Source organism: Euleptes europaea, chromosome 3, assembly GCF_029931775.1.
Source record: "Euleptes europaea isolate rEulEur1 chromosome 3, rEulEur1.hap1, whole genome shotgun sequence".
NCBI classification, from domain to species: Eukaryota; Metazoa; Chordata; class Lepidosauria; order Squamata; family Sphaerodactylidae; genus Euleptes; species Euleptes europaea.
This window is the reverse complement of record NC_079314.1, coordinates 78,981,172-79,053,260: the sequence shown is the minus strand read 5'-3', so window position 1 is coordinate 79,053,260 and position 72,089 is coordinate 78,981,172. Positions and strand designations below refer to the sequence as shown.

Genomic DNA, 72,089 nt, shown 5'->3' with positions numbered 1-72,089 from the left:
GGGAATCCTTGGCTTACCTTGGCCTATCTTGGGGAGAGCTAGCATGGTGTAGTGGTTAAGAGTGGTGGTTTGGAGAGGTGGATTCTGATCTGGAGAACCGGCTTGATTCCCCACTCCTCCACATGAGCAGTGGACACTAATCTGGTGAACTTCCCCACTCCTACACATGAAGCCAGCTGGGTGACCTTGGGCTAGTCACTCTCTCTCAGCCCCACCTACCTCTCAGGGTGTCTGTTGTGTGGAGGGGAAGGTGATGGTAAGCTGGTTTGATTCTTCCTTAAGTGGTAGAGACAGACGACATATAAAAACAAGCTCTTCTTCTTATCCATTGCAAATATATATACTTTTTGGGGAAGAGCTATGGCTCAGTAGTAGAACACATGCTTTGCATGTAGCAGGTACCAGGATGAAGACACTACCAACTAAAGGACCTTAGAAAGCATGTCTTGGGAAAGACCCTTCTCTGCCAGGGACTCTGGAGAACAGCTGCCAGTCAGAGAAGACAATATGGAGTTAGGTAGGTTCAACATAAGGCAGCTCTCCACAATTACTAGTTTAGAGAAAGTGCAACTTCCCTGCCATGACAACAGGCAGGGCTCACTCTGTGATCTTGAGCAAGCTGCATTTATCATAGAACAGCCATAACTTGAACTTCTTCAGCAACAGTTACTGTCTGGAAAAGGGAAGAAGGGCATTTGTGCCCTTGTGTATGTATTTGCCTGAATCTGCATGACATTTGATGACTCCCCTCCACAATTCAGAGATTTACAGTGCAATCCTCAGAAGGGCTATATTCCTGTAAATCCATTGGGCGAAGAAGGGTGCAATTCTGCTTAGAACTGCACTATTAGGGGCATAGGTGTGGGGCTGTAACCCTATGAATGCAAACTAGAGTTACCAGCATCCAAGTGAAGCCTGGACTACTCCTGGAATTAAAATTGATCTTCAGACTACAGAGATTAGACAGTTACTCTAGAGGAAATGGCAGCTTCGGAAGGTGGACTCTCTGGCATCACATCCCTGCTGAGCTCCTTCCCCTCATCAACCCCCCTGGAACATCCCCCAAACGCCAGGAATGTCCCAAGTTGCAGTTGGCAACCCCAGTAAATGCATCTTCAAAAGGGGCTGTCTCTGCTAAATGAGGACAGTTGAAGCATATGAATCTCAGTCAGACAGGCACATGAAGACTTAGCACAGAGAGTCAGAATTATTATTTGCATCAGGACCAACTGGGTAGAGAAGCAGAGAATTGCAGAGGAAGCATATTACAATTTATGTTAATGTTACTGCATGTATATTATGTTATATTATACATGTTCCATATATTTGCAGACAGAGAAAGTACATGAGGAGGAACAAGGATCAGAGTGAAGAAATCTGTTAAGTAGTAATGAAGTGAACAGTTGCTTGCTCAGATTTATCCTTTTGGTTATCTGATGCTTGTATTTTTATTTTAAAAAAACACTTCTATAGATTTCAGCATATTGCCTTTGCATATGACTTCTAAAAAGAACATCATTATAGTACATAGTGGCCTGCAAGCACATCCTACATGGACTTGTTTACTCCCAGTAGGAGGATAACCCTGTGTGGACTCTGCGTGTGTGTGTGTGAATTTAAAATAGACAACCAAACTCTGAAAAAAATTTGCCCCCAAATACTGAAAGACAGTCATCACCCACTCTACCCAACACAGATCATAGTTTAGTGCATTCACGTTGACCTCAAGATGAAATGAGCATACATTGCTAAAGCACTGTCAGTAGTAGCATTCGTTCTGTAAATAGGCAGTTATGTGATATCTACAGTATATTGGAGCAGCTGTGATGATCTTTAAAGGTACAAAAATCCAGTCTGATAACTGAATACCAAAATCACAGAAGGACATGAATTACAATTGTAGACAAAATCACACATGCAGTGTAAAATGCAAGAAGGTTGCAATAAGATTATAAGTCAGGGTGCCCAAATAGCCATCATTAATTCATAAATTCACTTTGCACCACTAGTGCCCTTAACGGTGTGGCTAGATATAGGCCATTGTCTTTTATATGTATAGGTTGTAGTTCTTGACAATGATATACAACTAGCTGAGGAATAACAGTAAACAACAGCAACCAGTACACTCCTTTGGCACGCAGGCTTGACATCCCCCTCGGGAAACACCATGCTGATGGTGGAGCCCAGCATGTCTCAGGAATGAGGATGTGGCTCTGTGGTTGAACACCCATGAGAGGGCCACAGCATGGTCTAGCGAGCCAGTGTGGTGTGGTAGTTTGGAGTGGTGGACTCTGATCTGGAGAACCGAGTTTGATTCCCCACTCCTCCACATGAACTGCAGATGGTAATATCATGAACTGGGTTGGTTTCCCCACTCCTACACACGAAGCCAGCTGGGTGACCTTGGCCTAGTCACAGCTCTCTTAAAGCTCTCTCAGTCCCACCTACCTCACAGGGTGCCTGTTGTGGGGAAGGGAAGGTGATTGTAAGCCTGTTTGATTCTTCCTTAAGAGGTAGAGAAAGTCGGCATATAAAAACCAACTCTTCTTCTTCTAGGCGTGGGGCCATGGCATAGTCTAGCTACAAGGAGGATGCCTGTGAGAAGGGAATGTAGTGAGCAAAAGGACAAGAAAGGGGGAAACAATAGCCACATCACAAAGTGGAAACAAATTGTTTTCGCTTAGTAATACAGATGATGGAGCTATACAGAAATAATAATGAAATAGTTAACATTGGGGGGGGGGGGGATACAGAAATGCAGAATGTACCAGAGTATCATTATTACAACAGAACAGTGTTCCAGGTCATCTATTTTGCCATGTGTTTCTGAATCACCAGCACTTGATGTATAACAAGCTTGAGAAAGAAAGTAAACATTATCTGTCCATTACCTAAAGTGCCTGCGTTGGTTGAGGATAATTGCCTCATAATATTTGATTAAGAATGCAGATATTACTAACGAACAACAGAAGGACCCAGAGATGATTACGCAGCCACCACTCAGTCACTGCACAGGATTGGTTCTCTCTGCTCTCACTGTGCTGATGGCCTTATAGGAGGGAGGGTGGGAGTGCCCAAATTCAATTATAGCATCATGTGTTAAAGCTGCTGATGTCAAATATCAGTTCAAAGGTATGTTTGCAGTGAACAGCAACAAACCCATTGGCTCCAGGTGTGCTTTCCTCCCCTCTCCCCTCCTCTCCCTCCCCCCACTATTTGATACAGCATTCATGCAGAACAGCCAGTTTTCAAGCACAAAATATTCTGGGTAGCAGAGCAAAAACCAAGGACCATTCACCTAGTAGATATTAATTGTATTTTATATTTGAAGTGGCTGTATTGCAAATATGAACAATGCCACAATATTTAAAACTGGCTATCAAATTTGATTTCCTCCTATTCTTTTGTCCCACAACTCTCTCTCTCTCTGTGTGTCAATTTCATTTGTAGGTTATAGGTTAAACAGTTCAATCATTTATTTTACGTTTACATTGTCTAGATTGAAAGTGAAAATTGGACTGTTACCCAGTTATTTACATTGAAAGTGGGTATATATGTATAATTATATGTTTAAATGACTTTATATACAACAGTTAAAATTAAAAATAGCCATTGTAAGGCATTGTGCATGTGTAATTAAAATGCACACATTGATTTAATGGTATCATAGCCCTGAAATTGGCAGGAAATAGTTAATCATATGAAATGTATCACAATGCACATTTTGAAAAATAATGTTTTGTTTAATAGTCTAACTTTTTCTGTCCTAAGTAATACTACTGTAAACAGCTTAAGAGCTTACTTATCCTCTAATATAAGCATGGAGGCTAGTAGGAAGGAAAAGATGGGATATTGAATTGATGACAAAATGGAGAACTGAACGTGGGGCAGAAATGTTAATAGTCATTTTAAACAGTTGCTTAGTGATGCTGATGTGGTATCATAACTTTTATTATAAAATCTTTATACTGTCTTCATTTCAATGGCCTTGATTGCCACCAAATGTAGAGACGTATTCCTAAACAGAGTTATACCCTTCTAAGCCAGTTGACTTCAATGCACTTAGAAGGGTGTAACTCTCTGGGCAGCCCATTCCTAAGGGTGTTTGTGTTACGACGGCAGCTGGGAGTGGTGCCGCCATATTGCCTCCTGTGTGGCTTCCCAGCCACAATACAGCAACATAAATGCAGCAAACAATACAAACCCCGAAAACTGGTCCATTGAATCCAGTGAGGCTGCGCCACCAAAAAAGGTGGTGTAGCAATGCCACAACACGAGGGGGCATTCTCGGCGCAAAAGGGGTTAGGAAGCTGCCTAATGGCAGCTCTGCCCCCAGGAACTCCCTGGGAATGCTTCCCTGGATTTTAGCATGGGGAGCTGCATCATTGAAATGCCACCAGGATGCTGCAACAGCGTACAAGCACCTCACTGCTACCAGCATCCAGGGGGACCAGCGTAAGTTGCCCTATGCCAGCATCCATGCCAGTTTGCATGGTGCAAGTGGCACGGATGATGGCGTAGGGGTCATGCCGGGTCCTGTGCAGCTCTGCCCTCCCTTCAGGATTGTGCACTTAGGATAGCACTGTTATTGTGGTCAAAGCATTTGACATATATTATTAGTGATGTGCAGTTATCTTCTGCTCAAGTCACAATTTGATCACAACTTGCAAGTACCATCTGTGAACAACCATGGAAAATGACCCGAAGTGGCTTGCACAGCACCATTCCCACCTCCTCCCTTGTATTCTCACAATAATCATGTGAAGTAGGTTAGACAGACTGAGTGACTGGTCCAGGGTCATGTAGTGAGGTTCCATGGCAGACTGGGGATCTAAACCTGGATCTCTCAGATCCTAACCATGTTGGCTCTCAGCTTCTTACTGTGGGCTAAACTACATGTTACACTTACCACATGATTGCCATGGGGACTTGCAGCCATACAGTTCCTTGTAGAAACTCAATTCAAAAAGCTTAATTTGGATCAGAATCATGGCGTGGAAGGACACATGGGATTGGGATTGTAACAAGCGGGGGAGTCATGGCAGGGGGTCATTTTACTGGCCTTAAATGGCCCTGGGAGTGTTATTTTCCCCATTAGGCAAAACATTCAATGCAAGCATTCAGTGCACATGCAGCCCAGGGCCATTTCTAGTTGGAAAAACAGTGCAGGAAGTCAGAATCCTTTTCCCCAATGCTACGATCCTGATCTAAATCAGGTCCATGTGGCACTTCTGGATTGAGTTCCTATGTGGCAAATCACATGGTAGACATAACAGTAATTTGGACCTCAGTATACTTTACTGGGTCTCAAATATTTTGTACACACACGTTCACATACTGCCGTTTTGTGCCTATGTGTCATGTATATAGGAAAGTATTGCATTATCTAGTCAACTGTTCTATACTCTGTGCATGTCATACTTCACAAGGCCTTGTTGGCATGTGCTAATATTTATTATCATTATTACTGTTCTGAGGACATGTTCTCTGAGAACATTCAAATGGTGCATGCCCTGATCCTAAACTCAGGACATACATGACTCTGCCAGAAATCCACAAAGATCACAGGTCATTTATGCTTGGTAATTAGCTGCATGATCCAGGCTGAAGTGCCTCGCATCTTTTGGGGAGTTCTTCATGATTAATCCTCACTTCAGAAATCACCTCGCAGCCTACGCCCACTTGCCTCACATTTCTAGGGAGCCCTTTTATAACTTTTTTTTTGTTCCGGTCCCGCCGCGAGGCAATCACTCTAGTAATCGTGAAGAGTCACGGCCACGGAGTTTTGTGATCATGCCCCTCTGTCTTGTGATCTCTTGTGATCTCCAAGGAGATCACAAGACAGAGGGGCATGATCACAAAACTCCGTGGCCATGACTCTTCACGATTCGTGCCCAAGAATAGGCATAATATGATTCAACTTATAAAACTCTGCTGCAAGCGAGTAGCAAAGTCTTCCCTGCAAAGATGACCACAAAGTCACATTATCTCAGTAATTTTGACAATTAGCCTGTAAAGCAAGAGTGACCCCTATTGTCAGTAGGGAATGAGGCTGGGAGATGGTCACTTGTCTAAAATAACATGGAATTCAAGGCTAAAGGAAGATTTAAACTGGAGGCCCATGCTCTCTGACCCTACACTACACTGGCATTTATAGATCTAGACTTCAACTTTTCTGTTATTAGTACCGGAACGTCCTCTATGTCATTCTTCAAAAGCCGTAGATCTGCTTTGATCAGCAGAATAGTGCATATTTTACCTCACATATGCTCTTTATGGCTTTCTCACTTGCCACAGCTAACCTTCTCTTTTGTTACTTATTTTCCTTGTATTCAGATGGGTGACGGTTTAATTACTAGGGGAGTTGTCTGGGTATGATCTTGTGACTGGTGGTGAGGGAATTACATAGTTGCTGTGCAATGAGTTATGCCAAAATTCCAACATGTTACCTTTTGATTTGAATTATGCTGGCTGAGCATTGGCTTTCGCTAGCTTGTACTGGTCTCAGCAAAGGAGGACAGTTGCCAAATGCCATCTTAAGCACATCACAGGCGTGGGCTGCTGGGAGTGTAGTAAAACATTCTGCAGCCCTTCTCTTAATTCCTTTCATTGTGTGCCTTCCTTATTCAGCTTGGTGCCTTTGTCAATATTTACCCTGAAAGCCAAACTTGCGTGGCCGGGGGGGGTGAGGAGTAGAGAAACCCCACTGTGTCCCAAGTTCCTAATCTCAACACTTAATTAAAGTTCAAATTAATATGTGTGAAATTAAAATGTGGGGCATAATAAAGCAATGACATAGGTAAATGGTGCTTCTTAATTATTCTTTCCAATTTCTTTTTGAATGATGTTCCTGCACTTCCAGGGAAAAATGCTCTCAGAGAATCCTGATATGTTCTGAGTAACTTAGTACTGGCTCACAGAACAGTCACAAGGAAGATTCATGTTTGCACTTACAATCTAGTATTTGTGTCATATGCAAGATCCCACACAGCTTCTTTGACCAGGCAGAAGAGAGAATTAATTTAGGATGTACCTGCATAAGTCTGACAAGGTTTGTGTGCCAAGGGGCCAAAACGCATGGTTGCTTTATCCTCCTTTAATCGCTGTTTTAGCCAGGATCGAACCCACATTAGCTGAAATGCATGTGTTCGATCCTGCCTGAATCCTGGCTGAAACAGGGATTAAAGGATGATAAAGTGACCATGCGTTTTTGCCCAAAGTGTGCTATAAGCTTGGTACAGGTTTGTAAGGTCATTAGAATATAAACATTAAAAATAATGGATTAATTAACAAACTACGTGGACATTCTTGTCCACTTCCCATAGGAATGCACTGTAAGATTCAGTACAGGAGCAAAGACAGGAAGATGCTGAGATCTCTCCATTTTAAACTAAACAAAAGTCCTGCACCTCCTCCTCCTTGCAAGTATGTCTGTGTGCAACCTCGTCTTAAAAGGCTGGCTCACTGTTTTCAACACTGGAAGGTGTAATACCAGGGCTGTCAATCAACTGACTCAACTGGTGATAAATCCATACAATAACGTGTGGGTGAAAAGCTCTAATTTAGTAGCAGGCACTATTTCCATCGAAAGGATTACTTGCTATTTCATGGCCAAAGGCAAACATTTGGCTATGAGAAACTGACTTACATTTTACATTTATAGATGAACAGGGATGGGAAGCTACTCCAAGTAATTTTACACTTTGATCCCTCAACAAATTAAAACAATATTTTTGATGATCACTTTGTTTAGCTACAACAAAACCCTATTCCTTTCATAAAGAGTGCCTTTAAAACTAAGTATACATCCCTATGAAAAAGATAAGGCTTATGATGTCCATTCACCATGCTCCCTAGACTGTTGCATTCTGTAGATAAGACACCAGAAAATCAACAGATGTTCGCACTAATTGAAGTGCCTTCCTGCTGGTGTTCTCAGTTGAATCCCATACTAATTAGCTTTTTATACATATTCTAAATTGAATCTATTCTTTGCATGCTAAATGGTTTCTGAACACAATAGGATTTATAGCCTAGTGCTTCTCTCTCTCTCCCTCTCTGTCTGTCTGTCTTTCATCAGCTCCTGATCAGGGTAGGATCTTCCAGTCCACACATCAAAGTGCAGGACAGAACAGCCCAGCAATAAAAGTGACCGCAGGGGAGTTTGCTTTGGATAGACATAATTATGGTCCTCTACCTGTTGGAACAATTTGGAACACCTTCCCTCTTTAAACGCTAGGAAAGTTCTTGCATGAGATAGTCGTATATGGGATCTATTCCACTCAAGAATCCCATTTTAAGAACATAAGAAAAGCCATGCTGGATCAGACCAAGGCCCATCAAGTCCAGCAGTCTGTTCACACAGTGGCTAACCAAGTGCCTCTAGGAAGCCCACAAACAAGACAAATGCAGCAGCATCCTGCCTGTGTTCCACAGCACTTAATATAATAGGCATGCTCCTCTGATACTGGAGATAAAAGGTATGCATCATGACTAGTATTCATTTTGACTAGTAGCCCTAGATAGCCCTATCCTCCATGAACATGTCCACTCCCCTCTTAAAGCCTTCCAAGTTGGCAGCCATCACCTCATCCTGGGGCAGGGAGTTCCACAATTTAACTTTGACTCCTTTTCAAAAGAAAAGTAGGATACAAGTGTTTCAAATAAACACATAAATAAATATTGAGCAAACAAATTGCATTCAATGGACCTGTGGAAGTCACAGCATGGTGTCTTTCACATCACCCATTAGCTGATCCTTTTAACTGGAGACACCAAGGATAGAACTTAGGATCTTCCGCATGCCAAGCAGATGCTCTACCACTGACCAATCACCCATCTCCAATCTGCCCCATTCCAAATAACCTACCATAGGCAAAGGGTAAGAGCTACTTCACACATGCTGATACATTACTTGAGCTCTCATTAACTGATTTCTCATCATTTTGTAAATCGCAACTGAATGTGTAGACTAGCTCAATTGAAAATCACTGTGTTTGTGGTTCATATAAAACAGTTGTTTCAAATGAAGATACTTTGTTTTCAGAAAATGCATGCACATTTCTCAACAGGCAACCCTTTAGAAGAGGCATTCCCGTTGCTGTCTCACAAGGAAGGAATGGCTCTTTAAATATGCCACCCAGAGTTTTTATTAAATATAATTGCAAAAAGATTTACTGCCCAGTTAATTGGCAGTACTTTCTTAGTAGATCAAAATGTTGTTAACCTTGCGATAAAAACAGCATTCTAGATAGAAGTTCTCTTTTTACCTTTCTTTTAGTTGCACAGCTGGTAAGGGCTAACTACTTTAGAATTATTTTTATTTCTTTTTTTACATTTCTACAGAGCTTTGCATTCCAAATAGGCCTTCAAGTCCAAGTATCATAGAATACTAAATGTGTTATATGATAGTTTCTTTAGCATTTTAAAAGGCTTTTAGGCCTATTAAATTATCATTCTGGTCCCTTAAATATTACAATCCTAATCAAGAGAAAATTACTTGTTCCTAAGGCCTTTTGAAATCAACGTTTCTTAATTGTGTCCAGTGTATCTTACTGACTTCTACATGTTTATAAGATGGCAGCCATATTTCCTAAATTAGGCAGGAAAAAAAATCAATTTTCAGCTATATTTATCTATTTAGTGCATTTATCTTGCCCTTAATTATTATTATTCTAATCAACAGAAAGTTACTTGGGCCCAAGGCCTGTTGAAATGAATGGTTCTTAACTGTGACTAACTTGTCTCTAGGGTTGCCAACCTCTAGGTGGTGGCTGGAGATCTCCTGCTATTACAGTGATCTCCAGGCAACAGAGATCAGTTCCCCTAGAGAACATGGCTGCTTTGGCAATTGGACTCTATGGCATTGAAGTCCCTCCCCTCCCCAAACCCTGCCCTCCTCAGGTCCCACCTCTCAAATCTCCAGGTATTCCCCAACCCAGAACTGGCAGCCCTCCTTGTCTCACTGATTTCAATAGTGGTAACTTCAAGTGACTGGAGGCCCTTTCATTAAAGATAATGATTCAGGTTGGTGGGACTATATGGTTCTCCCCTCCTCCATTTTATTGTCACAACAAACCTGCGAAGTAGGTTCAACTGAAAGAAAGTGACTGGGCCAAGGTCACTCTTACATGGTAAGCAGGGATTTGAACTCAGGTATCCCCAGTCACAGTCCAGCTCTCTAACCATTATACCATACTGGATCTTAGCCTTCCATAGTGTAGCATCTCGATCTTCTGGGAGTGGCACATACAGGATTAGAGGGGGAAAGACAGGTGACTCAAAAGTACATAAACACAGCATATGCTATTGGAACGGATTTAACTGAACCAATATGCATCAATATCAGTATCAGTCATGGCAAGCTGGATCATCCAAAAATCTTCCTCGGTGTCCATGTACTGAAAAATTTCTGGACAATATTCTTGATCCACTTCATCCAAGACTTCATCGTCTTCTTGAAAAGATATGTTTGGGTATGTTGCATTGCAATAATATAACTTCCTTTTTCCTCACTGAAATTGCAAGTAGATTAAGAGATTATACACCTGTTGCTTAGAACTGCCTTTATCTTAGACAGTTAGTTGGAACAGTTACAAAAAAAGACTAATCAATTGCTTTTTAAGAGTTGTAATTGGCCTTCTTATCTTGCTGTATCAGATGATCTCATATGCATCTGTTGATTGGCTATTGGCCCTTCATTACATGAGTAATGAAAAATCAGGTGTACATAGAACACAGATTATTTGTGTGTTCACAGTGTGTAGTCCCAATCTTATACTTTTGAAGAGCTGGGCTATACACCAAACTAAAAACTAAAAGTAGCTTTGTGCTAAATGTAAAATATGCTTGAGCTTTCAGTGACAGCTACTGGCTCCTAACTCTACTTTAAACATGCAGTAGCTGCCACATGCAGGCATGCACAGAAGATTTAGAAGAAGTCATATATCTTCATTATAACACATCATCAGCAAGCCAAGGAAAAATTATTTGCTTATAATCACACCAGAAGTCATTGGTTGATTTAGTTAGTACACCTGTATTATTTCCCCAAGAGATATTGTGGAGTATAAACCAGGGGAAGGTGGGATAAGATTCAACATTGTTTGGGGGAAGAAGAAGAAGAGTTGGTTTTTATATGCCGACTTTCTCTACCAGTAAAGGAAGAATCAAACCGGCTTACACTCACCTTCCCTTTTTCTCCCCACAACAGACACCCTGTGAGGTAGGTGAGGCTGAGAGACTAGCCCAAGGTCACCCAGCTGGCTTCATGTGTAGGAGTGGGGGAACAAATCCAGTTCATCAGATTAACATCCGCCGCTCATGTGGAGGAGTGGGGAATCAAACCTGGTTCTCCAGATCAGAGTTTACCGCTCCAAACCACTGCTCTTGACCACTACACCATGGTGGCAATAAATCAGTGCTTCAAATACTAAAATGGGAAATTCTAAAATCACACCTAACTGCAAAACACTCTATCCAACCTAGAAATTAGCCCCTAATACCAGGAAGGTTGATATGTGTGGTTATGTGTAGTGAAAGAAAAGCATTCTGCATTTGTGCAGAATGTTTGCAGTCGTGTCATGGCATTCAAGGAAGGAATAGTTGTTGTCTCAAATTTATTTAGATTCTCCTAAAGACTTTATTTATCAACACTGAGAGCTAGTGGGTATCGAGTCTGCCTGGATATTCTGCTGCCTCAGCCCTACAGGTTCTGCAGTGAGGTCTTCTTTTTCTCTACATCTTTTTCAGTAGTGAGAGGTTCTGGAGTGTAAATATGCTTATTCAGTTCTTTAGACCAAACTCTAGATTTGTTGGAGGGGGGTGGGATAAGGACAGGAGTTTGATATTGGTGAAAAATGACATTCCACATATGCTCTGAGGCATATATTATTTCACCCAGGCAAATTACTACAAGTTGGTTTTCAATTAATTATGAGGCTCTGTGAAACTTAGTATTCATTTTTCTGCTTCTACTCTCCCTCCAATGATCCCATTTACTCCTGAGGCAAATTAATATACATGTCACTCTAATTTTCTGCTCAGTGTTTTCACTTTGCACTGTATATATTATAGAGGAGACAAATAAACATAAAGGAAGCAAAGGTACCAGGGAGAAACGCTGTAGAACAGAGAAGATGAGAATGAGTTTGAGGTTAATTGACTCAGCCACTGTGCAACTTCTCCTCTCCCATTAATTCCTAGGCAATCTAGACTAAAACTGCTTGCACATTTACCCTTTTACCTCCATAATGAAAAATAGGTAGAGGCTTACTGGGAATACAAAGTGGGCATGGCATATATCTTCAGGAACATATGCCCCCATCATTATAGGCATTGCTTCTGCTTTCATTTCCTTTCCCAGTGCCCTAGATTACTATGGCTAAGAGAGAAAAGGTGTACTGCACAGCATGGTGTAGTGGTTAAGAGCGGTGGACTCTAAGCTGGAGAATCAGGTTTGATTCCCCACTCCTCCACAGCTGGGTGACCTTGGGCTAGTCACAGCTCTCTCAGAATTCTCTCAGTCCCACCTACCTTACAAGGTGTATGTTGTGAGGGGCGGAAGGAGATTGTAAGACGGTTTGATTCTCCTTAAAAGGTAGACAAAGTTGGCATATAAAACCAACTCTTCTTCTTCTATGTGGCCTGGTTTTGCAATATAAGCCATGTGGTGAGACTTCATGTGGTAGCATGTTTTCCATGTCAATATGCCCTGTTGTATGGAGTTTCTCCACACCAGCATGTCCATTTTCCATGTATTTCAGCAGTAAACTTAGGATGGCCATTACAACTAATTGCTGATTATATTTGTGGCAACTTCCACAAGGAGGCCAATGTACATGAAATGGACATCAGCCACTGGGGATTGTAAAATACAAAAGAGGCAGGGGAATACTGTGAACTAGGGTTGTGCATACTGATATACCTGAACAGGAAATAAACCCGAAATTAGCTGTTTGGGCAATATTTGGATTTTGGGTTGACTGAATACCAAACCTGGGAATCTGCTTGCAGCTAAATAGGCGATTCCTGAAAAGGTGGCTTTTTGGGGTTCGGCTGTTTGCCTTTGCTCAGATGCACAGCTCTGTGCTTTCTCCCATTTTTCTATATTTGACTGGTTTTGTTAGGGCTCCATAGTTGGGGCCCTTTTGAGGTAGGGGTCGTGTAATCGGAGCCAACTTGGTCTGACCAAACTATCCATCACCATTAAGTGGAGCCATCTGGATCAGGATAGTCTGGAAGCAGAAGGGTCATGTAAAACGCAGGGCTCATTAGTCCCGTCCGGAGGAATATACCCTTCAATTAAAAAGCACCAGCTTCAACAGCTGCTGAACAGGCTTCGTTCTGAAAAAGACTGCTCACCTGCATGGATGAGCAATCTCCTTAGTCATGACTTCGGCTGGCTCCAATAGCACCTCCCCCCCCCCTGAAAACCTGCTCTGACACCGAAGGTTGCCCCGAGTAGAGGCTTTGTTTCCCCTGTGACCATCTCTTGAAATCAGATTTTTGATGACTATAATAAAGGACTGTTCACACGATGTCATTTGCTACCAAAAGAAATATTTTCCGTGCCTTATTTTTCTTGTATTTAAGCCATTTTTCCTCAGTTTGGAAGCTAATTTGCATTGACATCATGCTATGTGCCCCAGATACAAAGAGAGCCCCTCAGACTTTGAGGCGCCAGCCTGCCAATCGTCTCTTTCCACCAGTTCTCAGCAACATTGAACTTCTGAACCTGAAAATGGATGGAAAGCTTGGCTCACAAATGCCTGGAGAATGGGGACAATCCTTTTGCAGGCCCATAAAATTTGACCCCATATCCCAACGTTCACCAAACTTCAGTGTCCATCTAAGGAGAGTTCCTTGCAGCTACACTGCAAATCTGGTGACTCTACCTCCAAAAAATGCCCCCACAGGAGCTACAAAAAAATCCCCATAGACTATAATGGACCCACATTTTTTCAGTAAACCCGGAAATAAAGCCAAAATAACCCTTTACCAGTATTGGTATTCAGCTTATTCTGAATTTACCCCAAAAAAATCAGGCCCAATAAACCCGCACTTGAAATTTACTTCTTTTTTTGCATGACCCTACTGTGAACAGAACTGGCAGAAGAAGATTAAAGAGAGGCAAGAAGGAATTGGATATATGCCTTAACATTTCAGCAAAATGAAGTTAACAAAAATATTAATGAAGAAAGGGAAATGGAAGGAACCTAGTTCTATCTGTGCAGTGAAACTTGGCAACTTTAAAAAGTCCTTACTGATCACTTGAATGATTCAAGCATTCTGGTGAATATCAAATTGAACACTCCACAGATGCAGGGCCTCCATTCTATATTTCAAAGGATCCTTTGTTAGCTGCTCGAACCCACTAGATTACAGGTTTTCAGATGACAAATTCTGAAAATCATTGAGCAGATGGGATGGGTTTGGTGGCCATCAAGCTTAAAACACAAATAAGCTTAAATGCAATTTCACCTAGCTTTCACCATGGTAAATATTAGGGTTTTTTTTTTTTTTGAGTGGTGGGCTTCTCTGATGCCACAATATGACTGAGCTACCATTCCTCAGTAGAAGACGCTTCCATTATAGATTTTTTGCAATTTTGGAAACTGGAAAGATGAAATGCAGCTCATGCTATATTAGTCACATAACAACAACAAAGGAAGAGGCCAAGAATAACGTCCCGAAGATGTTTGCATCTTAAGCCCGCATATTCCTGGCCTTTTTGAACAGCTGCACATCGTCTTTTGACACCTTTCTCAGCACTTGTTGCTGAATGAACCTCCCCCCCCCCTTTCTTATGGATTTTAATTTTTCCCCAGCTTGAGAAACCAGGAAATGGGAACCTGTCGTATACTGACAAGGCACACAATGCGCCTACTGGGTCTGAAAATGAAGGGGTTTCCATGTGGACAAAACGCCACCCAGCGCACTCCATTGGGAAGAACGGGGGGGGGGGGAACAAAGCGAAGCCAGTCCCCAGGCTTGTTTCTGAGTCACTGGAAAGAGGGGCCCCCGCTGGTCAGCCTTCTCTAAGCGCTTGCCTCTCCAGGGCTTCCTTCACGCCCAGGCACCTCCTTCCCCCAAGCTGCCTGCTCCACCAGCCTAAGCCACAAAGGGGAAGCGAGGGGACATCTCCCAACTTGACCAGGCGCTTCAGAGCACTGGGGGGGGGGGGGAGAGAGAGGTTTTCTGCGCGTGCGCAACTGCGCATCGAGGGAGCCGCGGCAGCCGCTTCCTGCCGGCGGGCACATGGCGCGCCAGTTCGGCCCAAACGTGCCGCAACGTCCCGCTCACAGCCCCAGGGCGGGAGGGCTCGGCTTTGTTCTGAAACCCAAAACCAAAAAACCTTTGTTCTGCAACCCAAAACAAACCCCTCCGGGGTTTTCGCCCCCATAGTCCCTTGGTGGACAGGCAGGGGCTCCTTCAGGTTGTGAGGGGCGGAGGGAAAGGGCGCCCTCAGCCCCTCGCTGCCCCTCGCCATGCGGGGAAGATGCTGCGGCTGCAGCCGGCGCTGCGTCAAGGGAGGGGCGGCTCCCTCCGCCCTGCCCGTCCCTTCCCCCCCTCCCTCCCCTGTCTTTAAACGCCCCTGCATCGCCGGAGCCGAGCACATGTACGTCTCCCCCCTCCCGCCGCCGCCGCGCGCAGCCATAGACCCCCCCCCCCGCACAAACGCCCGCGCGCTCGCCCCCCGCCCCCGGACAGCGCGCCAGGCGTCGATTGCCGCGGCCGCCCTCCGCCCCATTGCGGGGAAGAGTCGCGCGAGCAGGCGAAGCGGCGCGAGGTAAGCCGCGGAGGGATTCCCGCCGGGCACGGGGAGAGGGGCGGGCAGGGGTCCCCCCGGGAGCGGCGGGCGAGGCCGGCTCGGGGGAGGCGGCTCAAGCGGGCGGGCCCGGTGGGCGCCGAGGCGAGGCTCCGGGAGGGGCGCGGGCCACGCCAGCGGCTCAGCGCCGGCCGCGCTGTGGGCAGGGAGGACTGCGGCCGTGGGCGCTGGAGATCGCCCTTCCCGGCTTCGAAGCAGAAATGGCAATTTGGGTAAAATGCAATCCCCCAACTGTTATCCCCCCCCCCAAAACACACACGCCCGCGCGCGCCAAGATATGGAATCTGTAGAATTAACACCAAGACAGGCAGCAAACGGACGGCGTCGGAAGCCGGGGGGCAGGATGAAGCCAGCTCGCGCATCCGTACGGGCACTTTCCCCGGCATCCTGTCGTCGGTGGGGATCCGGCCGATAGAGCCGGACCCCCCGCTACGATCCGGGCAACGGAATCCGCGGAAATGTGGGCGTGGACTAGGCTGCTCGTCGGAGCGAGCGGGCGGACGGCGGGCCGTCTGCATCCCGGACCCGGGTCTGCGCCGAGCATCCGCGTGGTCCGGAGTGAGACGCCGGCACTTTTAGGAACGGCGCGTCCCCAGTGTGTACGAGGCGTCGCCCTTGAGTAACCCGTGCTGACACAGCAGGATGGGGGAGAGATGGGGGCGGTGGGGGGGGGAACGTGAAGCAACAGCAGGCGGCCCACGGTGCCGTGTAGGTTACTAGGATGGAGGGGCGCTGCAGTCTGGAAAGCTTGGCGCCGCCTCTCCCCCCCCCCTCCTCCACCACCAGCCCGCGGGAGGGATTTGTCTACCCAGCCTTCCGAAGCCTTTGAGCATCTGGAAGGCGTCGCTTTCTGAGCATCCCGCCTCTGTAGGAACGGGCTGAAAAGCCCTCCTTGCTTCTACCTGCTCGGGGCTGGTAGCACTAATGCGAGGGAAGAAGCCTGCGTTTGACGCAGTAACGTTTGGCGGGCCTTTCACTTCCTTTCCTGGCACCAGCTTGTCATTCAGCTCCCTCGTGCTGCGCTGAGCCGCTGATGCTCCCCCCATCCCTCCCCCCCGCTCTCCCCGCCCGTGGTGGTGGTGATGTGTACTTTCGGCGGTACAGAGAAGAGAACGCTTAATCTGAGGATCACACCGCTTTCTGGGTGGCTCCGGGCTGGGGTTGAATAGGCGGGAACGGATCTTAATTGGGGACGGGGTGGGGGGGGGAAGCTTCTGGCGGATCAAAGAGGCCGAGGACTCTTGCCTCGTTTCGCAGCGCTTTCTTTCCCCGCCGGCTGGGAAAGGGAGGAGGGATTACAGGAGGCTCCGACGACTGCCCGCACAAGGCTGTGGTGTGGCAATTCGGGGGAGAGAGACAAAGACCGCTAGCTTCAAAGGCGGTGGGAAGGGGAGGCGCCCAGGTTGTTGATGCTCTGCGATTCGTTGCGCGGGACCGAGGCGAATCCACGCTTTGCTTTCCTGATGCATCCCTACATCCCAGCCACTGGGAGGAGGGGGGGCGGGCTGAATTGTGACATCACCGTGTTTGGGTGGTTATGTTAATGAGGAAAGCTCTTGGACGTCTGCACATCCTGCTTGCTCTCCTTTCTCCTTTTTTTAAACATCCCTTTCTTTTATAGGTATCGAATAAAGGACCTGTATCACTCTTAGGCCATTTATTCATGGAAGGTTTTGCCTTGGATTTGCCACTCTATCGAGGCACATTTCCCCCATTTCTCAAAACTGCATGGGGGCTTATTGCTGAGTTTTGAGAATATGAATGGGGAAAAAGTGCATCTAAAGAGTGGCAACTCCAAGGCAAAACCTTCCATGAATAAATGGCCTTACTGTTACTGAGCTATCCTTAGAGGTTTTTTTGATCAATGATAGCTATTCACCGCAAGTAGTTGTATTAAAATCCCCAAATCTTGTTTGAAATGAAATGCCTTGCCGAAAGAACCATTATGAGTTTATTTGCTACGCACTGTGTTGTTTAAGCAATATGTCTGTATTGTTATCACACTAATAAGGTGATGTGATGCATTCAAATATTGTTGGCAAGTGCCCATGGTTTGTTTTTAAAGATTACATTCAAGGTCATACACCGAGGACAGACGAGCCACTTTAAATGGCATTTAACAGTGCTAAATGGTAATGACGTTTAGATATATTTGGAGTGGGTTATAAGTGATGCATGCTTAAGCATGGCTTTAAAATAAGGCATTCATTATTTTACATCTAAAGACAAACATAATTAAATTTGCCTCCTCTCTTAAGGTCCTTAAATTAACCAGTTGCATTGAAATTGATGACATAGGATGCAGCTATTTCATCATGTCATGCTGTGACTGTGCACTAAGTTATTTGGGGAATCTTTTTCCTGCCCTGTAATGATGCAAGGAAAAGAGAAAGTCCCAAGCTAAAGGGGGAGTAGCATGTATTCTGCAAAAACAGCATGAAATTGCATCAGCATTCAGCTAGTGGTATATACTTGCTGGTGCCTGTCAATTCTATCAGCTTCAATTACAGCCTGACTTGTTTAAATTAAGAAGGGAACATGGTTACTAAATGTTAAGTACTGTCAAAAAATGTCAGTTTGCTATTCCCCTGTAATTATGGGCCTTTCATATAATAGATGTTAGGCATCATTATGGGGAATATTTGAAATCCTTTTTTAGTACACACCCACATTTAGGAAGCAAAACTCTGACTAGTGGTAACTTAATAGACACAACTACAGATGCACAAGCAACTGTATAAGCTAGGGGAAAAGATGCTGATGCAATTTCATGTTATTTTTACCCAGTACAACTTCTTCCTTTTCAAATGGAAGCAAATCTCTTTCAAATTTCCATTCAGCCCCCCTCAAAATGAGTTGCATATCAATAAAAATCAATGGTGTTAATGAACATGCATTTCTATAATGATGTCAAAATGCTAATTTCTCAGAAGTGCCATTAGAGCCATATGATCAATGTACTCTTTATCCTGTTGGATATCACTTTGCAGTTACCTGCACCCCAGCTATTGTTTCTTTGGCACAAACAATGTTACTGAGACCAATTCATTCAGTACATTTCTGTGAATCTGGTCAAAAGGAGCCCTCTAGATGGCACAGGCTAGCCTGATCTTATCAGATCTCAGAAGCTAAGCGGGGTCAGCCTTGGTTAGTACTTGGATGGGAGATCACCAAGGAATACCAGGATTATTATACAGAGGCAGGCAATGGCAAACCACCTCTGTTAGTCTCTTGTCTTGAAAACCATACTGGGTTGTCATAAGTTAGTTGCGACTTGATCGCACTTTACACACAGAGTAAAAAGGAGAAGTGGCTGACAGGGCTGCCAAGAACCACCATGGGCATCCAGACAAAGATTCTGCCAGAGCCCAATCCAAACCAAATATGATAAAACCAATTGCTTGGCTGGCTGTTACCATGCATCTATAATAATAAAAGGATCCACATGTCCATCTGTCCGTCTGTTTGTAGCAGGCATAACTCATCATAAAATAAAACTAGGAATCTCAAAATTAGCCACCTGCTTCAGGGTGATCATGGGAGTTCCAGGGCCAAAAATGAAAGGAATCAGAATGACCTAGCCCAGGTTTCTTCCAGACCTCCCCCATGCTATTTGCAATAGAAGCGAAGCTTGTTGTAGTAGTTAAGGTGTTGGACTAGGATTTGGAAAACCCAAGTTTAAATCCCCACTCTGCCATGAAAGTTTGTAGAGTGGGAATGGGTTTAGAACTCTCTAGAAGAACTCTCTTTAGGGTTGCACTGTAAGTCTCTGGCTAGGGGTAGATTGGAAGCATATACTATCTATAATTGTCCAGGATGTACACACAATAGGTTGGATCTAGTCAGCTTTTTAACTCAGTCTCACCCACTGCTCTTCCTTGGTACAGCCCCCATTCTACCTCACTTTTTATGATCCCCAACATAACATTCTGGGTCAGTCAAGTGGGATTGATTCCTTTTTCACCAGCAGTAAAGTTGGTTGGATCCAACCCAATGATTTGTGACCCACCACCCCAACAAGCTACACAGATTCCTGGATGCTTACAAGAGATATGATCCTGGGATCAGTTGAACAGTAGCTGCTGATGCAGAGTCCCTCATAACCTTCCAGTTAGATAATTAGTTCTATAAATTAAAAGATCAAAATCTGTAGCCCTAAAATAAGCAGAAAATTAAATAGTATTCTCTGCAGCACACAGTTTGTACAAATGTGTTTTGGCTCTTTGTCTTTTTAATTATAGGATTTATACATTCGTAGCTGCAATTTTTCCTGCAATTGCAATAGCAGTTATGTATCTTCCCAGAGGTCTCACATGTGACTAAAGTATTTCTGGTTATTTATATGGAATGCTATGTCTTCACCTATTGCATTTTCCATTTTAACCCTCTTTAAAGCTGGAGCATATTTGATTCGAAACTTTTGTTTTTGTTTGCCTTGGATATTAATGTCTATGAAAGCGTCTAGGAAATTGCCCACATGAGAGATTATTAAGTAAGCTGTCAGTAGACACAACCCTTGTAAAACATTGTACATTGTATTAAAGTTTGCTATATCATGACACAGTGATGTAATATTTGGGAGAAAACCCCTTCTGAATTATTCTACATATGATGCTCAGTCAAAAGGATAGAATCATTAACAACTTCAGCCTAGACCAAGTGCATATGTATTGCCAACTCTCTGGTTCGGATACTAACTGTAAAAAAAAACAGTTTAGTAATCAATTCAACCACTCTGAACTGGTATATAAAGAAGATTAATGTCATAATGAAGATTAATGTCATAGTGTGTCTCTGTTTTTGATCTAAGACAGGGGTCAGCAATCTATTATAATGAAAGAGCCGAACTACGGAAACATTCAGAACAAGAAATCAGCAAGGAGCCAGTATAAGAAAGCCTGTTTGCATAACTGAAACATACAAATTAATATTGTGATAATTGACATGTTGAATAATAATTCATAAAGTTTCTGCTGCCCAAAACACTGGCTGCAGTGTGTATTAGGTATGTCCAGAGATGTAAACTTACCTCCAGGTGGGTGTTGGCTCCTCCAGAGTGGGGGCAACCATGAGGGCAATGCCAGCAATAACCCCTGATGGGCCAGCCCCCGGAAAAGCTGAAGAGGGGGAGTTGCCTGCAGCACCAGGCCGGGAAGCAGTGCAGGCAACTGTCCTGGCTGGCACAATGGCAGCTGAGCTCTGAAGTTGGGGAGGCATTGACAAGGACTGGCCCAGCCAATTGGATCACTAGCTTTGTATCCTTTCTTCCCACAGGGCTGGCAACTCCTGCGGGAGTGAGGTCAGGGACGCCAATGGGGCTTGTGTGAGAAATGCAGCCTTATTTAGGGAACTGGGGGTGGGGAGGCACTGCTGATGAGGATAAACGTGAGCCTGTGCCCTGACGCAAGGGACAAGTCATGAAGAGAAAGGGAGGAGAAGGGTGCTGTATACCCCCTCCCCTCACTGGCTGAGGCCATAGGAGGGTGGACTTCCCTTAGGTCTTCAAAGGAGGGGCAGTAGGAACCGACATCTTGTTCTTTCTCCTTTTGGTTGTTCCAACTTCCATACACTTCCAGGGAACCTTCCTTACCACCAGCAGGAAGATGACTCTTCCAGTCACCATGGAACAAACAAGTGAGGTGGCTAGTCATGAAGTGGGTGCCATACCCTTGGACAGGGAGTAGCATACACAAGGTCTCCCAATATGTAATAAAAATACAATGGATTTGCTTTAGTGCAATAGCATAAATCTGGCCCTAAAGCCATCGGTTGCAGACCCTAGTCAAAGGCTTCAGATCAAACAATCCTGTCCTGCACACAATTAGGCAGAAACAGTCCCATAGATTTCTGAGGAACAGCTTTCACATAAATGTGTATAACATCATAGCTCTGGAGTAAATTCTACAACCAGGAAAAGCACATTTTTGCCTCAAATTGAAAGCTTTCATGACTGGGCTTACATAACATATATAGGAAACACATTATTTAATCTTGATCATTGGGCATATTTCATTAGTGCAAGTTGAAATCACATGCAGCTTGAGTCTTCATCTGTTTGCAGCAGGTTGGGGGACAATTTGTTTTGGAGTGTAGCCTTGGAAACAGTACAATCCAACTAAATCAAGTCTCCACAGCAGGTTTTAAATCATATTACATATTAGAATAATCAATTTCAGAAAAGAGCTTAAACATCCTATGCATGTCAAGAAGTACTATCAGAGAACAATTCCATCTCCAGATTACTCTGGAGTAACTGTTTTGAGAGTTGCTGTTTATAGACAACATTCAGAAATGGTAAAATCAAGGGAATTTTGCCAACATTGATGGAATTTAGCAGCTGATTTAAATTAATACAGATTGTGGCTTATTTTATATAGGGTTTATATTGAACTGGATGCAATTGATGGTAAATCCCATCTTCACTGGCATAGTGGAATGCTGCTGAAGAAAAAAAATGCTAGTTTAGTAATACTATTACTAAGCCAGTGTGGTGTAGTGGTTAAGAGCGGTGGTTTGGAGTGGTGGATTCTGATCTGGAGAACCAGGTTTGATTCTCCACTCCTTCACATGAGCTGCAGAGTCTAATCTGGTGAACTGGATTTGTTTCCCTACTCCTACACATGAAACCAGCCGGGTGACCTTGGGCTAGTCACAGCTCTCTCAGCCCCACCCACATCACAGGGTGTCTGTTGTGGGGAGGGGAAGGGAAGGTGATTGTAAGCCGGTCGGAGTCTCCCTTAAGTGGTAGAGAAAGTTGGCATATAAAAACCAACTCTTCTTCTTCTACTACTATTGCAGTTGTGGGAGGCAAGTATCATTACAGCAGCAATTTACTGTCATAAGGGAGGAAACTGGGTGGCCTTGAGGATGAAGTGGGGAAAGAGTGGGCATTATTCAGAATTCTGTGCTGTTTCATGAGTCAGTCCTGCCTTGATGACTGTGTATCAGTACACCTACAAAATAGGTGGCATACTGTAATTGGTTGAGAGCCCCAAATGACTGTACCAATCTGCTTTGTCTCTCTGACCTCAGTGATCACAATAGGGGAAAACATTTTGATTACCCCTTGCAACCAATCACACCACATCACCAAGAGCATGTAAGACCTTGTGAGGGAAGACATAGCTCATAGATATGGGGGCAGAGTGATAAAGACTTATGCCACATGTCTGGATAATTGTGGGAACACCAGTGATGGTATATTTTGTCCATAGGAAACTCATTGGATAAACAAATACCCAGCAGCAAAGAAGAAGAAAAATGGAGAATTAATAAGGCTTGGCATCTTAAAATTTCTGTAACAATGTTGCCTCTAGATTTTAGACATGATCACACACCAGAACTTCAGCTTCATTGCTGCAACATTCACCAGGAAGGAAGTCCATGTTGTACCTCCTCCCCCACCCCCAGGATTCTAGAAAGAGTGTACTAGATGAACAGCTCTCCCTTACTAAAAATTTGTAGCAATATTCTTCATGCAAAAAACACGGGATGAGTATTCGGTTTTCAAGAATGAAGTCCCTGATGACCACTAACCTTCAAATGCATGTTAGGTTCTACCATGAAGTCACAGATTCCTTGGTTTGTGATTTTGACTGCTCACCAACCCTTTCAAGATAAAGGTCAGGGCACATGGAGTTGAACAAGCTATGATTGCAGACAGAGTTCCATTGGACTCTATATACTGGATAGGTGAGTATCCTCTTGATATTTTCCTCAACAGGTAGGCTTTCCATCATAGGCTTTGGGGGCTGCCAGTGGGAGAGTGGGGAGCATGTTAAATGGAAGAATGCCTAATAGAAACTGTGTATTGCAGCCCCCTACCCAGTACTCATTATTACCCACACATTTCTCTTGTTTCTCCTCAGGATACCATTCAGCTGAGGCAAGGATGTTCTTCATTACCTGCCATTCTGTGCAAATCACAAGCCAAGCCTACAGCAACGGAAGTGATGACTAAATCAGTTCCTCTGTCGGGTTGCCACTTTTTTGTTCTATAAGGCCTTTCCCATTGCTGCTTTACCTTTCCCCCATCTGCCTGGGACACAGCGTTTTCAGGCATGGGGACTGTGGAGGAACAAGCTTGGCAGCCCCAATCTTCTGTTGGATCCCCCTACACAAGCTCTGTCTTTAAATAAAAGTTGCTTTTGCTTTTTTGCTGTGACTCTGTTCTTGTGTTGGTTAGTAGACAGGAAACACCTGCCTCCCTCCCTCTCATTATTCACCTCAGCTGTCTAGGACGCACATATTGTGAAGACGGGTGGGGGGATGGACAACAGGATCCTCACCATCACTTTCCAAAAAGGCTGAAGGTCTGGATCCTGCCCATGGCATTGCCACCAGAGCACTAGTGTCTGGGGAGGGGAGAGGGGGAGTCCAAGCATTTCACTGTTCTCCAGCTATGATGACCAGCTATGATGACCTCAAAGTTGAATCTTGTGAAGTGGAGAGTGAAGGATAACAAGAGGTTGTGGGAAAACAACCAGCAAAATGAAAATAGGGAGAATACAGCTGGACAAATAAGTCAGTAAGTTGAGTGATGTTATTATTCTGTATTCCATTCATTCTCTGTAATATCCCAGGTAGGTGGACAGTGTCCACATATCTTTTCCCAGCCATTTCCCCTGGACACCAGCCAGAGATTAAACCCAGACTTGCTGTAGGCTTTTCCATCGAACAGGAGCTCCCCAACTGCAGCTCCTTTTGCAGGCCATATGTGCACCTGGTGCGCACTGTGATCCTGTTTTAGTCCTGTTCTTCCTTGCCCATGCAGTCATGTGTGCATGTGTGTGAATAGTGGTGAATAGCAATGGAATTGCCAGTAATGTTGTGGATGTCAGTATCGCTACATTAACTTTTCTTTCTGCAGTTATTGTACTGGATTCTGATGCTGAACTTTTATAGGATCATAATTATGTTACACTGACATTAGCCCTGATATAACACTACTTGGCATAGCAAGATCATGGAATTAGACTTCTTATATAAGAAAGTCACTTCAAAAGTTTTGATAAAATCTGCTTAATTAACGATATAGGAACTCCCAGGGAGTTTGGAGTTATTCTACTTTCTTTTCAGGTTGTCGGTTGAGTAGAGTCTACAAATTACTTTATGAAATGATTGAATAGGATTAGGAAATGCTCTCTAGAAAGGTTTAACATGGTACAGAGCAGACTGAGAAGAGTTTGGTTTTACAGGCTTTGAAAAACAGAATTAATTGATCATAATAAAGACTTAGCATGTAGGAGTGCTTTTAACTATGCACTGGGTTATGGCCCATATAGTTAAAGAGCAGTTCATTCTCTTGAAGGTGAAAGAGCAACCCAAGGATGTCTTACAGTTTCATTGAAATATCAGAAATGGAAACAGGTGTGGGTATGTTGAGATACAAGCAGGCTTGATATTTATTGGTTGGGACCATTGGAGTTGTAAGAGGAGGTTTAGCTCCTATAGTTTTTAAGACTGCACTCATTTTATTTTATCCAATATGCGGATCATTTCTGGTCACTTCTACAAAGAAGTGCGGCCTTGGACAAACTGTTGAGGGAAACCTCCCTTATACTCATCTGGGTCCCATTTTTGACATCATGAGCAAACCAGTTTGGCTGTCAGCAAACTTCTATAGGCGCAGGGGCTCCATCCTCCTGTGCATGCTAATTTCCTCCTCCATTTTCAGAACTCAGACAATCATATGTTGTCATGGTGTCAAAATCAGACACACCATAGCATGCCTCCAAACCTGAATAAATTACCACTGTGTTTGCTTTGTGGCAAACAATTGGTTCCACAAAGCAGGAAGTACAAGAATGAATCAGTGTATGTCAGAGAAGGAGAGGACCCTAGCCTGCAGATTTGTGGAGATTAGGGGGTAGTATCTAGGAGGCCCTGGTTAGTATTTGGATGGGAGACCACCAAGGAATACCAGGGTTGCTGTGCAGAGGAAGGCACTGGCAAACCACCTCTGTTAGTCTCTTGCCATGAAAACCCCAAAAAGGGTCGCCATAAGTTGGCTGTGACTTGACGGCACTTTACACCCACACACATCTAGGGAGAGCAGAGTTTGGGGAAGGGGGATGGAACTCAGTGAGGATGCAATGCCACAGAGTTTACCCTCTGAAACTGCAGAACCATCTGACTGGCTTGCCTCTTCCTGTATCTATTTTTTAATTTCTCTTCCAGAATGTTTTACTTTACACACATTACAGCTTTAGGTAGTTGTTTAAAACTGCACAATTTGCACAAGAGTTTTATTTTCTCTGTGTATGGTATTATGTCACAAAATTATATTGGTTATTTTAATGTGTTTCTAATGTATTCTATACTTATTGCTTTTAAAGTTTAATGGTTTTAGTGTATTTTACATTATAATATATGTCATTTAAACATGTTGTGTATTTATTGTTATTATCTGCATTTGACTGTGAGTTTAAATAAATAATCTTTTTTTGGGGGGGGGGGTGTTTAAAACTTTATTGAAGGATTAAGACAAAATCCATTTTAGCCAGGAAAGCTGGCTCAAATACTGGCTCAAAAAAATCCAACCAAGGGATCTACTACATTCTTTGATACCAACAATTTCTATCTATGTAAGCAATAACAACATTTGTAACATGAAACATATAACATTTTCTGGCTTTGCCTACAAGAAAGGTGTATTAAGAAGCTCATGAAATTCTTTGGGATCCTGTATGCTTTGTTAGCTAAGCTGAGGCTCCTGAAAAACGTCTATAGCCCACTCTGGTGTAACCAGATTTACATAGGTGGTTTGGCTAATGCAGGTGTACCATTAGTTATTATCAGCTGGTTCTTCTAAAAGATTGACTCCAAGATTGTGCAAAACATTAATAATCTCAAAATATATAATAAAGGCTGCACAATGGCACCTTCCTAATAGTAGATAGCATGCCACCTAGATTATTATAGATCAATTTATTTTAAAACAGCCGTTAGTTGTTGTTCCTCTGGCGAACATTTTTGACCCCTGTAAAATCTTGAACACACATGAAGCAGACTCATACTGACTCACACTGTTGGTCCATCTAGATCAGTATTGTCTACTCAAACTGGCAGCATCTCTCTAGGGTCTGATCACCTCATACTTTTAACTGGAGATGTCAAGGATTGAATATGGGACCTTCTGCATGCCAAGCAGATGCTCTGCCAATGAGCCACTGCTCCTACCCTAAGCCACAGTTTTTCCCCTTTGAATTGATCTTGAACTAAATCTTGAACCTGTTGTTTATATGAAATACATTAAAATAAAATAAAAAAAGTTTATGTATTGTTTTCTGTTAAGAGTCACACAATAGCATTTTCTCCTATCACAAACAGACATAATTATCTTTGCACTATTTTTATTTTTTCCAGTCTACATCCCACCTCAGGGCAGCTCATAACTATTTAAAAATATAAAACCAATTCAATGCACTCAATGCTGCAATCCTAAGGACACCCTGAGATTAAGCTCCTGTCAAAAGTATCGGACATATTTCTGGGAAGCCCTGTTTAGGATACTTCCCTAAAACAGCTAAAATAATCACAGCATAAATAAGAACTACAGATCCATAACTTTTAAAGTTACACACACGCAGTTTTGGCAACAAAAACCAGCTGGCAAATAATTTGTCCTACCATCTGCTTTTCCTTTTTCTACAGTGGGGATTTATTGCCAATTTGTGGCCAGTTCATCCAAGGTATCTAGACTACAATGCACATTGTATAAATGTATGGTGAAATAGCAATTAGTAGTGTCTCTGAAATGAGGTTTGATTTTATAGCATTATTTTCTTTATCATCTTCTGTGTTCAAAAAGCTATCTAATAGTTTTGGTAGCTATCACTGTTGTAATTTCCTCTGACATTAACATGCCAGGTTTTCTAAGCATCTGTTCAACTGATGTAGTTCAGGAAAAAACTCCTTTTGTAATAATGAATTTCATTATCTGAAGTAGTCAAATAATGAAATCAGGAGTTTCATTTTATAGTCTAGCACTGTTAAAACCATGTTGCTAACCCTGCTTCTGAATCTTCCAAGACCCCTTTATAGGGTTGCCAGGTCCCCCCCCCCTGACCACAGGCAGGGATGGGGGGGGTAGGCTGTCAGATCCAGGTTGGAAATCTCCTAGAAACTTGGTGATGGAGCCTGGAAAGGACAGGGACCTCATTGGGGTTCATTGCCATAGAGACCACCCTACAAGGCATCCATTTTTTTTTTCTGGGGGAACTAATCTCGGTAGTCTGGAGATGACGTATAAATCCAGGGGATTCCCAGGTCCCACCTGGAGGCTGGCATCCTTACCCCTTTAGGGCTCTAGAAGCCAGAAGGCAAGTAAAATAGCCTTGTCAGTCTAGTTAATTTATTCTTGTCTTGTGTCAAGCTGAAGTAAAAATGTGAAAGCAATAAAATTTCTTTTAATTTTTTTAAAGATCAGACATGTGCATCTCAGCCCTAAATCTGGTAGAGCAATATATTTGTAAAATGTAAGGGTGATCAATTATTTTATATCAGGTAATATGATAGAATTCCTACATGGTCAACAATATTGTCACTGTTATTTCATGAAGAATATTACTCACCCACTCAGTAAAATGGCAAAGCTAACCTTCTATGGAAAATCTGGCCTCTCATATCCATCTTCTTGTTTTAAAATCTTAATAAGACTGGATAGGTCAGTTTGAAAGATACCAATGACCCTGTATGTAGATTACATATAGTAGTTCAGCAGTGTTTTCAGGGCCTACACACATCAAATTGGATAATATGGCAGTGTGGCGGTACCCATAGACACTGGCTGCACCCCAGCATGCTGAGGGCTGGAATAGTGTCTAGCCTCATCCAGTAGTACTTGCATTGAGGCTTTCAATTCCACTGTACTATCTATGGCCCAGTATTTTTCTAACTTAACTATACCCTCTCACCGTAGAGTATTTTTGTTGGCCAGGTTTAATAGATTCCCTTCAGCTGTTGTTAGGGAATACCACGCGAAGCAAGATGTTGTAGGTGTCAATGCAAAGAACCTGACACAAAGTAAACCTTCAATTTTAGAATGGAGAGAGAAATTGTGGTTATATATGAGGATGGCCAGATTAACAGAATTTCTGCATGGAAAGGATTTGGAAGAATTTAAGCAAACATGGTCTAAGGCCACCTCATATTGGGATAAGTTGGCAAAAATGGATTTTACTTTGTTATTTAGTGAGTTATAGAAAATATGTTTTAAGTAGTATTATATTTTAGATAACTATTAATAAAGCTACCGGACACTTCTTCGGAATTCATGGTGATGGGTGGGGGGAAAGGGTATTTTTTGATGACTGTATTAAAAAAAATGAAATGTATTGAATATGTTATGTGAATACCCTTTTATATATATATACTTTCTTTTTTCTTTTCTTTTTTCTTTTTTTTTTGTATTGAAAAATTCAATAAAAAATTATATATAAAAAAAGAACCTGACACAATACAACGTATTCTCTTGTACTGTCCACTTTTCACACAGCTTTGATGCAGCTTAATTAGCTCTCTTCCTCAATTTACTACTGCAATGACTACTGGAAACATAGGCCATTTGTTGGATGACAAAAGCTTCGAAGTTACCACTCAAGTAGCCGAGTTCCTGGCGAAGGTCCTAAAGGAGGGAGAAAGAAGGAGGGGAACCCTCATTTAATTATTTATTATAAAATTTACTGATGAACTGTGTATTCATCCATTTTTTAGATCCATATCTAGCTGATTTATCTGTTTGTTTTGTTACTGTAAATGCCAATAAAGGTTCTGTTTTCTATTCTACTTTTGTTTTCTTGATGTTCAGATATAGTCCTGCTTTGGCACTTTCTCTTTTAACTTTCAGCAGTAGTCATTTCAAATCTTCACTATTTTCTGCCAATAATGTAGTGTCATCAGCATATCTCAAATTATTAATGTTCCTCCCACCAATTTTCATTCCACCTTCATCTAAATCTAATCCAGCTTTCCTAATTATATGTTCTGCATATAGATTGAAGAGATAGGGAGATAAAATACATCCTTGTCTGACACCTTTGCCAATTGGAAACCATTCCATTTCTCCATATTCTGTTCTAACTGTGGCCTCTTGTCCAGAGTACAGGTTGCGCATCAAAACGATCAGATGTAGTGGCCCACCCATTTCCTTTAAAACCAGCCATAGCTTTTCATGATCCACACAGTCAAAAGCTTTGCTGTAATCTATGAAACACAAGCTGATTTTCTTCTGAAATTCTCTCCAGTAACCAGCATATGTTTGCAATATGATCTCTAGTGCCTCTTCCTTTTCTGAAACCAGCTTGAACATCAGGCATTTCTCGTTCCATATATGGTAACAGCCTTTGCTGTAAGATTTTGAGCATCACTTTACTTGCATGAGAAATTAATGCGATGGTCCGATAGTTGCTGCAATCTTTGATGTCTCAGTATGTATCACATTATAAAAGTAGGCATCTGCATGTTAAATTTCTCAGCCGTTCTATTTTAAGCAAATATTTAACCTCTGATATATTTAGATGGAGTAATACAGTTGAACAGCAGGTGAATATGGAGGATTAGCAACTGACCTTTTATCTTTCATTCATGTAAAGAAAAGCATTGAAAAGAAATTGTATGATTTTTTATGTTATAGAACAGAATAGTTAAACTGCAAATAACCACTGAAGTAACTTTTTGAGTTTCACGTAACTGCTAATTTTTTACAGGTGTTTTATATTACAGCAAGCACTCAGCCAAAATCTCCGTTCTCTTGATCGCACTACACAAAAAGACAGAGTTGACATTCTCTTCCAAGTCAAGTGATTCCCTCCAATTGCAAATACTTTTGATTTTGCAAAGGCAAGATACTGACTGAGACTGGGTGGTCTGCCTAAAGTGAACTTAACCTGGCATTCCCGTTTCTTTATTGCAAATGCCTAAGAACAGCAAGGTGGTAAAAAGAGAAATAGATGATGATGTCATCGAGTCGGTTAAAGATCTCCTATCCAATGAAGACACTGTTGAAGATGCTTTCAAGAAGAGTGAGCTGTCAGTTGATGATCAGGAGGATAAAGATGTAGATGTTGAAGAGGGATCTGATGTAGAAGATGAGAGACCAGCTTGGAACAGCAAACTTCAGTATATTCTGGCACAAGTTGGATTTTCTGTAGGGTTGGGGAATGTGTGGCGATTTCCATATCTTTGTCAAAAAAATGGTGGAGGTAAGAGTCTGTATTTAGTAATTGATCTTGCTAGCTTAAGCTCACCTCTGTTGCTTCCTGTTGTTTCCTACTCCTATTCCTGTCTCTGTCGGTCTTCAGTGGTGTCTCTTAAGCCTTGAGCACATTTGTTGCAATGAAAGTGATGACCCTCTTTCCTTTTATATCACCTCTCACCCATCACTTATTCCAAGTTTTTTCCCCTAGACCTCATAGATCCATCTGCATTTAACATACACACTGACACACACTGCATTTCATTGTGAAACAGTGTGGCTTTTCCTTTTAACAGTAAGAACCTCAGGCAATAATCAAAGAATAATCAACTCCAGTAAGAGAATGAAGGCCATAGCATAAGTAGGATTAACATAAAATGTAATTTTGGATCTAAGAAAGTGCAGGATGAAACATGATAAATAGATCCAATAAGAAAGTTAGAAAGGGTGGATTATGCATCCAAATGGGTTATGCTTCCTATAGATGCAAAGGTGATGCTTCCTTGGCTTGTCTGAAGCAAGTTCTGCTCTGAGGAGGCAGAAGAAAACAAGGATTGCCTTAGGAGGAAGGGCCACTGTTCAGTTTCAGTTTTCAAAGAAAAATGGACGGCTTGGTTTCAAAGACCGTAGATGTAAGAATATCTGTGTTTGGGTCTCCAGCCTTCATGAATCTGTGGATAGCTATGGAATTCTGTCATAGGGTGGTAGGCACAACCACCAAATGTCGGGGGATGAGGTCATGCAGGACTCTAGTAGTAACACTTCAACATTTCAGACAGAAGCTCTGTTTAGCAGGATGCTTTTAAAAATGAACGTATTGTTTTAAAGTGAAGATCCTTGTGTTGTGGTGGCAGCTGCTGCCGAGAAATATTTTTTAAAAATCTGCAAGTCAGTCAGCTCTCTAATGACCAATCACATTGCACGGTTTCACTTGTCGCCTTGTCGCCTCAGAGTACTCCCCGATTTAATTCAGAAAATGTATAACCTGGTATTTTATACTGAGATTAGTCTTGGTTTGTAAATTCACTCTATGCAAGGTCTGTTTCTGTTTTATCTGGCAAATAGCCGTAAATATATTATTAGTATTATTGTTGTTGTTGTTGTTGTTACCAATCAAACCCTGCTGGGCAAAAGCCCCATCTGCCCCCACCTACTTTCTAAAAATGTTTGGTGGGCTTCAGGAAAGATGTCAATGGAGACCGTGGTGCCCAGGGGTGTTACGCACAGGACCCCTAGTCTGTTTATGAGTCCAGGATGCACTGCTGTGATATGTCTGCTGGGATCCGTTCAGTACTTTTGCTAGGTAGTCAGCTCGTAGGGTGCAAGCTGAAGTTCCCTATTCCCCCTCCCTCTTCCATTTAAGACCCTTTGGATTTTCTTTCCAAGACTCAAGAAGTGAGTGTGTACCAGGAAGAATGTGGCAGGCTTCATGGTGAACCATATATCCATATAAAGCAAAGATGGAGAAGAATAGCTAGGATTCAGTGCTGAGAATTTCCAACTTTCTCAAATCAATTCTGAGAATAAAAAATACTGTCACTTTAGGATTTTTATTATTAAACCTTTTTTGTGGCAAAGGGCATTTCTAAAAGCCTTTGTAAATAAAATTTTCATTGTCAATAGAATTTAAATGTAAACACCCTTTAGTAGTTCAGATTAGTGACAATTATTTTCCTAATTGCTGCAAAACAGGCCTTCAGTCTCTTCCTGATGCTTCTTGCAATATTGGATTTCTCATAATTACAGAAGCCTGCTATTTCAGCAGATGATGATATTTATGGATCATCTTACTTTGCATGCAACATAAATCTGTGGTGAGATTAGGGTCAAGGTCGTATACTTTACAGTGTGAGTTTGTGGTTATGTAGTAATAAATTGTAAGTCTTGGGTTGCTTTGAAATAGAAAAGTGAAGATTAAAAATGGAAGAGGTAGGATATCTTTCCCATATAGAAAGTGTTCAGTCAGTGGAAAAAGGGAGCCTAGAGCCCATACTATTTCTAAGTTTCAGTTTTGGTTCAGATGACATTTCCAGTTTCCACAGAACTAGAGCAGTGCTTTTTCTTTGGGGCATAAACCCTGGAATGAACTCCTTATTCCTTGTGTATTAGATAGTCACCCTTTCCTTTTCCCACTTGCAAAATGCTCCTGCTCCCAAAAAGGACTCGAGTCTGGACAATCTGAAGAGCACCGGAGGGACTACATCACTCAACTTTTATTTGCAACCTATTTTCAAGGGTCAGGTTGTACACTTCACTCTGTTATTACCTTCTCTGTTATTTTATGTGCTCTTTCCACTTCTCTTTCAATTTCTCCCCATCTTGTTGCTGAACTATGCTACGGATCTCAAAGTGATCCCTGATCATCATTTCTTGCAATTAAGAAAGCTTGCTACCTGTACATACTGGTTTGGGGAGAATGGGATTCCAGCTATGGTAGCTGTGGTTGAGCGGCAAGTCTAGATGCCACCCACTTAATGGTTACTCAACATCTTGTCTTGACAGGTGCCTATCTTGTGCCATATTTAATTTTGCTGCTGGTAATAGGGATACCACTCTTTTTCTTGGAGCTTTCAGTGGGCCAGAGAATCCGTCGTGGAAGCATTGGAGTATGGAATTATATCAGCCCCAAACTTGGTGGAATTGGATTTGCAAGCTGTGTAGTAAGTAACTACGTTACCTTAAAACATTATGGGAATTTACAGTTTGCTTTTTGAGTTGTGAATAGAGAAGTGTTAAATTTTGCAGAATACTGAAAAGTTATGTTCAAGTACAAAGGAAAAGAATATGTGCAAATACTTGTTTAACAGTGAAACCAATTAACACACTGCAAGATATTTCAGTCACCCAGGAAGATTCTGATCGTCTCTTTAATAAACATATCGTAACTTCATTCAGGATAAATGAAGGAAGGAACATGAGGCCCAGCATAGGCCTTCATAGCAGTTCCTCTAGCTTGCTTATCTCCAGAGTCCAGACAAGAGTAAAATCTGGACTGGAACTACTCTAGATTCTAGTATCCTGGACCTAATCTAAAACTTGAAGTGGATTACTGAATATTGCACACACATTCCAGTTGTTTAGACTACAAATTAAAGCACTAGAGAATAAAACTAAAACAGCATGAGGGCCCAATGTAAAATAAAAATGCAAATGCTTCCCATTCTTCTTAGTTGAATTACCAGATCATGGGGCTATTGTATGGATTTAAAATGTGCTGTGCCATGGCAGCTGAAGTCCACCCTATTCTCAGGCGGTGGGGCAAACTCAGTGAGCTCTTCTGTACATAACATTAAATAGTCAAGAAGTATTTACTGAAGAAACATCCATATATAGAGTATGATCTTGTTACAGCTATAGAGGCTACCTAGTGGGCTTTTATTGGCCCCATCTCGACCCCCTATCTTTGGCCGTGTTGTTCCTTGAGTAATCCTGTTTTCCTAATGGAAATGCAGTAGGATAACTACACTAATGTTGTCTGTTGTAGCAGCTTTGGCCCCAGTGTCTGTTCAAGGCAGCCAGTTTGTGATTGCATTGCCTCTGGACTTCCTGTGTGAGAACCTGTAAGCTACTGTGTCAGCTTTTTGGGTATTTGCACTTATATATCAGCTTCAAATATGTAAATTCATGGTTTTGTGGCACTCCGGTACCAGAATAGTCAATATGATATCTCCTAAGCTGATATTTGCTGCTGCTTCAATGCATAAGGTCTCAGCAATTCTTTTAAAAGTTATTTTGAATTTCTTTATTGGTACTAAAAATAATGTGGTTTTAAAATATTTTGCATTTTCCCTAGGTGTGTTTTTTTGTGGCTCTTTACTACAATGTCATCATTGGTTGGAGTTTGTTTTACTTTTCTCAGTCCTTTCAGCACCCATTACCATGGGACCAGTGTCCTCTGGTGAAAAATTCTTCTCATCCCTGTAAGTCCTTATTATTAATTTTCAAGTATGTATTCATCCAAAACAGTTTAATTCAATTTCTGGTTGGTTCCTGGGATTTTGGTGAAGATTTAAGTAGTAATTATTTTTAGTTTTCCCCCAGGTATTATTAAAACATGTTTCTGTTTTTCCCCCGTGTGAAATACTACTTTTAAAATAATACTGTTTTTATCAATGTCCAATGTAAAACCTTGATCTAATTGAACAAAATTAGGGAGGAAAATTAACACCATTTCTGTTTTTCCAGTTTTGATTTGTTTTAAATGTTTATATATATTTAAATATATAGAGAGAGGCTTGCTTCCCTGTGCAACTGGTTGCTCCTTGACTTCATTTCCCATTGGTTGTGTTTTTCAAATAACAGCAACAAAGAAAAAATTGCTTTACTTGAGAAGTGCTACAGTCCTAAGGAGTAAGAACACTGAATAAGATGGGACTCATTAATGAGTAGACCTATTTAGGATTGCTCTTGAAGATGCTTATCATGTTAACATAAGTCTAAAAAAGCAAAATAAAACATAACCAGTGCAATCCTAAGCAAAGTTACAGTCTTCCAAGACCCCTGGAGACCATGCAAGACTATAACTGGGCTTTCAAAACTGAGATCAATGTAGTCATAACCCCAAAACTCTCAAAACTGGAAATAGGTTAATTGAATAATTTTTGTTTAAACTATTTCCTGAGGAAAAATTTAAAAGCTACATTCTACATTCACTTAACATTGTAGTAGCATTGTTTTGTTTTGCCTGAAATAGTAAGGACCAAGCTATGGAATCTTTCTATGTTATCCTCCAAGCATTTCCTGTTCCTTTGTCAACATTTGAACTAAAGACATAGTTGTCTATAAATAATATTATCATTTAAGTTCCCATAAATGTTTTTCTTATTCCAGTCATTCAAATTTCCTGAATACATTACACAATAAAAAAAACCTCAAGAGGAGCGGTGCAATACCTGTGAATAATAAGACTATATTATGTTTGCCTCATAAATTGATCAGAATTAATGAACAAGTATTAGGCAATCATTCATGGCCATATGCCTAGTTTAGCATGTCATGAAACGCAATTACATGCAGTCTATCTCTGGGCTTTAATTATCTCATGGGCGCTGCATGCCTTGATCTCTAAATAATATGAGAAACAAATCTTAATTGTATTTCTAATCATATTTTTCCTTTGCCTGAAGCAAATGTATAGCTAACATTGAAGTTTTGAACAGTTTCTCCATGTGAGGTACTTGCCAGTTTTGATATTGCTTCTTGGTACTCAGATTATCCACATACACTCGAAGGATGGTTATTCTAAACTGACAGACATTCCTTAAATAGAATATATAGATTAAGGAATAAGATTTTAAATTGTGGCTGTACTCTGCCATCTTTTGAAATCAATGATAAAGCTCCCATGAACAGAGATATTCACACCCTTTCTCTATAATCTTCATACCATTTACATACCATTTTGTTTTGATACCTTATTGAATGGTAGTTTTCTACCACCACAGGATTGAAGATTATGTCTCTAAGTAAATATAAATTCACCTCATTAAAACATGTCTATACTTTTAATTTCTGGATATATCAAGTTTCTTGAACATCACTTGCACACAGGAGTTTGTCCACATATCAAAGCTCTTGGGAAAGATAAAAGTTCTTTTAGGATTGGAGGTTTTGCTATATATTGGCATGCACTTTGAGCTGAGGTTCTTTTGAGCAAACCTACAATGTCATTCCCTCATCCCCTCATCATCCATTGCCTGTGGTTTCTCCTGCTTTGCTCTCAACTTTCCCAAACCTGGTTTGATATGGTGTTTATGGAAATATTGCAGACAAAATGTGTTTGCATGCCATGTGGAAGGGAAATATGCATTTGTGAAGCCATTTTGTTTGTCATAGACATCCAACAGCTGCCATAGAATTATAATAATTTTGCCATGCTCTAACTTCAGATTTCATTTTTAAAATGCAAGTCTGTAGTTCTTTTCTCTGCAGGAATATAAAGGGGAAAGTGAATCACAACAAAAGCCTAGAAACATGTGGGGGACAACTCATTTTCCCCTGCCTCATTATGTCTTCTTTTCCTTTCCTAAAAGCCCCCATAGCCTCTCCCCTTTACCTGCTTCCTTCTGTCTTCCCACCTGCCAGCCTATCTCTACCTGCTTCCTCATCTTCAGCTTTCCCTTCTTCCCTCCCTCTGGCCACACTTCCCTGGGAAATGTCTGGTTGGGTTGCACAGTGGGTGGCATTGCCGGGCTTGGCCCAGTTGCACAGTGGCTACTATTGGGGCTGGGCCTGGCCTGGCTCAGTTGTGCGGTGGCTGCTGCTAGGGCCTGGCCATGCCCATGGCATGATGGGCACCTCTGGGACAGGGATGGACCAGGCTGGGTTCAGTTGTTCTGTGGATGGGGCAAAGTCAGGTCCAGTTGTGTAGTGGCAGCCAGGCTGAATGGTGAATCTCCAATGGTTGCCACTAGGACTGTCCCCCATGAGTCCTCCTGAATCAGGGGACATGGCAGGGAAGGGGCATAGGGGCATGGCTGTTTTAGCCTCCAAGTCCACCACTTCTCCCTCCACCATGGCTTTACAGAAACCAATTTACAGAAACCTCAGAAAGGTATAATGTCATAGTGCCCAACCTCCAAAACAATCATTTTCTCCAGGAGGAAAGATCTCTGAGGTCTGGAGATCAGTTGTGATTCCAGGAGATCTCCGTTCCCTACCTGTAGGTTCACAACTGTATTCTTAAGCCTTCACATCCTGAAATAAGGTTCACTTAATGCCATGGGATTAACTTCCAGATAAACATACATAGGGGTCAGGCTTCATGTTATGGTAGAGACACATCATTTATAATAGATCACTTACTCACAGCTCTACATCTCAAAGAAATAAAATTGATGGATTTAATGCAAGGGGAATCAAAAGCAAAGCTCACTTTCAGTGCATTAATGCCTAATATATGTGTACAAAGTCTTCCCAAATTCTCATTTTAATTATAAAATAGACATTTAGGAATCTCTTTGTTACAGAAATAAGGTTGACAAATGGACAGGAAAAAATGCCTGTCCCTTTAATAGAGATTTAATGTCTTAAAAGGGGCAATTGAAGCTTTCTATGGCATGAAGCTAAATAATATTAACTGATAATTGTTTGCAGATCAAACTAATATTAAAGGAATAGATAGAGGGGCCAGTTTAAAACTGACAAACTTATGCACAAATCTTAAAGAATATGCTTACTTTGTCACATGGATATGGGAAGGTTGCATGATATATGACCACTTGCAATTATAGTTCTATACCAGATCTGTAAAATAAAAGCTTCCTTATATTGTCGAAGGCTTTCACAGTCAGAGTTCATTGGTTCTTGTGGGTTATCCGGGCTGTGTAACCGTGGTCTTGGTATTTTCTTTCCTGACGTTTCGCCAGCAGCTGTTGTGATTCCAGGAGATCTCCGTTCCCTACCTGTAGATGCCTGCCACAGCTGCTGGTGAAATGTCAGGAAAAAAAATACCAAGACCACGGTTACACAGCCCGGATAACCCACAAGAACCAAAAAGCTTCCTTAGTTTCCTGAGTCATCAGCAACGTAAGTATGCGTATTTTGTACATGAGGGTATCAAACTCTGTAAGAACTATTTTGAGTTTTCTCAGAATGCTTTGGATAAAAGCTTACATGTTGCTGTCTATCTAAAAGTAACCAATTCTGAGTTTGTTTCTATTTGTTCAGTTGTGGAACCGGAGTGTGAAAAAAGCTCAGCCACCACTTATTACTGGTACCGAGAAGCACTCAATATTTCCAACTCTATCTCAGAGAGTGGAGGTCTAAACTGGAAAATGACTATCTGCCTGTTGGCTGCCTGGGTGATGGTGTGCCTAGCAATGATAAAAGGAATCCAGTCTTCAGGCAAGGTGAGTCTGTGTAGGCCTTCTTCACATTTGCCTCCTGAATTCTTAGTCACCACATCCCTTTACCTAGCTTCTCATAAAGTTTGTATGGGCAGGCTGTAAGCGATGACTCATTGTGCTTTTTTGTAATCCCAAGTGGGGAAATGTTGGTACATAAGCATTCATATTGTAGTCTATTTAATACAGAAGTTATCCTTGGATTAAAAAAAAAGCGAGGGAGTGTTGCGGCATGAGAACTTTTCTTTTTTCATTTACTGTAGATTCTGCTGATAATTATAACTCATTTTCAGTGTAATGCTTATACATGCATGTAATTAAAAAAAAAAGAATGGAAGAATGGAATTGCCAGGTGGCTCTCTCCAACTTTTTTTCTTTTCTTTTCTGGATCTGGATCAGACTCATGAAACACATTGCCAGGCCAAGTGTCAAAGATGGGTGTTCACGATACCGGTGTCCAAGAGAAATTAGGAGCCCACATGCCAAATTGTAATTGTTAAGGGAATATGCAAGTGGGAAGAGGCACACGAAAAGGGATCAGATCAGAATAAAAAGGCAGAAAGTTATGCGAAGATGTAAGCCAAGAAGTACTGTAGAAATGATAGGGCAGGTGTCATGGCTACACTTAAATAAGACAGAAGCTGCAGATATCAGGCTTTGGAAAGAGAACAGAGGCTTAGAACTCATAGGAGCCAGGAAGATGGGACATGACACAAGAAAATCAAGATGAGAAGAAACCTTACAAACATATGAATGGACCAATGGCTGATTAACTGAATACTCTCAGCTACTGTATTGGGGATTATTACCTTAGGGACTGAAAATAAAACAGCTTATATTATATTTCCTCTGCATAGAACTATGGTGTGGCCTTGTTTGGAATACTGTGTGCCTCTCAAAAAAAAAAAAAAACATTGCAAAGCTGGAAAAAGTACAGAAGATGGCAATCATGAAGATCGAGGTGTTCAAGCACCTTTCCTGGGAGGGAAGGCTGAAGAGTCCTGGACTTTTTAGTTTAGAAAAGAAACAACTATTGGGAGTTACAATAGAAGTTTGTAAATTTATGCATGGGGGTAGAAAGAGTGGACAGAGAACTTTTTCTCCCTCTCCCCAAATACTAGAACTTGAGGACATCTAATTAAATTGATGGTCAGTAGATGCAAGGGCAACAAATGGAAATACTTCTTTACTCAATGAGGGATTTCAAAATGTGGATTTCCCTGCCAGAGGATGTGGTGGTGGCCACAAGCATAGACAGCTTTAAAGGGAGATTACACAGATTTGTGGAGGATAGGTCTATCAGTGACAAATAAAAGAGTTCCTATTTTATAGATTCTTTAAATTCTCACTTGCCAAATGGGCACAGGGAATGTTCAGCAGTACAAGAAGTTTGGTAGTGGACACAAATAACAGCCAAATAATTACAGTGCCATTGGAAACCATATTTAGCAGGAATGTGAATCCTTCTCTGCTCCAGGCCTGTCAGAATAGGGTAAGGGTGGGCTCAGTTTGTAAAGCCACCATTCAGCCTTCTTACCAAGACACTGAGGTGTGAACAATATGTTTATAGAGGAGTCTGCCCATTCATGTTTTAAGTGGCAGGCATCTATTTTTTAAACAGATGAAAGTAAGGAAAGTTAAACTCTGTGTCCCGTTCTAACCTTGCTGCACTCTGTTTCTTTAACCTTTTTCTTCTCCAAGAGTCCAACTCCAATGTCAGGAGAAATGAACTCCAATGTCAGGAGAAATGGGGTGCAGTGAGATAAGGCACTGGAGTGGAGAGGGGCTTTCTTCCCTCACCTGTGCATTCTGTTTTTGCTTAAAAATAAAAGTCACCTCCATTTTAAATGCAAATATCTAGACTCATGTCCAGATCCAAATACATGAGGATCCCCTTGTTATATCTAGTTTGGCTGTTTGCTTAATTCGGTTAGTTAAAATTACTTTAAATAGGATTCCTTCTCCCCCTTCCAGTGTGTGCAAAAATAATGTTCGCTCCTGTGCCTCACAAGGTACAGCTCCAGAGAACAGAATGGCAAGCAAACAGGAAACACTTTTTATAATAGACTCAAAACCCTCCCCAGGTCATTGATTTTGTGAGTGATCGGTATAAAAAGTTAGAAAAGAAATACCTCTCAGCACAGTCCTCTTCAATGGTGGTATCTATGTAACTCAGTAGTTTGGAGAATATCCCTGTCAGTTACTGTATCTCTTGCCTTTGTTATGACCTCCATGAACTCTAAACAAGACGAGGCATGTAGACAAATTAACAGTTCCAAATGTTTCTGAATATTATAAATTTGCATTATTTTTTCAGTCTAGATTAGATATAATAACTATATCAATTGGTCTTGAGGTTTCAATTAGTTGCTATACAAATGTACATCCCTAGTACATAACAGGAGAAAAACATTGAAGTGATCTTCTCTTTTCTAAAATTCCTCCAATTTTTTTTTTGCTCACTTCTCAGTTGGTTATGTACATATACCATGTTGAATTCATCCATAACTGATCTAAACCATGTGACAGTATGCCTAAAGGTTTGGTTTCCACTGAAATTAGAAAAGATAATTCTTTAAGAGACATGTATATGTATTTCTGTTTGATTGACCATTGCAGTTACAAAGTAGAAGATTGCAGAGGAAATTATGTATGTTTCTTGTTCTTTTGCAAGTTGTCCTGACTTGTCAATCAAATGGTGATGTGTTCTCAGAACTGTGCATTGAAGTTAACTGCTCACATGGGAACTTCTACTATGACCTCCTGCCCTTGGGGCAAGAGGACTGAGTCATACTGGTATGTGGTAAAATAAAACCTGTGATAAATAGAGGGAATTTTTCTTCACATCCTGCTCCAGCTAAGTACAATTCACTGGTTACTTCTCTTTTGCAAGGTTCATTTCAGTGGGACTTGAACATGATTAACTCTCTGTGACTTTCTAAGGATTGGTCGCTTCAGACAAACTAGTTTCTAGCTTCCATCTTCCCAGGTGTTTAGGCTGTACAAGATATCATTTCTTAAATCTTTTTTTCAGTTTACAAATGATTGAATAAAGCTAAAAAATAATCAAAATATAGCCAGGTCTGGCATAGGATTGATTCAGTGCTTAGATGCAGAGATTCCAGTGAGCCATTATTGAGAATATTCACTGTTCTTCTTTCCTTTCCTTTCCTTGAATTGACTGTAGTTACATTTTTCTGTACATTGATGCAAATCACAGTAAAGCACCAATATTTCCAACAGCCTGTATAGGTATTTCAAAGTAACAAAAATGTTATTACATCTTAACAACTAACACATTTAATGTGGCATCAGCTTTGGTGAGACAGTTTCACTGCACCAGATGCATGAAGTTTTTTCCCATATTCCCAAGATCATTGTGGTGTATTTGTGCCCCTCCCAGGGTTTCCCCAGCTTTTTCTGATCTTTCCCAAACCTGCTTTGCCTGCACAACATCCATTTTTCCTAATCCTGTGGCAGCCATTTTATCCCTCAGTCACAGGGTGGCTTTTGGTGTTTTTTAAAATCAGTAATTAAATATTATACAATTATAATGATATAACTGTCTGTGTATCAGGTTCTATGAATCCCAGCTTTCTTTTTTTTTTGAAAAAGTAAGTCTCTAGCCTTTTTGGTTGTGGAGATATTCATTTCTCTTTATATCTCCACAACGAAAGATGTTAGCAACTTACTTTTAAAAATAAATGAAAGCTTGGAATTCAGATTCCCCCCCCCCCCGCAAGATTTTTATATCTTTATAATGATATTCAATTCGTGATTTTAAAAGAAAATTGAAAAAGTCCTGGTGGTGTGTGTATGGGGGAGAATGGCAGCTGCTGGGGGACTAGGGCAGAGAAACTATGGGGAAGTCTATCACGCGAAAGCCCCATTGCTACTGTGCTATATTGGCAGCTGCAGCAGCATTGGGAAAACTACACAAGCCTGTCCTGTGAAAATGGCCATGTACACAAAGTTACAAACAGCATGCGTGCATGTGTGTGGGGGGGAGAGGAGTTAGTAGAACAGCTGGTATCCCTGATAGCTTTCTTTTATTAGATTGCATAGCACAAATAAAAACAAGACTCAGAAAAAAACAATAAGCAGTTCAGTCAGGGTGAGGGTAGACTCCTCTGAACTGTTGATGAGTTAGCTAGGCAGGGTAAATCTGAATAGACTACATAAACTTGGAAGCAGGTCAGTTACTATCCCCAGTCGCTCCTAAATCCAATACTAATAGTACCATCATAGGAATTGCAATACAGCAGCTTCTCGCCAACGCCTTCCTTTGAAACCCTTCTGCTGAAGTACACCAACTGTTAAGTCTACTGTTATTGAATGTCCAGGGAGGGTGGATTGCTCCCCCACAATTTTCTGAGTATTTCCACTTTTAGCATCTGTTTTGTGACCATTTATTCTCTTGCATAGAAATTGCTTGCTTATTCCAGTATAAATGGCAGAAAGGCATTGCTTGCACATGAGACCATGTAGCTCTATATGTGGACACACGCACACATTCATAAATGAATGAGCCCTTGATATGGCTGATATTGTTGGGTCCGGCGATAGCAGCTATGGGGACACAATTGGCTAGTCCTTGTGTTTGTATATCTCAGCTGAGTATCTCACTGATCTTTTGACTTGTTGCTTCTGGCTGGGAGGTACTTCAACCCAAGATTTCAATATATTGTTTTGTGTTGGCACGTTTGCAATACAAAACCATTATTAACTCTGAGAATGCAACGGGAGCAAGTAAGAGAGGAGAGAGAGAGAAGGGGGAAATTCTTTAAATTAATTTGATGAAGTGGACTCATGTTCACAAATGTTTATTCCACAAGAAACGTGTTAGTCTTTAGGATGCCACAACATTCTTTGTTATTTTAGATTCAGCAGACAGCTTCTGGAATATTTCTGATTCCTGACTTGCAAACTGTGTTTTGTACTGCAATTCCTCTGATGCCCTAGGACACAGAAACTTGTTTTCTTGGACAGCAACAGAATCTCATAGTTCCAGAAAATGGGGTTCTCAAAGAGCTTGCTAGGCCATTACAACAACGAGTTCATACACACACACACGGTATACTTTTTCTTGAAAGCAACACTGCTGATTTCTTGGTGACACAATTTATTTCAGTGGTGTTCAGAAGAAATAGGAAAATTATTTTTTTAAAAAAACATTAGATTTCCTTTGAAAAATATAAGAAATGAATCCATAATGCTGTAGCTTTCATTTAAGCTGGCACAATTTGTTGATTTGGTATCTGGATTTTATCAGCATGAAATATGAATGGTCAAACAATGAGAAACGAAGTAAAATCTCTTTCATGTTTTTCAGATCATGTATTTTAGCTCCCTTTTCCCTTATGTGGTACTTATTTGCTTTCTAATCAGAGGGCTGCTCTTAAATGGTTCACTGGATGGCATTCGTCACATGTTTACCCCTAAGGTATGTACTTGGTTTCCACCAATGATTTTCCTGCATTAGACATTGTTTTATGTCTGAATGATTTCTGGTCTCGCCCTTGTATCAAATTATATTTAACTAGTTGAGGATAGTTTATTGATTTAACAGTGTACCTTCTGTGAGAAATGGTTACAGTTCAAATAAAGTTTCATCCTATTTATGTCATAGCAACCAAGCCTTCCCTCACAGGAACTAGGGTCTTTCCCATGCAATGGGTACTACCCACTGACATGGGATCTCAGCAAGGGCAAGCAGCTCTTATGTGTGGCGTGCATGTGTGAAGGAGCCTATTATAGACAAACATCCACACTTCATCCATAAATGTATGCATTTACCACTCTCTCGCCAAGATCACCATGAGGGCAATAGAATAGTTTACTATGGGATACAGCGCTCTTGAACATGTTTCCATAGACAGTTGCATATGCCAAATAAAATTATTTATTATAAGTGATACTCTTTCTGTAGTAGAGCCAGTCATGGTTCCTAAGTGGTACATTTCAAAAGTGACAAATAACGACACCCATAAAACATAAATATTATGAATGGTCAAACAATGACAAAGTTGTTCAACTCTCTGCTCTCTTCCAGTATTCCCCTCCGCTGCTTCTTTCCTTTCCCATTGGCCATCCCATAACCACTGCCGTTTCACTTTCCCTAACAGCCTCACACTGCCCTGGATACTACTACCTTTTTTTTTTCAGTTTGGTCTCCCCCCAGACTCTCACTTCATGATCCTGGCTACATTTCATAGGTCTTTTGAAAGAAGGTTGGACAAGGATGTCATGCTACAGCATTTTTAAAAAGTGGTTCTGCAACAAAGAATCGTATTGATCCATTTATCTGTCGATCTGTCTGTAGGTCAAGTGTTGGTTGTCCTCCTGTACCCTGTGCCTTCTAGATAATTTTACTTTTAAGTCACTTTTATTGAACTGTTCAATATACGCAACTGAACTGTCTGAGAACTACATACCCTCAGTTCCATACACACACACACACATACATATACAATGTGATCCTTCTCCTGTAACAAGGAAAATGAGTTTGTGTTCAAATATATCAGGTAGAAGAGAAAGATATGGCAAGATACCAGTGGAAAGTCATGAAATCTGATCCTGTATCGAACTATTAGCAGAGTTGAGATCCTTGCCAGCTGGGGGTCATTTATTGCCACTCTGGCTTGCCATCATCTGGAATATTTTGCCTTTTAAATGTGGTAGGGAATAAGAGTTAGTTTAAGACACCATGGATATGTATTTGATATATATTTGATGTTTTTAGATTAGGCTTGATGGTTTTAACTGTGCATTTGATTATATGTATGTTTACTACTTGCTGTTACTTGCCCTAAGCCCTTTTTGGAAAAGGGTAGGGTACATATCAAATAAATAAGTAAATCTATCTTACAATGGACTGTTTTTAGCCACTGTGTTCTAATTTTCATTGTGGATAAATCACCAGTCCTCGCTCAAGATCACATGTACGAGGTAGTTATAAATCCCTATTAAAAGACACTCCCTTCTCTGAAGACAAGTATGTAGTAGAAGAATGAAAATATTACTCATTTTTAATGATGAAGAACTAAGCTAGTTGGATGATTAAGAGATTTAGGAAAAGTCACACGGGAAGTCAAATGCAGCAGCTGAATTGGACTTAATCCTAATCCCTTGGTATGTGGAAAATCATGGCCATTTTTCAGAATATTTTCAACATTTTCTATAAATCCGGGGTAACTTTGACACTGGCTGTGCCTTAATGGATCTTAGGAAAGCATTTTTGTGCCCATGTTGACAAAGAGTAGCGTATTAGAAAACAGCTGATATCAAAATCCTTTAGGTAAAATGTTTCCACCATGAAATCTTTTGGCATAAATTCACCTGCCATGACTGCACACACCTGTCCCTCTTGCTCTATCATGCATTTATTTCACAATCCTAGAGGCATTATACTTACAGTGCATTCCTGAGAGGAATGCCTGCGCCGGTCTTTGGTGGCAACGCAGCTGTGCTGCCTCCAAAGGAGGTTTTGTCCCTTCTGAAATCCGTGCAACCCTCATAGGTGGCATATCTCGGCAAAAATAAAAAGGGGCGTTCCCGGCCTGAAAGGGCTTTGGAGGCTGCCTAAAAGCAGCTCTTCCCCCAACCCAGAGCCATAACCCCCCTGGACCCAGCATGGCGTTTGACAGCGTTTGGACTCCACCAGAAGTTCCGTTGGCGTCCCAGGGCAGCTCTACCGCAGCGCCCCACAACCGGCGTCCGGGTCTTCCCGCCGGCGTTCAGGCCACTTATGCCGGTGTTCGTTGCCCAGACACCAGCATGGGGCCCCCGGACACCATCGCAGTGCCTTCCTGGTCTCCTAAGGGCTTTTACTCTTAGATCTCAGGAATGTGCTGTTTGAGATGTATTCCTGAGACTAGGTCTTTCTCTGCTACTATCCATGGTTTTTGGCTGAGGGTTCTTGCCCCTTGCGTTATGTTATTCCCAGAAGACCATTAGAGAACAGTTGGTAATTTCACTTCTCTTCAGATTATCTCAGAGTAATGTGTAAAGAAACCCTACATTTGTATTCTGATCTAAAAATAACCCCTTTGATGAGGTGAAGTTCCAGTCCTGTAGCAAATGTATGCTGCCATTATATACAAACAGAACTGCATTGTTTGTGATCAGCCATCACCTGTCCAATGGTTTTAGTTTACAGATGATCCCATGTATATTTAAACAGAAATAGCCAATGTATCTCAGTGGGGCTTACCAAGTATGATATGATTGCACTTTTATAGATGGCATTGTGAGGCTTGATCCAGAGCACATCCAGAGAAATAGGTTCCATTGAAATCAATGCTATTTACATGTGTTTAGGACTAGAGAATTTTGGAGAACTTTACTAGGACATGAACATTACTAGGACATGCTTCAAAGCAATGGGCAAATAGAAATACATTCAGTCCAACTGGTGGAAATTCAGAAAGAATTAAGAATGTACAGTTAGCTCCACCTAGTGCACATACACTGGTATTACTGCATATGTGAGGATTTGTATTTGGGGCACTGCATTACAAAGTGTCAATATTTCCTTCTGAATAGTTTTATTTATAGTACTATACATTTTTATAGAATATTTTTTTAGCTCTGTAAATATCTAGGAGATTATTAAGAATAGTAAAACAATTTTTTGCTTTAAGAGGGGGAAAGTGATAATGCAAATAACACAGCAATTTTGATTGTCTCTGTTACGAAAATAATGGTACTGCCAACACCTGTCACACAGTTCAATACACAGTAAATTCCATGTCTCCTGTTCAAAATGAGCTGTCCCAGTTTCTTGTAATGGAGACTGTTATACACAACTAGAGAAGGAAAGAAAGATACAGAAAAGCAATTTGGCATTCCAAAAACAACAGCAAATATTTTATACACCTTGCCAGTTTCACCTGTTTAGAGGAATAAATGTTCCAAATGGCTAAGAGTGTTCTTCTCAAAGGGATTGTACTGCAATTCTTATTTGAAGTGGTTCTCCTTTTTCTCATTATATGTGTTCACATTAAAAGTGCAGTACAAGGAGAGTGAAACCCTTCAAAATCCATTGGTGTCCATGAGTTTAGAAGGGTGCAACTTGCTTCAGATTTCACTACAGATGCATTATGTATACCATTTGATTTTGATTTCCCTGTCCATCCTGCTTAATTGCATGCATTAGTTGCTAGTCTACCAAATAACTATTGCTGCTTCATAAACATACCTACGCTTGAAAGCCATGCAAACAAAAACATTCATAGTATTGGTACTTTTAAGAAAGAGCAAAAATAATTGATTTTAGATAACTATGTTATGTCTTGACCGACCCATGAGTCAGATAAAAAACAACAACCAATAATGCCTCATAGATTATCCAGTAGTGTATATTTTATATTCAATTTTGGACTGGAACTGGTTTGAAATTTGGGTTTAGGATTGAGGATAATGTGGGTTATCTTCCTGGATTATTTGTTGCCTCTCCGTATGGGAGAAAATGCTGTATTTTGTAGCTGACATCTATTGTGTCTAATTTCAAACAGCTTGAAATAATGCTGGAGCCCAAGGTCTGGAGAGAAGCTGCTACTCAGGTGTTCTTTGCCTTAGGGCTTGGATTTGGTGGAGTCATTGCCTTTTCAAGCTACAACAAGAGAGACAACAACTGCCATTTCGATGCTGTTCTGGTGTCCTTCATCAATTTTTTCACTTCTGTGCTGGCAACTTTGGTGGTGTTTGCTGTTCTGGGCTTCAAAGCAAATATCATAAATGAGAAATGCATTATCCAGTATGAATATTCATTTCTTTATCCATTTTTATAGTCTATTTCATGTAGGAATGTACACAGTGAGTCTTGGGATTGATTGTGTGTATCTGTATTTCCTTGTGTTTTCCAGGAATTCTGAAAAGATTGTCAAACTTCTGGAGCTAGGCAATGTTAGCCGGGCTGTGATACCTCCTCATATTAATTTTGTTAACATCACAGTAGAGGATTATAGTTTGGTTTATGATATGATCAAGAAAGTCAAGGAAGAAGAGTTTCCTGCTCTTGGTCTGAAACCCTGCCTTATCGAAGAGGAACTTGACAAGGTTAGAATGATTCTTCAGCCTTTTAAGCAAAAAGCACAAATGACAGTTCAGAGGCAATATGGAACTATGTTTGTTTTAATTGTGCCTAGTTTTAGAAACAAGGAAAGTGCCCGCAGGAGATTACTGAAATGCACATTGTGAAATGCATATTGATTGAGGTATGGGCTACAGAAAATAAAAGCTACTTAGGTTGGGGTAGTACATGTATGAATTCAATATAGTTCTGAAGTAGCTTTACTGAAACCAGTAGAAATGTTCTATGGCACTGCTACTCCGCTGCTCATGGAGAGTAATTCACAATTACTATCAACCAAAAAACAAACAAACACATTTACTTGCTTCTCTGGCATGAGGCTTGTACTTCAAGGAGGCTTTTGCAGCTGACCTGTTCCTCTGGCAGTAGGCTTTTCAAGGTGGGAACCACTTGCCAACCACAAGCCCCACTGGACAAGGGCCTTGCCCACTTTCCTGGAACATGGAGCAGATGCTACATTGGGGAACTGAACTTAGAAGAGGCACACATGATCAGGGTTGTAGCTGGGAGGGGCAAGGAGGGCAGCTGCCACCCATGTGGCATGCAGGGAAGGCGGCAGAACTGCCTTTCCTACAGGAGGAGTGGGCTGGGTAGGAGAGGCAGTTCTGCCACCCTCTCTGCCTGCCATGGGGCAGTGGCTGCCCTCCCTGCCTCCCATTACAGCCCTGAACATGGCATGTCAAAGAGCAACATGTGTTTCCCAAGCCACTGGATAAAAGTCCCTGTTCTACAGTGATAGATGTAAAGATTTGAGCTTATGGTTCTTTGATGAGAAACAGTGCTTACAATATTCTACAATGATTTTGTTTGGCCTTATCCCCTACTTGAGCATTTGGATTTCTCTTTCACAGGCAGTTCAAGGAACTGGCTTAGCTTTCATTGCCTTTACAGAAGCTATGACACACTTCCCTGCTTCTCCATTCTGGTCAGTGATGTTCTTTCTCATGCTGGTCAATTTGGGGCTTGGCAGCATGTTTGGAACCATTGAAGGGATCACTACTCCTATAGTAGATACCTTTAAAGTGAGAAAAGAAATTCTGACTGGTAAGTTGGTACAGGTAGCTCTTTCTCTTCCAAGGAATAAGAGACATTTTGTGCTGAAACTGAACACTAGAAAACAGCTTGACTACAGCTTGGTTGTTACAGTATACTCCTGTAATGATCCTCCAGTTGGTATTTCTAGTTTTATTACCTGGAAAATCATAATTACCTGAAATGTTTGGTTTGGATCCAAAGTATTGCAAATGGAGTAAGACTCATGTGCTTTCTTCCCTCCTGGGTCCTGCTGCAGCCCTTTGAGCCGCCTCCAAATTCTGTTCCAGGATTAGGGGACTCTTACAAAACAGCATGGGGGGATAAAATGGTGGTCTTCAATGGATGAGGGATTGGCTAACAGAAATGCGGTTCTGCTCGTAAAGTGCCATGATACTTGCAGATCACCACCTTTGGATCCAACTGCTTTTCTTTGGGATTATTATGGCAGTAAAAAAGGATAGATGTTAATGATACAAAGGGATACAACTTTTGTTCAAGAGTGCAGAACTGAAGTTTCTATTGTGACTTTAACTCAAAGGTCTTCCTGATGAAACCTGCAATCCTTAAATGATTTGCTTTAGGTCTGAAATGGGCAAAAAAGGGGACCTCAAGAATGTGATATAACTAAGAATTTTTTATTTGACCAGTCTGGATAAGTGAGGATAAACATTTCTAACCAATAAACTTGTGTCCTCAATTGTGTTTCCATCCCATATGTTTGCTTCCTGGCAGAATCTAAATTAACTCTGTTATTTATTAAAAATAGGAATCTGAGCTATACATTTCCAACTAACTTATCTGGCAGTGGTTTGTTCTTCATCAGCAAGATCACTCATGACTATATATATATCCCAGATCTTCCTTTTCCAAATGAGAGTATCATCTTTTCACATTCATTGAAGTGAATTTCTGAATTAGGAGATCTCATAGTTATTCAAATTCAATATCTCAACACTGGGTTTTGAAATGCCTTTCTCTAGTTACTAATCATCAAAGTTATGGGAGATAATTGTAGTATTCTCTCAGTTCGAGTGTTCACTTGTGCACATGTAAGGGAAGTATGGCCTACAGCCTCAAGGTCCATTCCCACCAGGGTTGCCCTTGTGAACAAACAAGATCAGATCTTCAATGAGGGGGTTCCCCTGACCTCTTCGGGCAGCGTATTCCACAGTGTGGGGGCCACAATAGAAACAGCCTGGGCTCAAATTGATGCTGGGTGGGCCACTCTAAGTAGGCAGAACAGTCAGAAGTTAGCGGGCTGAAGACTGTAGTTGCTGCCCAGAAACATACTGATAATATGTGAAAGGCACCTTCTTGCAAGGAAAGAATATGTAGCGACAGCTAATAAAAATAAATACATTATATCAAGAATATTATCATGTCTTTGGTAACTCTCTCTCCCCCCACCCCCATTTCTTTGTGTTTTATTGCAGTTGTATGCTGCCTTCTGGCATTTTGTATTGGTCTAATATTTGTGCAGCGGTCTGGTAACTACTTCGTAACTATGTTTGATGACTACTCAGCTACATTGCCACTGCTGATTGTCGTCATTTTGGAGAATATTGCTATGTCTTATTTTTATGGGATTGACAAGTAAGTACACATCCTGATTTATTCAAATACTCAACACTGTCAACAATTACACCTGTTACAGTGCTATTGGCACAATAGATTCTTTTACAAAGGAAAACCCTATATAAGTACTTTAAACATTCTTTATTACTTACATTTAATGAAGTTATACAGTACACCAGGGGATAAATATTTCTTCAGTCTCTGTCAGTATATTAAACCCTCAAGTTTGCTTGAACATTAACATGACAATGTCTGAGCTGATAAATTTCCTTTCTTCCCCAGGTTTATGGAAGACCTGAAAGATATGCTTGGTTTTTCTCCAAACCCATACTATTATTACACATGGAAATATATTTCCCCTATTGTTTTGCTATCTCTGTTGGTAGCTAGCATTGTCCAAATGATATTAAGCCCTCCTGGTTACAGTGCATGGATCGAGCATAAGGTGAGTGTCTAATTTAAAAGAAAGCCTGCAGCAGCACTAATCATAATCAGTACTATAGATACAAAATTAATTTGCAACTTTCATTTGCGTATGAAAATTACATGTTTTTAGCTTATAAATCCCAACACTTTTGCCTGAGAAACACATTTCCTGAGCAGAGAATAAGATCTTTCTTTCGAAAAGAAGTATAGCAAATGCACACTGAAAGATCTTATTCTGTCCTCAGGAAAATGTTTCCTGAAAATGCTTTCCTGGGAGTAAGTCCCATTGAATAGACTTGAGTAGGATTCTGAGCAGCCCTGCTTAGCCTTTTCATGCCCCTCTAGTGATCTTGTTTGGCCAATGGATCTTATATTCTGCTCATACTGTTGGGGCTATTTGCTACTAAGATATCAGTCTTCTTGATGGTGTGTTTGCTTGTGAGAGCTTGCTCCTACCTCCTTATAACAGAATTTGGCAGTGGATGCCCAAGGCAGGATTATTTGTAATATAAATTACCAAATAAATTAAAAGCAAAACAGACTGTAGGAGCGTGTATTATAATATATTTCAAGAAGTATGTGTAACATTGTTCTGTACCATTTCCAACTGAATAATTGATTTAATCCTAAAGAAAAGTTGTATCTTGCATTGGCTTAGATAAAGAAGATAAACTAATAATATCTATTCCGATATATCTCTATACAGGCTACTGAGGAATTCCTGAGCTATCCAAGATGGGGGCTGATTGTGTGTATATCCCTGATTGTTTTGGCTATGCTCCCTGTTCCTATAGTCTTCCTGATTCGTCGCTTCAACCTTATTGATGATAGCTCTGGTAGCTTAGCAGCTGTTTCCTACAAAAGAGGGCGAATCATAAAGGAGCCTGTGAATCTTGAGGGAGATGATACTAGTCTGATTCATGGCAAGAGTCCAAGTGAGGTGCCATCTCCAAGTTTTGGTAAAAACATATACCGAAAACAGACTGGTTCCCCAACTGTGGATACTGCTCCTAATGGTCGTTATGGTATTGGTTACCTAATGACAAACATGTCAGACATGCCAGAGTCTGATTTGTAGCTGCAAATCAAAGTCGATGTCTTTCGCATTGATCCACTGAACATTTGTTCTCTTAAGAGAGGCAGATAGCTTCCCTTACTAGAGTGCAATCTCAGGTACCCCATGACTGTACATCAAAACATTATAACATGTGGTACAGATAGCCTGAAAAATTCCCTTTGGCTCGATTGTCTCGTTTCCATTTGTACTGAAGGGAGTGCACACAAATATCAATCAATGATGACCTAGCTTTGTCAGGATTGCCAGTTTTTTAAAAAAATTATTTTTGCATTTAATTTGAATGTTTTCTATCTTTAAAGTACAGGTGTTACCTCAGTTTGTAGCAATTTTTTAAGTGAATTCATATTTCTCTACTGCTGTAACTGAAAGCTCCTTCTCCCCCCCCCCACAACTTCCCAGTATTGGATGAATTAGCTCCAAAGAGTTTGCCAAGCCTGTATTGACTGCACTTATTTGTACATATGTTTTGTAGATATCATGTACTTTTTTTAAGCACTCATAGTCCCTTAGGCTACTAGCTGAGTAAAACACAAACGAATTGAAAACGCTGCAGATTATTTTCTTACATGTAATAGCTGTATAGAGCAATAGTATTAGAAAACCAAGTATGATTATACTGGAAACTTAAAAATTCCTCATATGATGTGGCTGTATTTTACATACTATATTTGGTTTTCAGTGTGAAAATTTTGTGAGTCAATCCAAGACTCTTAAAGATTGTGCAGATTCTGCATTTTTCTAAGCTATGTGCCTAAAAATAAAGCGAGAACCCCCTTCCTAATATTTATTGTGGTCACATGATTACATATATTATATTTATATATAATATACTTGTAATGTACATATGTATAGTAATATTGTATGTAACAGCTTCATATCTTGAAGCAAGATGGCTTTATAAATGTTTCTGTTTTGCTTCTGTTTTATGCAAAGAGGAAATCTTTTTTCCCTAGTCAGTGATAATTAAGAACTGTATGCTATTACATTTAATCTAAGAATAAAGAGAGTGGAAAGAGGCTTTCTTTGTATTTACTGGAATTCTATGGTTGTGTCCATCAAAAGAGTTTAGTGGGAAGGATGACAGGAGGGGAAAAGTCTGCAAATTTAGAAAGAACACTTGCAGTCCTGAGTAAAAAATTGCTTTTGTGGGCAATTGCAACGGCAATATAGAAGTTAAGCAGGAATCAACTAGTAGAAGATAAATCTTCCAAGAGAGTCAGATTGTTGCCAAACAAAACGTCTTTAGAGTTGATATATCCGTCATGTTTTAGATGGACATATCAACTCTAAAGAAGTTTTGTTTGGCAACAATCTGATTTTTTTAAAGGCCTAGAACATGGATAATTCCTAGCCAGCCATCCCAAATTATAAGCCCTAGAAGAATACCGACCAGCATTACAATAGCAGCAAGGGTACTATGAAGAATATGGGAAGTCACATATTTATGGACAGGATGGAGGAATGATGTGTGTGTGTTAGTTTCAGCCTCTAGAGACCAATGTTTTATGTGTGTGTGTGTGTATGTGTGTGAATCTAGCCAGTACACAATTTGAGCTTGAATGTTATTCCTCAGGAAAACTCTTAACAAAATACAAACATGATATCTTAGGAAATCAAAATCTACATTGGTGAAGCAGAAGACATGCATCACAAAACCCACATTTTAAAGGTAATCTAGGTGAAGTCCACTTGAAGAGAATCAATATTAATGCCTTTTATCTCCCACAATTACGTGTAGGTCCCCAGCTAGAATTTCTGAGTAACAGGTGCTGGGAACAAACTACAGAGAATGGCCATCAACATCTTGTACTTGTGGTCACAAGATCAGAAAAAAGAGCTCCAAGTATTCTAGCCCTCATTGTCCCAAACTATATCCAATATGCATAATTTTTAACATGTCTTGAGGAATGTGCTTATCTCAACCGTGTCTGGCTGGTTAATAGCGTTGCCAGCACTGCCTTGGCAAATGTTGCCATGGCGGAGCTGGGGGTGGATGGAATTTGGGGAGGATGTTACATCACTTCTGGGTGATGCTCTAGGAATTTCCCCTAATCTCTAAGGGAAAGGTAACAGAGACATGGGGAAATTCCTAGAGAGTCACTATGGAGGACAATTTCTCAAAAGGTGAGAGTTTGCAGCTGAGGGCAGGGGTTTACCTGCTAGGAGCAGGCAAATGGCAACCCTTATGGTTAAGGTGTGTGTGGGAACCCCAGCTCTGGAAGAAGGCCTAGCCTGGTCTGCTCCTTGCATGGCTACTTTTTAATCTGCAGATGGTTTTCACACAGCAGAGCATTAAGAATTTCATCTAATAGGCGCAATCTGAAATGGCACAGTAAGGGAAAAAGAAAAACACTCACATACTCAGAATGCCTGACCCTGGTGTAATTTGAACCCACAACCTTCTGATCTGGAGTCAGATGCACTACCATTGTGCTACAAGGCCACTGGCTGATCTCATGTAGATGCTGCAAGCTTCCTAGGCCCAAGACTTGGAAGGACGTTATCTAGAACCATGCAACTGTGGCCTGTGTTCAGCTGACAGTGAAAAGTATGGCAAGTATATCTATGTCTCTGTGGTGCAGTGAAGTTCTAAGAAACTGAAGCAAGGCTCTACTCAGACATTGAATGGCTGTGGGTTCAGATCCCACTAGAGTCATTTTTATATCATCTGCTTCAGAAGGTTACTGTGACTCACTGGTTCACTTCCCTCAACCCCCCTTACAGCCTCAAGCATGAAAGGAGTATAAATCTTAAGAGATTAGGGTTGCCAACCTCCAGGTGGTGGCTGGAGATCTCCCACCTGGAGATCTCCAGGTGACAGGGATCAGTTCACCTGAAGAAAATTGCCACTTTGGCAATTGGACTCTATGGCATTGAAGTAGGGTTGCCAACCTCCAGGTAGTTACTGGAAAATCACAGGCACTTATGGCAAAAAGCAACACAATGGTGCAATTATCCAAACTGTATTGTGTACATAAGCACTCCAAACTGTAATGTATGCAAAAGTACAAACAGTATTAAATGCAAAGGCACAAATATCACAATTCTCAAAAGGTGAAACCTCATACAATTCTAAGTATGTTACAACAAAGTTCCGTGGGACTCAAAGGTCCTTGAAGCTGATTGAAGAAAGCTGCAAGACTCAAAAGGTCCTTGAAGCTGAATGGTGAAAGCCAAAATAGGTCTCCGGTAAGTTCTTACTTCGCATTCACTTTTTCATCATTGGCGTTTCACGTAATAATTCTTCAGAACTTATGTTCCAGATCCCAGGCTCATAGCCTTTCTATACAGATGGATGGCGTATCTGCTTTGGCAAATGGACTCTATGGCATTGAAGTCCCTTGCCAAACCCCGCCCTCCTCAGGCTCCCCCCAAAAAACCTCCCACTGGTGGCAAAGAGGGACCTGGCAACTAGGGCTGTTGATTCGGCTCGTCCCGAACCAAAAAACAGCCGAATTTCCCCTGATTCGGCTGTTTTCAGTTCTGATGGAACCAAACTGAAAAAAGGGAAAACGACGCCCTGAATTCAGCAAATTCAGGGCATCGCCGAATAAATTCGGCAGGTTTGGCATTCCCGCCTTTTTTCAGTTCCCCCCCCCCGTGCGCCGTCAGGGGGCTTCCCTGAAGGCGCGCAGGGGGCTCTTTAAACAGATCTGCGCCTCCCAGCTGGAAGTCGCAGATCTGTTTAAAGAGCCCCCCATGCGCCTTCATGGAAGCCCCGTGAAGGCCCGTGGGGGGGGATTTTCCCCCAAACTCCGGATCTCGTGCCGAATTTCACGGATCCGAAGCGGGGGAGTTCGGACTTCGGAACGTCCCGAATTTAAACGGGCCAAATTTTGCCGAAGCCCAACTTTACCGAATTTTTTTTTTCAACAGCCCTACTGGCAACCCTACATTGAAGCCCCTTCCCTCTTTGGCAATTGGACTCTACGGCATTGAAATCCCTCCCCAAACCCCGCCCTCCTCAGACTCTACCCTCCACATCTCCAGGTTTTCCAACTCAGAACTGGCACCTCTACATTACCATTGTGCTACAAGGTCAGAGGCTTGCCTAGCAGGATGGCTGCTGGCCACCTAGGACTAAGACATGGAAGGGAGATGCCTGAGGCTTTGCAACCTGGCCCCAACTGAAGCTTAGGGAGACCATGCCCTCATTTCCATGCCCACAACCTCATGCCCCTACCTGTCTGGGCCTTCTCCTGCTCATAAGTCCTTCCACCACCCATACTAAGTTGCCTGCACCACCTGTACACTCTTTACGGGCGAAAATGCATGGTCGCTTTAGCCTCCTTTATTCCCTGTTTCAGCCAGGATTCAGCCAGGAACGCATGCGTTCGATCCTGGCTGAATCCTGGGTGAAACAGGGAATAAAGGAGGCTAAAGCTACCATGCGTTTTCACCCCAGGTCTTCCAATTCAGCAGTGGGAGTCCTGGACTCTCTTTTCATTGCCTACCAGCTCACCAAGGGCTGGTGGCAGGAAAAATGTCTTTAAAAGCCGCATCACACCAATGACGCGATGTCACTTTCATTGAATACTCAGATGTTTCATCACATCACTGATTTGATGCAAGTGGGACACTCCTAGGATCCAGACAAAACTCTGGATGGTTTTACCACAGAGTTTTGTCAGAATCCTAGAGCGTCACATCAATGCCGCACCAGCAATGTGATGGCACTTTCAGATTTTGCTGGGAAGTGATGTTGTGCCATTTACACGGCATTCCCCCTGTCCCTACCCCCTCTCTTTCCCTTTGGTTCCCAATGGCTGACAACCCTAATGCATCAAGAAAGAGCTATCTGTCTGTCAGTCCTTTCCATGTTTGGACAAGGTGAGGTTTTCCAAGAAGCTGACATGCTAACTAGTTATGTGATCCCTGAGTGGCAGGCATCCAACTTCTTAGAGGGACAAGAGGTGTTCATGACCTGCTGGGCAGCTTCCAGGAAACCAAAGTCTTTGGGTTCTGGGGGAAGTATTGTAGCAACCCTAAGGCAACTAGTGGCAAAAAGTGAAGCAGGATGTAGTAAGATCTGTGGCACAATGGAGAGCATGTTGGATCTCTAAGATACTGAGGCAAGACTGCTAAGGTTGCCGACTGCCCATAGAGTCCAATTGCCAAAGTGGCTGTTTTCTCCAGGTGATCTGATCTCTATTGGCTAGTGATCAGTTGCAATAGCAGATCTCCAACTAGTACTTAGAGGTTGGCAATCCTACTGCCAGCTGCTTGGCACAAGGACATGGAATGAAAACACCTGTAACTCTGCAGAGTAAGATAAGCGATGGTGGGGATGCCTCTGTGGAACAATGCAGAATGCTCTGTTTTGCAGGCCTTTGTTATGGGTGTGGAGGGGACCCCTTACATCTGCTCTGCTTCCTTCTCCTCTCTCCACCACCCAAATTTTGAATGACTGTACTTCAGTCTTCCCCTTGGGCTGAAACAGTATGGTTACTCCTGCTGCTACTTTGATGCAGGAGGCAGGATTCAGTTCCCAGTGACTAAGCAATAGGCCAAAGACCCCCCTCTATCCACCCTGGAGCCTGAACCCCAATTGGTTCATATTAAACCAGATCCTTCATCACCATGTAGAAGACCCTTTTCCCATTTCCAGTTGAGCGTGAACAAACTAGCGTGAACAAACTATTACACACTATAAGCAGTAATCATAGTTCTATCAGCAATGCATTAGGTGGTAAAATATCAGCGCTGAAGAAATGTTCTAATTATTTGCCATGATATGTAATTTTCCAGCAGAGTACAAGCATTTATTTTAATGGGAATATAAATGCTTCTGATCACGTAATGGACTGTTCAGTTTCCAAATTATGTTGGTAATGGCACTGGAATGCTACTTATTTTGTAGATGAGCGATTTGGGTAAAGAAATAAACAGGAGGTTTTTAGAGGAAAAAATGATATTAATATTTGAAAACACAGAGAGGCCAGTGAAAGGCATTTATTTATTTATTTGTTTACTTACTTACAGAATTGGTGTCCTGCCTTTCTGCTCCTATGAGAAAATGACTCACTTGTAAAGACAATAGTGCTGGGAAAAGCTGAAGACACTAGGAAATGAGGAAGACCCAACATGAGATGAAATTAATCAAGAAAGCCATGACCCTCCGTTTGCAAGACACGAGCTGTTAATTATAGGATGTTTGGAGGTAAGGTTGCCAGCTGTGGGTTGGGAAATACCTGGGATTTTGGGGGATGGAGCCTGAGGATAGTGGGGTTTGGGTAGGGGAGGGTCTTCAGCAAAGTATCCATTGAGTTCACCTTCCAAAGCAGCCATTTTCTCTAAGGGAACTGATCTTGTTCGTCTGTAGATCAATTGTAATAATGTGAGATCTTGAGGAGCCTCCTGGAGGCTGGCAACCCTATTTGGAGGTCATTAATTCATAGGGTCACCATAAGCTGGGAGCTACTTGACAGCACTTAACACACACGTAGACCCTTCTCCAGTTATTCTGCCACTGTATACATTATTACCAACTGTATACATTTTTACCAACTGTTTGTTTTCCCTGTGCCAAGTGGATTTAAGTGCTAAATATTATTAAAACATTGCTTTTATAGCAATAAAGTGCTTCTCATAATTCAATATTTTAAAACTGGAGGCCCTCCTCAGTCATCAGCCACTTCTTACTACTAAATATTTTACAAAAATTATTGCTTTGCCCTTATTTCATTTTTAATACCCACTGAATGGTTTTAGAATGCAACTTTGTTTCGCTAAAGGCATGAAATATTCACTAACAATATCTTTTCTTAACCAAGAAGAAGGGTTAAGCCATAATTAGGGATGGCAGAAATAGGATGAGCTGTTCTTTATAGGAATGATGAATTGGTGAGCCCCATGAGCTATCATACAGTGAAGAAGTATTGCCTTCATTCCCATTGTTCATTCTATGGCAGAATTGCAGAGTTACTCCCACCCATGGGGATCATTACTTAAAACAGGCACATGGAAGCCAGAACTCTCTTTGACTGTTTTAGAGAAACACATTAACCACTAAACCACAAGGCTGTCTGAAGAATTATTACTATCTTCAATGACCATTCTGTACAGGTACCAATCTTCTGACTGAAGAGAAGTCAGAAATTTATTTATTCCAGGTCTTGGGGAAAACCTTGTACCCCAGCCAATGATCACTCAGTGTTGTTTTTAAAACAGCTTTATTTAAATCACTCTAGTTAACTTTGAACAGATCAACTATACATGTGCTCCCTAGCCTGCATTTAAAAATAAAATGCAATTTGTGAAATTCTTACCAAGCCTTTTCAGAAGACATAAGACTGTCTCATCACAATCCAGATTTGAAAGGCTCATGGGGGTTAGGGTGTGGCTATCTTATAGAGATGTAATTACATAACCATCATATGACTTTATTAAACCATCTAATTCATTTTTTTCCTAAAGGTGGGATATAGGACACCTCTGAGCATCCCAAAGAATAATTGTTGAAATTATTTGTTCTGGGATTTTATTTGGGTATCGATTCATATGTTATCCTTCTCAAGTTTGAAAACTGAAAGTCAGATAGAACAGTGAAAAATGCATGTTTGCAGAGTTATGCAAAAACTTACGAGCTAATCAAAATCTGCAATGGGCTGAAGAGGAGTGTCCAGGGTGTTGAGTACTATCAGCCATCTTGGTGTTATATTGTGGACAGTTGTTGATTTGGTGATGTTTTCTGGGCCATGTCCGCACTTCGCGTTTGCAGCTCCGATTTCTACGGGGTTTCCTTGAATGTTCGCACTTCATTTCTTCCGAAGGATTCCGGAGATGTCTCCAGAGCACAATTTCTCTGTGTTAAGAGCATTCGCTTATACGGCGAATTAATAGAAATCAAACGTTTTCCTCACCCAGAGCCTGAAGTGCAAACATAAAATCCACTTCCTGCTGCCAGCCCACCATCCACTCCCCCCACCTAACTGCCCACGCTGGACCAATCATCGTCCTTGTTACCCCCCACTCCCCCCGCCTCACTGCCCACACTGGACCAATCGCCGTCCTTGTTTCAAGCACCGAGTGGGCTTGCGCGGTAGGCTACCACCTCAGCCAATCACAATGCTCCTTCGAGCTGGCATGTTAATGCTGCCGTGAGGGGAAAACATACGGATTTTATCTAATACAGCGGAGGAAGGTGTTGCGGTGGGAACAGAAATTTTAAGCCGTGTTGGATGCTTGAGTACTGGACACGTTTAAATTGCGAGGTAAGTTGCTAGTGCGTTCACGGGCCTTATTACATTGTATAGTTGAATAGTTATTTTAACATTACCCTTGAGGGAAGTCTGTGCTTGACTTTTACTTTTCACTTCTTATATTGGTTGTTGGCTGTGGTTGCTCTGAAGACATATGCTTTGTGAAGATTGTAGGGTTTGGAAAAAAGTTTACTTGCAATCTGAAAGAATCTAAAAGTTGCCATTTGATGGGCTTCTTCTTGTTATTTTTTTTGAGCAATGAGTATACTCATCTTTTGATGTTTAAAAAATCAAAGAACAATACTGAACACATTCCTAGAAAACCAGAATCTCATTTAAAATAACTTACATGTATAGACAGTTGATAATTTAAGCAACTCAGAAGTTCCCTATGACTGTTCCTTTAGCTTTAGTATATACATGGTAACTGAAACATGAGGTGGTCAGCCACAAATACTGGGGTTCACATGGCTGTATGTGGTAAGGCTGTAAAATTTAGACATATAACTTTCCCTGGCTAAAAACAATTGAGTATGTATGGCGCCATAGGGGTGATCGGTATACATTAAAAAGTCAAATTGTTTCTGGTTTTTTGGGGAGAAAGGGCTGCCATAAATAACATCATTCTGAATTTTCCCAGCTATTATTTCTCCACCAAATAGAAAACAAAGTAACTGACCCTACATTCTTAATAATATGAAGTATTCATTACTTTGTAGTTCCATTTAATCTAAGAAATACTTCTTTAATAGCAAGATCCATGTTTCCTTCATATTTGTCATTAAACATGTGTGTCTTCATATGGCAGACTGTAATTCACAAATATTTACTAAATTAACTGTGTAATCCTAAGGATGCTTTCCTGCAAGTTATTCTGTTGAATACATTCTGAGTAGCACATAGGGATGGCAACCTCCAGGTGGGCCCTGGAGATTTCCCAGAATAGTTACTGATCTCCAGATGACAGTTCCTATGGAGAAAATGGTTCCTATGGAGAAAATGGTGAACTCTGTTCTAAGGTCCCTCCACTCCCTAAACCCTACCATCCCCAGGCTCCACCCCAAAATCTCTAGGAATTTCCTTACCAAGAGTTGTCAACCCTATAAGCACATCTTTACCTAGTGGGTGTTGGGCTTTTATATATTCTTTTCTTGTAGACAGAAATGCAACCTGTTAATCACAAACAAAGGGTGGATGGATTGTGTGACAGAGGCCTGCTCACAAACACCACATTTCTCATAAAGAGTTATACACATAGTATAGAACAAATGAATATGAGCTCACCTCCAGTCTCTCCCCCCCCCACGCAATAAATAAGTTATGATTTTGGCTGTGATATGGATCTGAATCTGAAATTGTGTATAGGGTTGCCTGGTCCTCCCTTGCCACTGGCGGGAGCTTTGTTGTGGTGGGTCGGGGGTGGTGGTGATTGGCACAATAATGTGACAGGGATACTCTAGCACATTCCTCCAAAAAATATGGGTTTTGGTGGGTCTATAGTGGTCCGCTTTTTCAGCTTCCATTTTTGCCATCATTTTTTTTTTGCTGGTAAAAAAAAAAACCCTCCAAAAATACCATAAAGGTATTTTTCATTTTTTTTAAAAAAAATTCAGCATATTTATATGGACATCTCTACTTTAGGAGTAGTAAACAACTCATTCATAATGGGACCGGGGAGATTGTTTCCTTGAGGACTAAACATTGCTCAGGAACAGGTACCATTGCCCAAAGTGTGAGAAAATATAGAAAAAATTAGAATGAGGAATATTACAAACACTTAATTTTAGGCATGCTTGAAAGCCTGCTGGTTCAGCTTATATTTTGTTTGATGGCTGCAGGCATGAAGCTCCTTTTTAATGGGTTGTTTAACTCTTTGGGGCCAGTTTGATCCTGTTTGTTGGGTTCCTTTTTGTTTTTCCAAATATCACAGTTCAGTATAGTGATTACACCATACCTCCAGACAATGTGCTGTCCTGCTTGGACCACTATCTTTCCAGAAAGACTGTAGACAGGCAGACTTTGGAAATATCAGAGCAAAGGACATGAAGAACAACACCCTATGAACACTCTGAAAAAGAAAACCACCCCAAGTGGATAGCCAAGGTGGAGCATAGCATCAGTATTCTCATTACCTCCTCCAACCAAGATCAAAGATCACACTCCTGAATCATATTTCTTTGGACTGTAGCTCTAGTTGTAACCATGGCTGGAGCAAAAAAGGCATGTTTACTATAAAAGTCAAGCTGAGAGAAAGTATAGTAAGGGCTCTATAAATGACATACAAACTCTTATTCTATAAGCCAGTGAATTTAGTGACAAAAGTGAAAAAATTACATACAATCTAATAAAGGAAACTTATGAAAATAACTATGAGTACATGTGAGGCAATACAATACAATACAACATTATGTTGTATGCTTTATTGAGTACTATAGACTGTGTCTAGTTCAAAGAGTAATAAGCTTAGAAATTTGTTATTATTTTGTTTCCATCTTAAAGGAGCTTTGACTCCAATTGAAAGGAGAGCTGATGAAACTGCCCACGGGGTAGTGAAAATGCAAAGCATCCGGACGGCGTTCCTCTCCACCTATCGTCCATCATCTTTCTCCCGGTTCCTGAGGGAACAATAAGCATATGAACAGTACAAAATTCTAAGAGACTAATAAGTCATTGAATGAGATAAGCCAAAATATATATATTTTTGTATTTTTGTATTGTATTGTATTGCCTCACATGTACTCATAGTTATTTTCATAAGTTTCCTTTATTAGATTGTATGTAATTTTTTCACTTTTGTCACTAAATTCACTGGCTTATAGAATAAGAGTTTGTATGTCATTTATAGAGCCCTTACTATACTTTCTCTCAGATAGTTGTAACCATGGCTGTTAAAGTCTTGAGGCTGTTTTCATAAACAATACCCTTGAATTTCTTAAAACAGTCCAGAAAGCAGGAGGGCTGTTTTAAAATTAAATATGCCTTTTGCTCTTCCATTCAATATAGCAGTGCTTTGATAATATTATTTTCTTTAAAGTCTTGGTAAGAGATGAAAAACAGTGGGAGACAACAAATACATAGAGCAACCAATCTTTGCCTGAACAGTAATGAATGGGAACACTCAAGTAGCTTTGTAATATGAAGCCAGAGGTCAAGAGAAATAAAAATTTTTTGGGGGGGGGTATTATTCTATCTTTTCATCATCAGTGAAGTAGGCACAAAATTAGAGCATGCGATTTTTCACACAACAATTTTGGGTATTGTTTATATAAAGCTGTTTATATAAAGCTACATGCTTAAGAGACCATTCTTGTCTATGCAATCACTTCACTGTGTTACATATTAGTGGCAGAAATCTGGGCTGTTTATTCTTAGCGAGCCATATTTTGTTCCTCAGTTGGTGGCAGTATTGCCATGCATTTAGTGCACAGGGAATTTCTAAGCTCAATATGTAGAGCTTACTTATTCCCTTCCAGTTTACTGAAACCCACTGAAATCAACTGAAGAGGCTTCTGTTTCACAGTGCACTATGTAACCAGATGTCACTAGCTCCATTCCATTATATTCAGCTGTGCAATCTCCCCCATGATCTGCTAAAAATTGGCCAGGGTAATTTGCTAATTGGGTAGAAAAAAAAATGGATGCCAGGTCTCAACCAAGACAGATCCCTTTCCTTTGGAGATTTTTATACCATTCAAGGCTGCTGGCTGGAGTTACAGCAGTGACAGTGTGAGGGGGAAAGGGTAAATGGCTGTGTATCAAGAGGAGACAATAATGTCTTGTTCTCCCACTGCTGCCCAGGTCTGCTGCAGGTGCCTTTATCTCCTGTTCTTTTATTGTATCTTTAAAAAAATCTATGTAGCTGGTCTGAATTTCAGTATAAGGCAACCTGAAATTATCACATCAGACGAGATGTGATGTAATCTTTTGCTGCCCTACCCCACTGCATTTTGCAAACCCACCTCGTATCTCATTTGTGCAACATTCTGGTGAATATAAGCATTGCCTGTTGTGCTGTTAAGTAGCTTGGGACAGCCTGTAACTGTCTGTTGACTTAATAGTGTCTCTTCTTGTCCCCTTTTAATTGATTTTTTGAAGATGGGTATAAACTAGGATTGCCAGGTCCCTCTTTGCCACCAGTGGGAGGTTTTTGGGTGGAGCCTGAGGAGGGCTGGATTTGGGAAGTGGAGGGACTTCAATGCCATAGGGGCTTCAATGCTATAGAGTCCAATTGCCAAAGCGGCCACTTTCTCCAGGTGAACTGATCTCTATCAGCTGGAGATCAGTTGTAATAGCAGGAGATCTCCAGCTAGTACCTGGAAGTTGGCAGAAAAACTGGGCTCAGGGCTGTTAAAATCATAAATATATACATATAGTAATACTAAGTATAAAATAGAATTTAAAACAATGCTAACTCTATACATTTACCTATGGATGGTGCCATATCCACCACTTCACTATAAGGAGAAATGTTATTGCAAGTTCTCCACACAATTGATGCTTTATTAAAGTTCAAATGAACTGGATAAATTCTTACATTCAACTTATTGTTCTCAGTATCTAATCACAACCCCAGAAATGGCTATCTCCATGAATTAGCTAATTTACACTAACATTTCTGCATGTACATTTGCAAACATGATTCCACAGAGAAAAATATGTAGATTTTGCATGTGTGAGCCATCACATAGAAACCATGAATTCAAAGGAGATGCAATTCCTAGAAGGAACCCTTTACTTGCCGCCAGTAAATTTAGCACCAATACCGTTTTTGGACCAATAACAATGATAAGTGCTGACAATACAAAAGAAGGAGAATGGTGTGGCTGTGCATGAAAAGTGTGGAACTATATGCAAATCAATCTGCATTTAGTCTGTCAAGAGGAAACATGTTCAGGGAACTGCTGTATTGTGTTCATGGCCGCAAGTGATGCAACTGAATTTAGAGGGGGCAGAATCCCCCATTTCTATTTTTAGAAAATTAAAGGGGACTCAAGGGCTTATAGATTTCATTAAAGAAACAATTAACCCACCCAATAAAGGGAGCACTGATACTATACCAGTCTTGGATGCATTGGCACTAGGGTTGCCAGGTCCCTCTTTGGTGGGAGATTTTGGGGGCGGAGCCTGAGGAGGGTGGGGTTTGGGGAAGGAAGGGACTTCAATGCCATAGAGTTAAATTGCCAAAGCGGCCATTTTTCTTCAGGTGATTTGATCTCTATCGGCTGGAGATCAGTTGAATTAGCAGGAGCTCTCCTGCTACTACCTGGCAGTTGGCAACCCTAATTGGCACCTATGATGCAACACATGTTTACACTAGGGTTGCCAGCCTCCAAGTACTAGCTGGAAATCTCCTACTACTACCTGGCAGTTGGCAACCCTAATTGGCACCTATGATGCAACACATGTTTACAATAGGGTTGCCAGCCTCCAAGTACTAGCTGGAGATCTCCTGCTATTACAACTGATCTTAAGGCAATAGAGATCAGTTCCCCTGGAGAAAATGGCTGCTTTGGCAATCGGACTCTATGGCATTGAAGCCCCTCCCCTCCCCAAACCCTGCTCTCCTCAGGATCCACCCCAAAAATCTCCCACTGGTAGTGAAGAGGGACCTGGCAACCCTAGGCTGGGTATAAATAAAATTTCTATAAAACTTCTCTTCAGACAGCATGCAGGCCGAAGGGTGCACACTTTGGAATGGATTGTGGACCTATACATATATCTATCTCTATATCTATCTATCTATCTATCTATCTATCTATCTATCTATCTATCTATCTATCGATCGATCGATCGATCGATCTATCTATCTATCTATCTATCTATCTATCTATCTATCTATCTATCTATCTATCTATCTATCTATCTATCTATCAGCTAGTTTAGAACTTAAAGTGTACACAGGTGCTACTTACTCTATCAGCAAACTATTTGCACCCTGAGAAGAGGGGAGTTTTTCCAGATGTTCTCTCCAGAAACTATGACCACAGGAACTAGGGCTGTCGATTCCGTTCGTCCCAAACCGAAAAACTGCCGAATTTCCCCCGATTCGGCGGTTTTTAGTTCGGGACGAACCAAACTAAAAAAAGGTGGGAAAGGGGGGAGCCAAATTCACTGACTTTGGGATGTTCGGCAAATAAATTCGGCAGATTCGGGGTTCGCCCCCCCGCGCGCCTTCACAGGGCTTTCATGAAGGCGCGCGGGGGGCTCTTTAAACAGATCTGCGCCTTCCGGCTGGGAGGCGCAGATCTGTTTAAAGAGCCCCCCACGAGCCTTCATGGGGGCCCCATGAAGGCGCGCAGGGCCGAATTTCCCCCCGAACTCCGGATCTCACTCCGAATTTCGTGAATCCGAAGCGGGGGAGTTCGGACTTCGGCACGTCCTGAATTAAAAAGGGCCGAATTTTGCCGAAGCCAAACTTTACCGATCTTTTTTTCAACAGCCCTACTGGCAACCCTACATTGAAGCCCCTTCCCTCTCCAAATTCTGCCTCCTCAGGCTCCACCTCCAAAATCTCCAGGTATTTCCCAACCTGGAGCTGGCAACCTTATCAGAGATGTCCTTGCTTTCACCATTTGTGTCAGGACATGGTCCTGTAAGAACCGACATGGAAGAGCCGGAGGGAGGAGGGATGTTCAGAAGCTGCTGAAAGGATGATACCTAACAATCAAAATCACTGCTGCTACTGGCTTTGCATCTCTGGCCTGTATCACAACTTGATGAGAAGGAAAGTAAAAATATTCAGCAATACAGATTCTTGCCCCAAGATGAGCTCAAACCATAACTCACCAAGCTATAAAATTTAGCAGACAGAGCCACAGAAGAGCCTGCCTTGGAAAGAAACCTTGCTTGGAGCCTGCATTCTTAAGATTAGTCCCCAATCCCAGGCCTTTTTGTTTGCAATTGTTTGCAATGACAGGAACTGTCATTGAGCTGCCTAATTAACTTGAGCATCTTCCTATGGACAAACACACCCATTTATATAATTCTACAGAGAACATACACAGGGTTTATTTATGCAACCTAAGCCTTTGGTTAGGAAGCAGAACAATCTTGAAGTATGAACTATCTTGTCCTGTTATCTTGTTATTTTTGTTTGATTTCTAGCCCACCCTTAATCCCCAACCAAGGCCGAGCTCAGGGCAGGTCACAACAAAATTCATTACAATAAAACAACTAAATCAAAACATCTCTTAATTAAAATTATTAAAACAGATAGTAGTAAGTTAAAAACCGTGATGGTGCTCAGTAAACAAAACAGTTGCTGGAAAATTCAGACACAGTTCAAAGTAGTTGGAGCCCACTACTTATAGCAATCAAAGGCTGGGAAGCACAGAAACATTTCAGTTTCCCTTCCCTTAGAACACGTCCTTTTCATCATTCCAGCTCTCTTAGCGAATGTGACCCATTAAATGCTGCAATACTTTCAAAGATCAATTTCTACTAGACAGAACAAAATGAAGTGAAAATAGCACATAGGGCTCCAGCAATAGATAAGTGTGACACGTGCTAACAATTTCAGTACAGCATTTGATATAGTTTCTCATTGAATCTTATTCTCCATATTCTTTGAAGTGGTATAGCTATGATCCTTATCATCAGACTGGAAAATTGATAGGAAGACAAAGAGCAGCAGCAGAAAGATATAACATTGCATTGCTACTTCAGGGGTGGATATGTGGTATTTAGAAATGCCATCCTCTTTATCATCAAAAACTCATTCACCTGGCTCTGTTTTTACCAGATAATTGCAACTACAGACACTTGACGACTACTTACACTGCAGAAGCTCCCATTGTCCAGGGACAGTCCCTATACTGTGATCACCCCTCCCTGGTCAATCACTGTTCTTATTTTAGAGAGAATGGACAGGAAGAAGTTGTTCTCCCTCTCTCGTAATACTAGAATGCGGGGTCATCTTCTGAAGCTGAAGGTGAGAGATTCAAAACAAACAAAAGGAAGTATTTCTTCACACAACACATAGGAGATTAATGTATGGGCAGAATGTTCTTGGTTCGCTCCTCCCTTATCTCACAATATTTTATTCTGAGACAAGATAGTCAAATGCATGACACTAGTCCATCCCACTATAAGTCAGAAGCAAGTAGCTGCTGGAGGCTCCCTGTGCGTTTGAGCCACCCATACAATGTGGGTTAGTAGTGGAGTGACCGCTGTGTCATTGCCCAAGGATTGGCTGAGGGGTTATCCAATCAAAGGCCGATTCTCCCCCTTTTTTTCCTTGGGACACCAGCGTTCTGGTATACCATCGTAACGGTGTGAAGCACCCCCCCTACAGGCCCGGTTGGGGGGGGGGGCGTCTGTCTGGCCTGGAGAGGGTCGGGTCTTGAGGAGCCTCTTCAGCCTCAAACCAGTCCGAGGGAGAGTCTGAGCTTTCCTCTCCCTCGGAGGCTACCCGGGTGGCTCTATGCTCAGCCAGCCTGGGTCACAGCCTGCTTCCTCCCTGGCTACTCTTCAGGCCAGAGAAGCTCCGCCCCTTACACCCTCTGCCCTCCCCCTGAAGTCCATAAAAGGAGCTCTCCTTCCCCGTCACATCACTTCCTAGCCAGCAGCGCGGCTCGCACCTGCCCCGCCCTTGCTCACCCGCAGCTCAGCTGTTTGTCGGGGCTGGGAGCATGAATGAAAGGAGGTTATTAGCGGGCTAGTCATTTGATTACATGCACGCCGGCATTCCGGTAATGTAGCGAAATAAAAAAAGTAGCGGTTTAGCACCGAAAAGATCACTAGAAACCAGGGATTGCTTAACCCGTTTTTTTTTTTTTGCTTAAATCGTGCCTAAAGTGGGTCTGATGTGCTTCCCTCGGACGGTCATGCGTTTAGACCACGGGAATTTGCTACTTTTAAGGCACAAAGGCGAGACAAATTGGCCATGCATTAAACCCCATAGTAATAGTTGGATCTCCCTGCCCCAGGATGTGGTGATGGCTGCCAACTTGGAAGACTTTAAGAGGGGAGTGGACATGTTCATGAAGATAGGGTTATCCATGGGTACTAGCCTAAATGGATACTATTCATGATGCATGCCTATTCTCTCCAGTATCAGAGGAGCATGCCTATTATACTAGGTGCTTTGGAACACAGGTAGGATGCAGTTGTTTGTGGGCTTCCTAGAGGCACCTGGTTGGCCACTGTGTGAACAGACTGCTGGACTTGATGGGCCTTGGTCTGATCCAGCATGGCTTTTCTTATGTAGTTTTTGGGGGATGACTTTCAAACTGGTGTCAATATGAACTGCTGGAGTTACAGCTGACCAGAGTTCAACCCCTTATGCTGGTCTCTCCAAGTAGAACCTCTGAGAGGGCAGGGAGATCTCCTGGACGCTGATGTTCATGCACTTTTATTTATTACACTTTTATCTTGACCTTCCTCCAAGGAGCTCAGGGTGGCCTCTGCTTCCTAACCAGAGAATGGGTAGCCTAAGGCCACCCACTGAGTTGCATCACAAGCAGGGATTTGTACCAGCTCTTACTTAACACACTAATCACACTAGATCTCATATCAATGCAGTCATATAAACTCTAAAGCATCATACACTGTACAGTCTGTACATTTACACTGTACAGTCTGCCATTTTACACAGTGTAGCTGATCTTCAAATGGTTAATCATGTACTCTAAGACAATGTGCTATTTTTTTTTCTATTTCAACCCAAAGCACAAACTTTTCAACAAATGCTGCTTGCAGCTGCCACAAAGGCTTTAGTTACAGAAGTGAAGCTGATCTACTGTAGTGTGCCTAAGAGACTATTGATGACTTTGGACACCTCTGGTTCAACTCGTACCTATATTATGAATTTGGCACATGGCCTCATCTGTTGTATAAGGATAATGCTTCATACAGGAGAGCTGAAGTATTCCAACAAGATAATGTGTATTTCAAGTGCTTTGAACATTCAAAAGTGCTCAGTAGTATTATTAAGTCAGTAGAGGGCAGTACATTAATACAGCATACACCAAATGGAATACAGCTTTCAGCAAAAAGCAAAGGATGGACAGGAGGAGGGTCCTGGGTAGTGAATCAAATGCGAATAGATGTGTCGCAAGTGTGTCCTTATAGTCATTTGTGAAGTGTTGAAAGGCATGCTATTATAGGTGAGGTATCATTTTCCTCCATGAAGAAAGCATCACCCATGGGAAGAAAAAGGACATGTGATCAATGTCTCACGTGTTATTCGCCTCCTTTGATGAGTGTATTTGAGTTTAAGGCATAGAACTGTTGATGCACAATAATGATGATTTGGTTCTTTATGGTGCCTACCTCCAGCCAGAGCTTGCAAGAGCCCTTGAAGGATCGCTGTTCAAAGCCACATGCCATTAGCAGAACAGACAATGAGCAGCTGGAGTACTAAGACTATTGTCAAAAGAGAGAAGGCAGAAGGTCGTGCAGGGCTGAGTCATAGGAAGGCTCCTATGAATTTTATAGAGGCTCAGGCACAGGAAAATGTAGGGTGAGAAATGGGAAAATGTTGAGAGAGGTATCCAGGTCATAGAATGGCATAAGCAGTCAATGTGAAGGAGCATGGCAGCATTCATGGGAAGAAGCATGCCAGCCTGTATTTTAAGCCGCAGATTCTATATGCTTACATTGATGAAGAGAGTTCCAAAGATTTCCAAGATGCAAATCAAGCCCCTGTCCTCGGCAACTGGCTCTACGTATGCACAATTAAAAAAACAAAAAATGGCACAGCACAGTAAATGCTTGCAACCATATAAGACATTATTTAGATTAAAAACACATGAGCTCAGGCATGGAAAACTGATGTATGTGTGAAGAGATTGCAGGTTGGAACAATTATAA

General features: G+C 41.6%; 1 protein-coding gene and 1 non-coding gene across 2 annotated transcripts; one reads left to right on the top strand and one right to left on the bottom strand.

Annotated features, from left to right (window-relative positions):
• Positions 1-30,666: 30,666 nt before the first annotated feature.
• On the top strand, positions 30,667-53,708 carry SLC6A15 (solute carrier family 6 member 15). Its single transcript, XM_056846759.1, has 11 exons — positions 30,667-31,032; positions 33,528-33,685; positions 34,819-34,945; positions 38,694-38,875; positions 44,202-44,312; positions 48,385-48,626; positions 48,736-48,928; positions 49,814-50,006; positions 51,431-51,590; positions 51,855-52,017; positions 52,705-53,708. The coding sequence occupies exons 1-11, from the start codon at positions 30,744-30,746 to the stop codon at positions 53,074-53,076; spliced, it is 2,190 nt and encodes a 729-aa protein (XP_056702737.1). The 5' UTR covers positions 30,667-30,743; the 3' UTR covers positions 53,077-53,708.
• Positions 53,709-55,447: 1,739 nt separating this feature from the next.
• Positions 55,448-55,519, bottom strand: TRNAW-CCA (transfer RNA tryptophan (anticodon CCA)). The gene has a single exon. It is a non-coding gene; the product is annotated as a tRNA-Trp (tRNA).
• Between the last annotated feature and the right edge of the window lie 16,570 nt (positions 55,520-72,089).

Excerpts from the sequence above, each read along its gene's own strand:
- SLC6A15 (XM_056846759.1), top strand. The coding sequence starts at position 30,744 with ATGCCTAAGAACAGCAAGGTGGTAAAAAGAGAAATAGATGATGATGTC. Across the intron at positions 34,946-38,693 it reads GAAAAATTCTTCTCATCCCT|TTGTGGAACCGGAGTGTGAA; the intron begins GTAAGTCCTTAT and ends CTATTTGTTCAG. Across the intron at positions 50,007-51,430 it reads GAGAAAAGAAATTCTGACTG|TTGTATGCTGCCTTCTGGCA; the intron begins GTAAGTTGGTAC and ends GTTTTATTGCAG.